Genomic DNA, 72,089 nt, shown 5'->3' with positions numbered 1-72,089 from the left:
TAGGCATTAGAATTCACTGGGAAATATAATACTTAACACAGGTTTTTGTAAAGATTCAATGACATAATATATGGGAAATGTAATTATAATGTAAACAACATATACATGCCTATTAATATAATTCAGCATATTGACTACAGAAACTGTATTTATCTATTGTTTTAAAAGTATGGAATAAAGAAATACCATACTCTACCATAAAACAATACTTACAGAGTTACCAGATCTGCAAATTTAGAATTCTGTTCTAATTTTTTAAAATGGCACCAAGACAGTATCAATTTGATTTTAAAACTGTGTATAGTATTTTCCTATGCAAATTAGTTTTTCAAAACCTACTATTAAGTGATCGCTCTGTGATTTTAGTATACTGGCTCTGTCTTTTACATAAACAAATGGTTTTCATCTTTCTTCCATGGATCCTTCAATTCCACAGAGGTTCAATTATATGGAGGGACTGACCTAGCAGTCCTGGGAATTAGAACACAGACATCTTTGATAGACCATTGTTTAGTCTACCATGGTGGGCACTCCCAGGGTTGACTTGGAAATTCCTGGAGGTCTCTTTTCATCCTCTCCTGCCTTCTTTAGCTTATTTAAGGCTTAGTCGTTCATGGTCCCTAGGTGGCTGCCTCAGATTCAGGCACCATCATGTGGTCCCCACAAAGCAGGACGGAATGTGAGCGCAGTTGAAGGTCTTTACTAGGTGTGACTACTTTCTATGTGTCAAGGAAAATATATATTTCCAGTGCTTTAAGACTTCCCGTCCTGTCTCATTGTCTATAAATGGTTCATGTGCTTGTGCCTAGACCAATTACACAGGAGACAAATTTGTCATGAGTGGCTTAGGTTTGACTTCATTTACGCCCTGGCGCTGGGAATACGGGCAGCCTTGTCAAATCAGGGTCCTTATCATAGAAAGAAGGGGGAGAGTGCCGGTTGAAGAGACAATAAACAGTGACAAACACAGGAGGCCAATAGATTTGAAGACTTTTCAGCTCTAGTTTGCTGGCACTTAAGGTGAGAAAGAAAAAAGTAGAAAAATATCCTTTTTAAATAAACATAAAGTAAGTCCAAATCTGACTTTGCCTTCAAAAAGAAAGTACATTGCAGTTAAGAATAATTGCTAGGCCACTGTGGCTCACGTCTGTAGTCCCAGCACTTTGAGAGGCTAAAGTGGGTGAATCACTTGAGCCTAGGAGTTCGAGACCAGTCTGGGCAACATAGCAAGACCCCATCTCCACAAAAATATAAAAATTAGCTGGGCATGGTGGTACACACCTATAGTTCCAGCTACTGAGGAGGCTGTGGTGGGAGGATCACTTGAGCACAGGAGGTCAAGACTGCAGGGAGCAGAGATCACACCACTGCACTCCAAACTGGGCAACACAGTAACACCCTATCTCAAAAAAAAAAAAAAAAAAGAATTGTTTTTTATGCATTTTAAAACTGTGCCCCTATTTTTCCTAGAGGTTAATTATCCTTATTTTATCTTGCCAGAAGAATAGAGTTCCTCATCTATGTTAGAAATAACCATCAAAAAGATACATCAATTCATTAGAATCAAAAGGTAGGTTTTTTAAAGTGTTAAATGATAGGAACATCGTTGTTAAGGTTTGCTTCTAAAGCACAGATCCTTTCAAGGTGACCTAGGAAATCTGAGCAAGGTGGGTGAGGAGGAAATTATTTTATGTTAAAAATAGTTACTTCATTGTTACCTCTTTTGAGTTTTCTAGGTCTTTTAAAATCTGACCATTTAATGACAAGTCATATTTCGCAGTCATTAAAAAAAAGTTTCAGGTGGTGGTTTCAAATTGGAAAAACAGCTGGGCACCATGGCTCACGCCTGTCATCCCAACATTTTGGGAGGCCGAGGTGGTTGGATCACTGGAGGTCAGGAGTTCGAGACCAGCCTGGTCAACATGGTGAAACCCTGTCTCTACTAAAAATACAAAAATTAGCTGGGCATAATGGGGTGTACCTGTAATCCCAGCTATGCGGGAGGCTGAGGCAGGAGAATCACTTGAACCCAGGAGGCAGAGGTTGCAGTGAGCCGAGATCGCACCACTGCACTCCAGCCTGGGTGATAGAGGGAAATTCTGTCTCAAAACCAACACCAAAACCACAACAAATTGGAAAAATATCTAAAAGTATAAATTTGGCAATTTAACAACTATATCCTTTAAAATAGAACCATGCAAAATGCATGTATCATGGCAGTCATAATCGTGTGAAAACAACATCTGCATATTATGCAGGTGCATCACAAATGGACATGCCCTGTCATTTATTCCTTCTGAACCAAGTCCATCTGAATTCATCCTGGGAAGACTGATGCCTGAATCTCTGATTAGGTTCATAAGTAAATAATCATCGTATTCATTCATGCATTTCTGCCACAAATATGCCCTAAATCAGGAAGGTACGTAGCTATGATTCACACCTTCAGTGATTTTAAGGGGAAAAAAAGGCATGTCTCTGTGAGTTATGTGTCTGAGCCAGGGTGAGGATAAAACGACATGAGCTAATGACCGTAGTGAAGCGTGTCATTTTCCCATCAGACTGAGTCATGATAACAAGCACAGTGACAAGGTATGTGTGAGAACATTCCCCTGTCAGAGGACAACCCTGCAGCCCCATTTTCAAGCTAATGACATTTTCCATTTTAAAAGCATTCCATTTTTGTTATAGATGTATTTGATTATGTGAACTACAATCATACAATCACTTTAGAATAATCAGAACTGGTACAATCACTTTAGAATAATCAGAACATACAGATTATTTTTAAAAACATAAATAAAAATTAAACTCACTGTTATGGTTCGGATGTTTGTCCTTTCCAGATCTCATGTTGAACCTGCAACCCTGGGAATGGCATTTCAGCATGAGATCTGGAGGTGATTGAATCATGGAGGCCCAAATCATGGACTTGAAGGTGATGGAATCATGGAGCCCCGATCCCTCATGAATCGTTTAGTACCATCCCCCTGGTGATAAGTGAGTTCGCACTCCATTAATTCACGTGAGATCTGGTTGTTTAAAAGTCTGGAATATGGCCGGGCCCGGTGGCTCACACCTGTAATCCCAGCACTTTGGGAGGCCGAGGCGGGCGGATCACGAGGTCAGGAGATGGAGACCATCCTGGCGAACACAGTGAAACCCAGTCTCTACTAAAAATACAAAAAACATTAGCCGGGTGTGGTGGCGGTGCCTGTAGTCCCAGCTACTCGGGAGGCTGAGGCAGGAGAATGGCGTGAACCCTATGTGCCTGCTCCTGCTTTACCTTCCACCATGATCATAAGTTTCTTGATGCCTCCCTAGAAGCTGAACAAATGTTGGTGCCATGCTTGTACAACCTGAAGAAACATGCTCCAAGTAAACCTCTTTGCTTCATAAATTACCCAGCCTTAGGTATTCCCTTATAGCAACAAGAGCGGCCAAATACAGTCACCCATATCCCCTACCATCAAGAGACAAAATCAGTTTACATTTAAGTAACATTTCTCAAACAAACACAAACCTAACAATGCAGAGTTCTGTAGCATTTTCTCCAACAACAATGCCTTTAGTTTCTAAGAAATGTGAAATTTCAAAGAATATTTGCCAGATACAAATATGTAAAATTTCAAAAACGTAAAATTAATTTCAAAGAGTATTTGCCAGATACAGAAATGTAAAATTTCAGCCTAACTATAGCATGCAAAAGCAATGAGTCAGACAAGGTTTCTCTGATTCCCTCCTGATAGAGTTTAAGGCATTGTCCTGTATTTTACAAAAATGTAAAATTAATTTCAAAGAACATTTGCCAGGTACAGAAATGTAGAATTTCAGCCCAGTTATAACATGCAAAAGTAATGAGTCAGACAAGGTTTCTCTGATCCACTCCTGATGGAGTTGAAGGCATTGTTCTGTATTACAGAGTTGCCTCTGGGGCCACCTGTTAATACCTTTTGTACCTGCACTCTGCCGTGTCCCAGTAAAAGCAATATTCAGCATATGGCTCTTTCTGGTGCACTTTCTCTCTATAGCCTTAGAAGCCACTTTACAAATTTCCACGGGCCAAACCTTTATCTTCTGAATCTGACTCTTCCGTTAAGACCAGTAATCCATTAGCCCATGCAGTCTGCAGTTGCTTTCAATCTGGACATTACATTGTTATTTAGGACTTAATGCCTCCTGACTCCTACAGATGGCTAATTTTTTTTTTCTTTTTCTTTTTTTCTTTTTTTTTTTTTTTCAGATGGAGTCTTGCTCTGCCTGCCAGGCTGGAGTGCAATGGCGCGATCTCAGCTCACTGCAATCTCCGCCTCCCGGGTTCAAGCGATTCTCCTGCCTCAGCTTCCCGAGTAGTTGTGATTACGTGTGCCTGCCACCACACCCAGCTAATTTTTTTGTATTTGTAGTAGAGATGGGGTTTCACCGTGTAAGCCAGGATGGTCTCAATCTCCTGACTTTGTGATTCGCCCACCTCAGTCTCCCAAAGTGCTGGGATTGCAGGCATGAGCCACTGCACCTGGCCCAGATGGGTAATTTAAGATGACCTTCTGCTGACTAAACAAAAGGTGGACCAGGCAGGTGGAAGTGAGAGTAAAATGTTTAATAACTAAGGATATAAAGCAACTTCCCCCCCGCAAAGGAAGTGTCTTATGGAAATTTTTTACATCAACAAAATAATGGCATTTGTAGCAACCTGAATGGAGTTGGAGACCATTATTCTAAGTGAAGTAACTCAGGAATGGAAAACCAAATATCGTGTGTTTTCACTCTTAAGTGGGATCTAAGCTATGAGGATGCAAAGGCATAAGAATGATACAATGGACTTTGGGAACTTGGGGGAAAGAGTGTGCGGAGGTGAGAGATAAAGGACTACACATTCTAGCCAGTGTACACTGCTTGGGTGATAGGTGCACCAAAATCTCAGAAATCACCACTAAAGAACTTATCCATGTAACCAAACACCACCTGTTCCCAAGAAACTATTGAAATAAAAATTAAGATAATGCTTTTGAAAAGGAAAGTTTAAATCTCTCACTCACCCTTTCTCTCCCACTCCCTCCTCTCTCTCTATTTCTGGAAGGAAGGGATTCGAATCAGCAGCTGGCTGCAATTTATATTAATTAAATTTTTAGTTTATTGTAAAAGTTTTTTATCTTTATTTTTAAATTGTGACAACTTATAAACAAACCTGTTGATGTTTGAGTAGTTATAGTTTGAATTTTTCATGTCCATATTCTGTTATGCCTTTTATATAAAAAATTAAAATTAGAAACGCAAAAATCTATCAAGAGGGTAAAGAGCAGAAAAAATCTTTGTATTAACAGAATAAAAAGTAGTAGAGAACTTGTGGAAATTATGCACATGGACAAATTCCAATTTCACACTGTACACTTCTGTAATTTTATTTTTCAGGACATGAGTTATCAGAATTCTTTCTCCTGAAAGAAAGTGGAGATCAAACGTAAAACTTCTAGAGAATGAGATGAAGGCAGATGAAAGAAGTTAACAAAACATTACATGACTTGATAATATTGCATGTGTACAAAAACCTCATGAAATCAACTGTGTTCTAGTGATCATTTGTTTTTCTTTTTATCATAATACTTTTTTTTCTCTTGCAATGATATTGATTCATCTGCACCTGACATCAACTCTGCATTTGTAGAAGGTGATAAGAATACAGGTAAATGGAATAAGTGGCTTCGCCTGCAATCCAGTGGCAGCAGAGATGTCCATTTCCTCTCTCCTGAATAATACCACATGCTGCACTGGGTTCCACAAGTTTCGAGGTAAGAGCATGAACATACACAAAGTCACCATCACTACCCTCACCAAGACCACCACAATTATTTCCACCCTATTCACCCTTTTAGTATGCAAACTTCCTCCAAGCCTTCCTGAAGTAACCCAGAAATACATTTCTGCAAGAGTGAGTTGTGCTAACTTTGTATCCTATGGACCTCTGCAAAGTTACCCAGTTCCTCAACTCTCGGAGTCTTGCTGACTGCATGTTCCAGGCTCCACATTTAAGCTCCAGTGATTGCTGGTGACTGCATGACCTAAGGCATGTCTTCAATCCTTTCTTGGCCTCAGTTTCTTCACCACTAAATTCTGGATGCTGGAGTTGGCAATATTTCAGGTTCTTTCCAACTGGAAATGCCTATGCTAATAATTTTAGTAAGGCAACAGCCATAGAAACCTACTGACAAAATGAGTGTTTTAACAGAGAGAGTGGTACTTTCTTAATTTTTACCAGAAGGGAATGCATATGTATAATATCTATGTTGCCTTTTATGTGTAAAAATAAATACACAGACACAGATGTCTTATTTTTTGTAAGTTCAGAGACCATTATTCATTCATTCTTTCTTTCCACAAATATTTATTGTGTATGTCAGTTAGGTTTTCCTGTGTACAAACAAAGTAGCTTTAAATAGAATTATTTGATTGCTCACAATTTTGTAGGTTGGGAATTTGGTCTAGCTTCAGCTGAGATGGGTTCACTCATGTGTTTACAGTCACTGGGGGTTCAGAAGTGTAGTTATGTGTCAGGCAGTAGGTATTGGCTCTAGGCAGAGGTGATAGGGGATCACAGGGAATGTGTCCCTCACCCAACAGGTTAGCTGAAGCCTGTTCAAGGATGGCCATCACAGGTTTCCCAAGAGCAGCAAGAGAGGGCAGGCTTCAAAAAGGAAGCACTTTTTAAACCCCATTTAAGTGACATTTACTAAATTACTATTGACTAAAGCAATTCCCAGTTCCAACTTGAGACTGGAGATGTGAATGAATAGATTTCCCCTTTGGTTAGAAGGAAGGGGAAAATCATTTGCAAAGGAGTGTGACTAAGTGAGGGTAAAAGTTTGTGGCCACTTTTGAAGCCTAACTCCATGGGTTTCTACTCTATGCCCAGCACTGGGTGATTTGATGACAAAGCATCCTGCTCCAACAAAACAGCAGACTGGACCAGTTTTTGTTGGTGGTGGTGGTGGATTTTTTGTATATTTGTTTGTTTGTTTATTTCATTCAAATAGAATTTTTTTTTACAGCAGTTTTAGGCTCAGTGCAAAATTTAGATGAAGGTACACAGATTTCTTTAATACTCCCTGCCCCCACACATGCACAGCCTCCCCCGCTATCAACATCCACACCAGGGTGGTACACTTGTTAAAGTGAATGAACCTATAGTAAGACATCACTGTCACCCAAATTCCACTGTTGATATATTAGGGTTCACTCTTAATGTTGTACACTGTGGGTTGGGACAAATGTAGAGTGCCATGTATATAGCATGATAGTGCCACACATTGTGGTTTCACTGACCTAAACACCCTTTGTGTTCTCCCAACCAACTCGATCACTTTTTAGGGTAGGAATGGTCAAGGAGGGGATCTCTAAGGAAGAAACACTTAAGTTGAGACCAGAAAGATGAATAGGGGTTAGCCAGGTGAAAGAAGTTAGACAGGACAGAGGACTAAACAGTTCTCCAAGCAAAGAGAAGGGCATATCAGTGGGGGTATGGATTAGGTAAAAGCCTGATGTGTTTAAGGAAGAGGAGAAAGGCCAGCATGGCAGGTGAGGGATGAGGGACAGAGGGTGGGCATGTGGCTGGAGAGTTGGGCAGGGCTGGTACACAGAGTAAAGGTGATGGAGAACACTGAAGGGTTTTAAACTGGGAGCCTCAGGGTCTGTGTGGTTCTTTCTAAGAGGCCTCTGGAATGAATAGGATGGTACAAAAGTCAGAGCAGATAGACTGGCCCAGTTTCAGATGCTATTCTTTCCCTTCTTGCGCATGTTCCTCCAGGGTTGACCCTCTAGAACATCAGCTATGTTGAGTCCTCCACGTCTCATGAGCAGCAGGCATGGAACACAGACTCTGTGACCCTCAAGAGGCCTAGAGGGAAGTGGTGATGATGTGACCTGCCCAGATGGGTGGTGCTTAAGGCAGGGCATTCCACTCTCAGAGGCAACAGAGACAGATCTGTTTCTTTTGGGGCTTCTCCAGGGTTAGGGACTGACAGAGTGGAAGCATTGCCATCTTGGACAAGCACCTCATTCTGAAGTTCACCTTAATAAAAAACCACCTAAATCCGAAGGGCATCAGCCTAATGGCTAAGGTCAGCATCACCATAAACCACAAATAACATCTCTGACCAGAAACATTCCAAACTGCCCCCACAAACAAAGACATGCTAGCCCCAAGATAACCCCTCTCTGACCAGGAAGATGCCAGCCCCAAAATAACCCCCCTCCTGCCTGAAAGATGTCTGCCCTAGACATACTCCCCTCCCAGAGACATTACAACCCCACCATAAAACTTCTGCCTCACGCAGGAACATTCCAAGCTTGTAGTAAGCCCTCACCCTAAAACCAACATATACTCTAGTCTGCAAGAGAAAGCACTCCTGACTGAAATCATCTAGAAGCCCCTCTCAGGTTTTATCTAAAGTAAACCTGTATTTAACTGCCAGGCCATGTTTCATGTTTATTTCCTTTTTCTTTAACTCTTACAGGGGCTTCCTCTGCCTTAAGGACTGGTGGAGATGGGGGATCCTGGGCTTTCAGGAAGCAGTTTAACTGCTCTAAACAGGCTTCAATTGTAATGCCCAGGATATTTCCTTCTTCCTGTGGTTAAGGAGATAGCAGAATCTCAACACTAAATCCTTGAAGGTATATGTTATTTTGCAGTGGTAGCAAATAGCTTGCCCAGGTTTTAAAGAACAAAAATATTCATCTTTGTTGTTACTGTTTGTTTTCTTTAAGAAAAATGGAAAACTATACCTGAACATTGACATGGATAAAACCATATGGTGTGTGTTTCCAGGACTCTAAGCACAGTGACCTGGCCAGCTTGAAGTCACCCCAGCACTTAGCCCCATATGTGAACTGCAGACCTAAAGGGTGCTGCCTCTGCTGCACCACCATCCCAGCCTCGCCCCATCTCCCTTCTACACCCAAGCACAAATCCATGGGAACATGGGCACGTGGCCAGGAGACGCAGTCCTTATCCTCTTCAGCCAATAGCACTCTGAAAAGCATCTTAAATTAAGTGATTTATTAATACACCAAGAAAGTAAAGGACCTGAAAGAAGTTTCTAATTAGAATGGTAAAATAATGTATTATCCACATTAGGGCATTTCTAAGAGTGACAGGAGAGTGGTATAAATAATTAGCTGGCACAACAGGCATAAACAGAGCCTGCGTCACATGTGGGTGATAGATGAACAATTCAGTTACCTAGTGACAGATATTTTTGTTTACAAGAATGATTTCATGCTCATTTAAATGGTGCTATATTGCACCGGATATTATCTCTAATTTTCAAACTCACTTTTCTTAGAGACATCACTATTAATAATATGAAAAAAACAGATGTTGCATCGATAATGAAAATAAAAAGTAATATGAATCACACAGAAGCATGAAATTATTTGCAGAAAATACATTTTTCCCCATGAAGTAGCTTTTCTGGCCATTTAAGAAAGCAGAGTTGACAGGAAAGTCACATGGGAGCCGGGGCTTAGAACATTTGCAGCTGCTTTTTTTGTTCTGTGATGCATCATCTTTCATATTTGACTTCCTCCTTGCTTGCAATTTTGCAGTTTGAAGAAAGCTTTTTCAATAACTTGAATGAGTTGTACTTAGTTGGTTTCTGAAATTGCATCATTTTTGAATAGGGGAATATAGCCTAGTGGTAGCCACATTGAGTGTGTGTGAAAATGACTGGGTAAGGAGGGGGAGTTCTTACTCAATGAAACCCTGTGAACTCATTTCCAACTCTCCTCATTCTATTGGACCATGTCTTGGAGAGCCGTCTCTTAACTCTGCCCAAGCAATCATGACGCAGCTATCCAGAAACAAGGGTCATTCTTTACCCATATTTGTAAATCAAACCTTTAAGCACAACGACTCACTTTATTCCAATAATCATTGGTCTTGATTTGCATTTCTCTAAGGACTAAAGATGTTGAACATTCCTTACCATGCTCATTGGTCATTTTGTTTGGAGAAATATCTGTTCAAGTCTTTTGTCTGCTTTTTAATTGTGTTATTTGTCTTATTGAGTAGTAACAATTTTTTGTTTGCTTTTAAATATATTTTTATGCTAAGATACAGAACCCAGACACCAAATGTCACATATTTATGATTCATTTATATGAAACATCCAGAATAGGTATATCTGCAGAGAAGAAAGGCAGATTCCTAATTATCAGGGGTTGTGGGGAGAGGTTATTCGCGAGTAGCTGCTTGTTGGGGAGTGGCTGTTAACAGGGTTTCCTTTTGGATGATGCACTTTTTTCTTTTCCTTTTCTTTTCTTTTTTTTTTTTTTGAGACAGAGTCTCACTCTTGCATCCAGCCTGAAATGCAGTGGCATGATCCCAGCTCACTGCAACCTTTGCCTCCCAGTTTCAAGCAATTCTCTTGCCTCAGCCTGCCACGTAGCTGGGATTACAGGTGCACATCACCATGCCTGGCTAATTTTTGCATTTTTAGTAGAGATGGGGTTTCACCATGTTGGCCAGGCTGGTCTCAAACTCTTGACCTCAGGTAATTCACTCACCTTGGCCTCCCAAAGTACTGGGATTACAGGCGTGAGCCACCATGCCCAGCTGGGTGATGAAAATATTTTGGAACTACATAGAAGTGGTAATTTTACAACACTGTGAATTTACCAATTAAAAAAATCATTGACCCTGGATAATGCTGAATTAATGAGATGGAGATATTTCAAATAAGAGACTATCTGCAAGTATCACATATTAATGTTAAAAAAAACACAATAATAATAATGTGTCCACCATGTATCTCTTGACCTGTGTCACTGTGTTTGCCATTGCTGTATGGTTGTGATAGGGATGGTCAATTGTTCCCAAATATACTTTCACCTTCTTTATTTTGTAATAGAACATGTGTTTTAAACCAGATGACCAGGATAAAGACTATTTTTCTGGATACTTTGCAATTAATTAAGTGTGGTCATGTGACTGAGTTGTGGCCACTTGGGTGTACACTAAATGAAGTGTATATTATCTGGGATGTGCATTGAAAAGGAAGGGGCAGGGCCTACTCTTCCCCATGCCCCCTCTCTGCTGCAATAATCAAACATCTTAAACCAGTGGCATCCCCCAGGCATGGCTGAGTAACAAAACAGCAAGTGTCTGGGCCTCTGGTGTCTGACAAAGACAGTCATTAAACTGTCTTTGGTAAAGTGCATATTTAACTTGTTTAAATCTGTAACTTCATTAAGACATCAGTAGTCAGACTACAAACCAGAAAAGAAAAATGCTATTCCAGACCTCAAGAAGTTTAAAATATAAAAATAACAGCTATCCTTTGTGGAACCATTTTTATGTGTCTGTCCTTCCCTCTGATGACGTGCATCTCATGTATCATCTCATTTTACCTTCACTACAACTCTAGGATGTAGGTATTATTACCCAATTTACAGAAGACAGAACTGTGGCTTGAAAGATGTTATATTTCTTTTTCCAGGTAATAAGCAGGTCCCAGGATTCAAACTAGAGGAGGGGTGGTGGAAGGGTGTTATGAATGATTAGACTAGTCTTCCATGAGTAAGAAGTGGAATGGCAACATTTAGGATGGGTATTTATAAGAGGAGCCACTACAGAGGATGATCCCTGAGAACGTATGACAACTTCACTTGTGTAATATATGCAGTGCTTTTCTGAAGTGCCCCTACCTGTCCATTCCTAACAGATACCACATGTTTCCAGGAGCTCAGTCACCTAAGTAAGAATCATCCAGGGAAGACAGGTGTCAGTTCACTGCTGATAAAGTTGCAAAGTCTGGAAGCCAAAAACCTGAATTGCAGAGCGTGTTGGTAGTGACGTCAGAATCAGAGCACAGATTGTCCAGGGATGGCTAATTATTTGGGGCGGATAGAAACATGGTGGCATTTTGGAAGCCTTTAGACATAAATTACCTGTGAAAAGCAGGATCTCAGTCTCATGGGCAGAAGAAGCTCAAACACTGAGTTGCTAGCAGAGAGCTCAAGACCAAACAATATTCCTGGAAAATACCCGTGCATCTTTCCCTCTTCTCCACCTGGCCTCAGGTGCAGACAGGCAGCATTGTTGCTCTCTTCTTGTACCTGGGGAAATTCAGGCCTAGACAGTTGGAGGCATCTAACCCAAGGTCCATGTGATAGTTTGTCAGGCCAGGTCTCACTAACACAGGCCTCCATCACAATTGTTTCAGCATGGACTGAGTGGTTAAGTTAAATATTAAAAGCTGAAAGAACCAATGTCCTTATACAAAGGCTGGAATGTAACAAAAGCCCCCCAAGAGTTTTGCCTAGGTCTTTTCTGGGCCTTGAAGCATGACAAGATAATGAAAGAATTCTTAACAGGACCTGCTTAGGATTAAACAAGTTTTATTGGGGGTCTGAAGAAACTCCCCAGGTCTCCACAAACAAGCTTTAAGGAACTCCCCAAACCTCTATGACTTAGCAGGAGACAAGATAAGGGTAATCACTCCAGCACCTGGACCCATTTAGAATAAGTAAATTTACTGAGGCTCCAGAGGAAGGTCTTCAAGACTCAGATCTTAGTTACAGATTAAAAGAAGTTAATCACCTATGTCTTTAGATGAATGCACACTTACACATAGTCATATAGCTTAGAAGGCATATAAGCTCTGGGAAACTGTGCAATTTTGAGTTTGTCTGGTAATATTTTCCTGGACTTCTCCCTGGAACCAGTTACAGAAATAAAACCTCTCTTCCTCCTCAGTTCATCTGCATCTCGTTATTGAGCAGCGAGAAATAGCAGCCTGACCCTCAGTTTGGTCCAGGAACAACAGAGGTTGCACAAAAATACAAGGATCCTTACTCCTATTTCAGTAAAGTGGCTTTATCCCTCTCCACCATGAGGACTGGATTTGCTCCTCTATGGGGATTATTCTTTGGACACACACTCTCTTCCAATCCAGCTGGCAGAGCCCATTCTTTCTTTCCTGTGACAGGAGGCAGGAAAGGACATTTTCAACTAAGATAAGCAACTGTGCTTCAAGTAGTCAATTGTCCCATTGCCTTAACAACATGGGGCTCTTGAGTGGGATTTATATGACTGTGGGTTGCTCAACTTTTCAAAAATAAAGTGAACAAAGGGATTTCCAGAATGGCTAAGGCTGGCAGCTTCCTTGGCTGTAAGCTCTTGTATATTCAGCAGGATGAACAATGAGAGCAAAAATCCACATGTATTGGCTGGAAAGCAAGTCTTTGAAACTATTTTGAGCACTGTTAGAATTGTTTAAAATGGTGCATTCTAGGAATTTCAAAATATAATGATATAACTGGAATTTTTTGGTACTCTTTTATTTTTTAATATATCATTTCATTTATACAAAATGTGAAACTACAATCATGCGGTTAAAAACAAAGAGAAAATAAAAGCAATATTCATAAAAGGCAAATCAATAGAGACAGATAATATATTATTGTTTGCCTAATACTAATAGAGGAAATATTTTAAAGTTACACCATGGCTTTGGTTGCATAACTATAAATATGCTAGAAAAATTGAATCAAATCTGATATGCAAATTTTAGAATGACAAATCTTATTAAAAATAAGCATGCCATAGAATAATGAGATTGCTAAATTACTTTCTGAAAACCACCTCACAGAATCTGAAAACCAAATCTATTTCTTGTGCATTTCAAGGAATATGGAGTACAGTTTCTCTATTTATCTGCTGTGTCTAGTTAGTATATTGAAGTCAACAATTCTCATTGTAGAACTTTCCACTTCCGCTCTTTGTCATTTTTTGCTTATATACATTGGGGTCTTTGTTATGTAGCTGGGAATTTTAACAGGATTTTATTATTCAGAGTGACTGCAGTTTCTTCTGACGATCTCACACTTACAGCAATATTTAGAGAAGGAGATGAATCAGGTCACTTAGGATGATGCCCCTGTGACCTGTGATGGTGATGTTAACAGGTTCCTATCTCAGTTTGTCCTTCATAAAAAGAATTCCCCAACCAGTTCTAGCTCAATAACGAATGCCTGACTAGAGAGCCAAGGAAGGAGCATAAACAGAACAGTGAACACCCAGGAAAAGAGATACCACACTTGAGCACTTGGATATTTACCCCGACACTTAAGAAAAAAAAAGGAATAAGTTTTCAATTGACTGCTGTTAGCCTGAAATACAAAAGATCGCCAATTTAAAAAACAGTATAAACACAAATTTTGGTTATTTAAATCCTTTGTGAGACTCATTAAAAAACAGAAACTCAGGCAATTGTTATTTTCCTTTAAGATTAATATTAATTTTAATTAGAACTATTTTTTCCTTCAATTGGGATTTTTCAGAGGCTAAATTATGAACTTCTTAGATTTTTTTCAGAAACTGAATTATCAATGTCTTAAGCTCTGAGTTTCAGGAGGGTTTATTCAAATTCAAAAATTCAGCTTGGGCTAAATGATGTGTCTCAAGGTTTTCCTCATACCTAATTATTTTACTTTACGAGTCACCTCCACGTATAAAATGTGATATATGGGGAAATGCAATAAATATTCTAGGAAACAAAGCCTCCTCCATTGTTAACATCTGTATGATATCAAAATGTATTTTAAGATATTTTTATAAAATACTATATTTAGTCCTCTTCTTTTCCCCTTATATTATTAAAATGAATTATAGACAAATGGAAAACTTAAAACTAGCATTTGAATGGAAACAACCCAAATGTTCTTTAACTAATGAATGGATGAACAGCATGGAGTCTGTTCATACCATGGGATGTTATTCAGTCATTAAAAGGAATAAAATTTTTACACATGCTACAACATGGATGAACCTTGAAAATCTTATGCTGAGTGAAAGATGCTAGACACAGAAGACCACATATTAGATGTTTGAAGTTATATGAAACATCCAGATTTGTCAATTCCATAGAGATAGAGAATAGGCGGGTGATTGCCTAGGGTTGCATGGCAGAGAGTGACTGCTAACGGGTACAAGGTTTCCTACTGCGATGATGAAAAAGTTCCGAAATTAGGTTTTAGTGATGGTTGCACAAGTCCGTGTGTGAGTACACTATTAGCTATTGGATGGAATTACATACTTTTAAAGGGTGCATTTCATAATATGTGAATTATATCTCAATCAAATCATCAAAAACACACAGACAAGTATTTGGGATTCTCATTGATGCTTTATGTGCACGATAGGTTGATTTTCTCTGAGGAGAAACATTCAGAGAGTTTGAGTTGACAGTGACTCCAGGGCAATGCTCAAAGCTGTCTGAGCATTCTTGCTGCTCCTGGGCTCTGCAGAGAAGAGACCCAGCTGTGCAAACAGGAGATACTTTTAAACTATAACTTTAAACCTATTAAGGGGAAGTGAGTTTAAATTGAGATTTCAGGCCACATTTCCACATTTCCACAGTTTAACGTGGCAGTTGGATCTCAGACTTTGTTTACCCAAATAGACCTAGGTTCAAGTCTCAGGTTTGCCACCTCCTAAATATGGAACCTAACCAGATAGATGAAGCTCCTGAGCCTCTGCCCTGTCGTTTGTAAAACTGAATAATAACATCCACTTCATACTAATATTTAAAATGATTGAAATAAATAAGAAAACAAAGGGGCCTTGTGGAGTGGGGGGCGGCGAGCAGGATTTTTTTTTTTTTGGATCTGCTTAAACTACCCTTAGGTGATCTTCATGAGGCTGTGAAACATGTTAGCTCTATTAACAAATATACCATTTAGTACGACCTAGTACGCTATGTACTAGACCCTCTCCTCAGTCTTTAATAAATAATACACTCACTTATTTTCACAGCAACCTTATAAATTAGATATTATTTCTAATGATCTCTTTTACAGGTTAAAAACATGAAGACATAGTGTGGTTGAGACATTTTGCATAAGCGGAACTTCAAATTGAGATACTGAGGAGCTCAGCAAAATCTCTTAATAAAAAACAACTATGACATTGGACGATGTGGTAAAAAGCAAGCATTTCAGTGATCTGGCAATTGACCAAAGTCATAGTAAGTTGGTGAACGTTTATTCATGGAAAAACTATAAAACCTCAGGTAACAATGGTGGAACAAAGCTGTGAGCATTCATGCTTTAGTAGTTGTTGATCCCAAAAAAGAAGAAAAGGAGAGAGAGAGAGAGAGCTCTTACTCCTCTGGTCTCTGTGGAATGTACGATATTGCTCTCAAAGCCCTGATGTATCGGGTGACTTTGCAGCGTTATGCAATAAGTAAAGTGGTAGATCTGGGATTTAAACAGCTTGCAGTAGACTGCATCATTGTCCTTAACACTTCACTTCCCACCATTTATGAAAATATACCTTTGCATCCTTGGCCATGCTGTGATGCACACCCTCCCTCTCTGATGAAATATACTAGCCCTCCTGTAGACTTTGGGCCTGGGTATATCACCTGCTCGGCCCAGTGAAATGTTAGCAGATGGGACAAGAGCAGAGGGCTTCAATATGCTTGCCAGGCTTTGCCTGCACAGCTATCATTCACCACCAGAGGAACATGCCCCAGGTAGGTGCTGCCCCCAGAGCACCAACTGGCCTTTAAAATGGAGAAGGTCACATAGCATATGTTCATAGTATTTTCCATCTAAAATGCCACCTTCTTTGTGCCAGGTAACAAGGACCTTGACCTCCTTTCTGTCTCTGCTCAGTCTTTCCCATGTCCAAGCTCCACTTCTTCAAGACTCACCTGCTCTTTTGTTTCCATAGGTGTCTGGTCTTTCTTATCAGAGATCAAGACCAGATTAAAATATGGCCAGTCTCATTGTTGAGACTCCGAACATTCATGAAGACTATAAATGATGTAAGAAGGTAGGGATAGGGATCCGTGTCAAATCTCCTTTCATGAAATTACTGAATATAATTTATATATATGTGTGTTTAGATATTCTCATATATTAAAATAATATACACTATAATCGTGCACTATATATTACATTATACTGATTTTGCATTATCTACAAAGCTTGTTTTGTACAGAACTGTATTGTATATCAATACATACATACATATATGGATATGGATATAATACGTATGTCTCCAGTCAGACCTACTGAGAATAAGGTTTCTAATTAACCTCTGGATTGGCTATTGTTGTTTTTGAGCAAGAACTCAAACTCAAGGACAGAGCTGACTTGTTCAGAGCAAATAAAGTTACTCTGAACAAGTATTTTCTTGTCTTCTCTCCCCATCTGAAATACTCTACTTCTTCTCTAAATAAAGGTGAATAATATTTAAAAAGAAATAAATGCTATAAGAATTACCAAATGTCAGCCAATCCTATACACCCACATATCTTGGTTCAGCCCCATCATATTATAGAAGTTTCTTGTTTTCTGTTCAAAGAAAATTTCAATCAGAGGTAATGTAATGCTATAAAGAGTTGATCCAAAGATAAAGAAATGGTGTGGGAGGATTTAGAAGGAAATTCTGGAGACTGTTTTAGCTCAAACCAATGCTTTTATAATAAAAACGAAAATAATATTCTTTTACTACTAGTTCTCTACTGGAACTCTGCAGAGGCAACGTTTTATTTTCTTTTAAAATTTGCGTAATTCTTAGATGGCAGTGACACAAACCTCGTATTTGAAGATCATCTTAAAAGTCATGCCAATCAACTTATTTAAAATTAAAAACAGTTATCAGTAACATGAGAGTTTTAATCATGTATAATTTTTAGAAAACGTATTTTCCTGTGACAATAAGGTTTGGTCTTATGCAAAAACAATGTAATCTTCTCCCACATAAGAAAGTGTCTAAGTTTTGGAGGATCCTGATCTAGGTAAGGCTGTGACATCCTTCCTCCTGGAGAATGGTGCCCTGGGGCCATCTCCCAAACTGCAGTCACTGGGGGCACCTGTGTGCTTTCTTTCCCCACAAGCTCTCTCGTACATATGGTTCCCAGGGCATAGAGGATGCTCACCTGCAGATCAGATCTTCTCCAACCCTTCCCACCTGTGCCCAGAATCCCAGGAAACTGCAGTGTCCGTGACTCCTTGCCAGCTGGCTTCAGGCTCAACTTAGCCAGTGAGAGGCACTGCTGGGAGACTGGGAGGTGGGAGGAAGGAAGAGACCAGGGTGTTTCTTCCCTTTGCTCCATTCCCCAGGCTAGATTTTCAGCACTGGCTGAATCTCCTCAGGCTCCAGCTCCCACCGGGAATCTGAGTTTTATTTTATTTGTTATTATTATTTATTTGAGACGGAGTCTTGCTCTGTCGCCCAGGCTGGAGTGCACTGGCTTAATCTCGGCTCACTGCAACCTCTGCCACCCGGGGTTGAAGCAATTCTCCTGCCTCTGCCTCCTGAGTAGCTGGGATTACAAGCACGCACCACCATGCCCAACTAATTTTTGTATTCTTAGTAGAGACAGGATTTTACCATGTTGGCCAGGCTGGTTTTGAACTCCTGACTTCAAGTGATCTGCCCACCTCAGCCTCCCAAAGTGCTGGGATTACAGGCATGAGCTGCCGAGTCCGGCCAAATCTGGGTTTTAGCAACATCATTTTCTTGCTTTGTCCCTCCAGCCAGGCAATGTGCAAGAAACTAGGAAGAAAACAGTGAGAAGTATAGATCCCACCCTATTCACGTGGAGTCTACAGTCTAGTAAGTAAATTTCATTATGTTTAACACAAAATGACAGTAGACATTCAACTCGAATGGTACCTATGATCATATAGTCATTTGGCATTAAAAGAAAAGAATGTTGTGTTTTTCCTGCCCTCTCCACCCCCAGTGAAGGGACTGGGAAGTCCAGTGCCCTCCCTAAGTTAGTTGCAAAATCATGATGGATTTATGTTTCCCTGGTTTCTTTGGTATCCGCATTTCAGATGTCATGTCTCTCCCATATCACATATCTGAAGACCCAGGTTGTCCTATTACCTTTGTTCTGCCCAAGATGAGAACCCAGGACCGTGCATATCCTAATGGGATCCTACTCCAGTTGACATCAGTGGGGTAACACATCCTTTGTTGGTTCTCTTTCCTGTATCACTTTCCCACTTCTCTACTAGTGCTTTCTGGATTATCTCCCACATAAACCCTGAGAACTTGAAACCTTGTCTCAGGATCTATTTCTGAGTGACGTCAAACTGAAACAAAATTCATCTCACACCTAGTGAAGTGGAGAGGAGCATCTTCCCACTACAGTCTCACACTGGAGGGGAAATTACAGTACAGAGAAAACGCTCTTGAAATTAATGCCTTTTTAATGTCCAATTTTCAGGGCTCTTCCATTTCAATCCTTTGATATCCTCAAGATTTACTGCATTACCAGTGGTCAGCACCCTACTTTGGAAAGGGGGAGTACTTGCCTTCCATTGTTTTCTGAGTCCTGAAAGAATCTGCACATAACATCTTGTTACAGATATCAAGAATAATATAACAAACGGTGGTGCACATAAGGTAGCATTTGGAAATAAAACATTATGAATACTGCTCATGCCTCCTGGGTGCACTTCTCCAATTTTCTCCTCCCTTGCTTTCCCCTGATGTATCCACTGCCCTAAATTTTGTTTTAATCATCCTTAGGGCCTCCTTTAATAAGGAGTTTATTTGGCAAGAGAGCTTGAAGACATCATCTACAATACCATCTGCGATAATTCATAAAGCAGAGGTTTCACATTTAGACTCACAGTTATCAGATCTAATGAGTACTAGTGTTTCCAGTAGATACAATCTATTTCATTATATTTTACATTACTAGGTCTAATACATCGTTTGCCAATAGGAGCACTGAAAACTTAAGACTTTAAAAGAAAGTTCCATATCAAATCTGTGAGATATTTACTCTAACATAGAAGTTCAGCATCCACTTTTGTGTTGCCTCCTTGCAAATAATTTGTTTTTCATAATTAATGTTTACTTAAAACGTGACAAGGTGCTTGTTTCTGTCCATGGAAAGGTTCGCTTGAATACAAAGCAAATATTATTTTCTATAATTATAGGTTTTGATCATGTTAATTTATGTACATTATTTTCTAGTAAAACATTATTGTTGGCAGCACATTTCATAGGGGAAAAGAACTAAAGATATTTTATGGGGACAGTCAGTGCTTAGAGAAGTAATTGAAATGTGTGATGAAGTCGAAGAATGCTACAAGGATAATTCACAATCCTTAATTCAGCAAAAATATCAGCTTATGTTCAGGGGTGGTTATTGGCATGTAACTTGCAAAAAAAATAACGTTTGGGGAGAAATCATACACTTATTTTGTAAATACAGGCAGGTACATTGGAAACTCTGTGAAATATCTAAGTTCATACGTTTTGGGTGTGCCTTGAAAATAAATGGGATGCGTTGACTTCTGTTCTTTCTTCCCAACTCGCCCAGGAGTCTGGGTGGTAAGGGATCACGTGGGGATGTGTCTCATGCTGGAGAAGGTGGCATCTCTCATTCTGTGCAGGGACATTGAACATCTTTGAAGGGAAGTGGAAACATCTTCAAAGTACCTGCGTATCAAAGGAAAAACATTTACTTAAATATCAGAGAATGTAACAAACCCTTCATTTAGAAAATACCTGACACTAAAACTAATATTCCACCTTAGAAAATAGAACATTGCCTTTTAACATTTTGTTTAGAGAGATGCTGAACAGGAACTGAGATCTATAGAGTTTCAGGAGGAATTGTTTTAACTCTTCAATCATTACATCAAACAGTGTTTCATGTTCAGAAGTTAAGATATATACTCTGACCAATTAATTGTTTAGACCTGAAAAACACTATCCTTTTAAAAACACATAAAAACATTATCACCATTCAGCAGTCAATTTTTGAACTATCTGTCAAACCTGCTGTGGCCAACATTTATTTTGAAATAGCATCCAAATAGGAGGTACAGTCCCCTCTCTAATTAAAATGGAGCACACTAAATGTTTTGATTCTTGAAGTGAATGATATTACAGGGCTCAGTGCAATAACTGTGTGGCTGAGACCAGCACTATCCATCAGGTCTGAGGGTTATCTTGAGCTGTGCTCCTGGCGGGTGTCTGCCGGGCATCTCTGAGCCACAGGGCTGGATGGCTCCACCTCCACCTGCCGCTTGGATTGTGGGATCTTCAGGTCAGGGCTGCTGAATTGGGGATAGAGTGTGGCCACTCTGCCTGCCCAGTGACCTCTCCCTGTCGGCTACTGTTCACTGACCTGTGCAGGCAGAGGGCCGCCTTTCTTCCCAGCATCCTCTCTACCTGATGGAGGGGTTGGGGCTCCTTCTTCATCTCATGATGGAGAAGAAAGGTTTTGTTCAAGGGAAGATGAGGCTACTGGGGGTCTGGGCTTCTGTGCATGGACTCTCCTGTGCTTGTAGGTGGTTATGCACCTGGAATTCTATTTGGACGAACAAATGCTGAACATGTCCAGTTTCACTCCACTTCCCCAGCACCAACGTCCCCATCATTTACATGCAATTTCCATCCCAGCGTCAGCAGCTTACTCATGGATCAGGCCATCAGAGGTGAGTGAAGGCCCAGATGATTCTATTTCTTGACCCGACAACCGGTTTTTTTTTTTTCAATGGTGAAATGCTAATATAGGATTACAGGAACTGTTGTGTATTTCAAATGCTTACATTCTCTAAATTAATACTTTAAATAGATGAATGTATGTGTACATACTTGTGCTAGCAGCATATAATTACACCACTTAACACACAGTGACTCACAGGGCACTGCAGATTTTGTCACCAGGTTCTATGTGTGTGTTTTAAGTTGGTTTATGGCTGCCGGCTGTCTTTTTTCCATCCTTCTGGGGACACAGTCTCCCTGGCAGATAATGCTGTGAGTTGTCTTCAAGATCCTTCTGGAATGACAGATGCCACTTCAAGTGGCCCTCCTGGCACCTACCCGCAGTTTCTGCTCTGGGGAATGGACCATTCTAATTCTCTCTACCTTGGTGAGGAGCACAGCTTCTGAGTCAGAGGGAACTGGATTTCATTCTGGCAGCTGCTGCATACTGGTTATGCAACCTCAGACAAATCAATTTTTCTCTTTTTCTCATTTGTAAAATAGGTATAACAATAATCTAGGCTTCTGTGCATGAACTCTTCTGTGCTTGTAGATGTTTATACATCCAGGTATACATCTAATTTATTCAGTCCAATAACTATTAAAATAGATGTGTAATAACTACATCTATTTCAATAATAATAGGTGTTATACATCTATTTTAATAATTGCGGGATGGAATAAATTAGATAATGCATATTAAGCAATTAGCACAATATCTGGTATTTAATTGTTGCTCAATTATTATTATATTATTAAAATTAGCACATTAATAATATTCAAATAATAGTAATTACTCTAAGTACATGTTATAAGTATTTTACATTTATATACTATATATTTACAAGTGTTCATTTATATGTATACACATTATATATTTATTATATAGATATATATATAAACATACAAATATACTACGACTTTCTGAAGATCAAGAACTAATCTACCAAAATTCTCAGTAGAGTACTATGCATGAAGATAGAGTTTGGAGAGTATTTGTATCAAAGCCTTGGTTAATTTAAGAAAAGAACATGGATACTCTTTTTCTAAAGCATAAATCCTGTTTTAAAAACAATTAGTTGATTCAATACCATAAAGATGATATCTATATATTTTTAGCATATTCTCACTTCAAATTAAAGGTAAAGATTCATTATAATCAACTGAATAACAAAAATAAATATTAGGCCAGGCATGGTGGCTCACTGCTGTAATCTCAGCACTTTGGGAGGCCGAGGCAGGCAAATCGTTTGAAGTCAGGAGTTTAAGACCAGCTTAGCCAACATGGCAAAACCCTGTCTCTACTAAAAGCAGAAAAATTAGCCAGGCAAGATGGCTCAAGGCTGTAATTCCAGCTACTCGGGAGGTTGAGAGAGGAGAATTGCTTGAACCCAGGAGGCGGAGGTTGCAGTGAGCTGAGATTATGCCACTGCCCTCCAGCCTGGGTGACAGAGGAAGACTTCATCTCAAAAAAAAAAAATCAATTATGAAAATATAATGCCAGCAGACTTTTCTTTTTCTTTTCGTAGGGATCTGAAGCCAATTCATCAAACTATACCTTTGGCAAATTTAATGTTATTCTCCATCCATTGATCTGTGTTTTAATATCACAAAATGTGTAAAGCTAATGTAATGATTGCTGATTTGAACCAGGACCTAGTTTGCGGCAGTGCATCTCCAATCTCACATGCCAGCATGGCATGGCCTTCGTAAAACATTGTCCTTTAAGATAACCTTATGCCCTGTAATTTAGTTGTGAGCCATCACGGTCATCGTAACTGGGCAGCTTTTAGTTTAGAGTTCCAAAATTGAGACAGGAAAACATAGCACAGATGATGTGAAGAGAGGTGTGTGTTTTCCCATGAATTATCACAGATCAATGAGATAGGCTGCATTTGCCAACGCAAAGGGCTCTGATCTTTTGGAAGTCATGTCCCAGCTGATGACGTAAATGTTGCTGATTCATTCCTCGATATGTTCACATACAGTGGGATGTCAAAGTATCTCCATGCTGACGATGTCCCAAGGCCAGTAATAAAGCAAGAGTTGCTAAGGAGTAGTCATCTCTTCCTGGCAGGATCCTCAGGACCACCTGCCAGGACCTGCCAAGAGAAGATGAGCGGGTTCTTAGTGTTACTGGAAAGGGGTCTGGATCCAGACCCCAAGGGAGGCTTCTTGGATCTCATGCAAGAAAGAAAGCAAGTTTATTAAGAAAGTAAAGGAATAAAAGGATGGCTATTCCATAGACACAGTATCCCCAAGGACTGCTGGTTGCACATTTTTATAGTTATTTACTGATAATTTGCTAAACAAGGGTTGGATTATTCATGCCTACCCTTTTTAGACCATATAGGGTGACTTCCTGACATTGCCAGGGCGTTTGTAAACTGTCAGGGCACTGATGGGAGTGTAGCAGTGAGGACGACTAGAGGTCACTCTCGTGGTCATCTTAGCTTTGGAGGATTTCTGCTGACTTCTTTACTGCAAACTGTTTTATCAGCAAGGTCTTTATGACCTGTATCTCGTGCTGACCTCCTATCTCATCCTGTGACTTAGAATGCCTTCACCATCTGGAAATGCAGTCCAGTAGGTCTCAGCCTCATTTTACTCACCCTCTGTTCAAGGTGGAGTTGCTCTGGTTCAAATGCTTCTGACACTAGGATCGCCATCACCCACTGGACAGCCAAACTGAGATACACCAAGGGAGCATGAAAAGGTTTTACAGCATCACTGAGAATCTGCTGGGCCCCTGGGTAAGGGCATGGCTAAAGAGGTGAGAAGGGCTGTCTGGCATCACCATCACTTGCATCCAGCCCGTGTAAAGACCTGGAGTTGGAGGTGGGGGAGGTGGGGGAAGATTTCTTTTGATGGCATAGGCTGCATGACTTACAGTTTCCTAACCTTTCTTGGGGAGTTGTTTTCCCTTCACTTAACGGCAAGTGAGAACTCAGAGGATATTGCATACATCACCAGACTCTGGGAAAAGTGAGGAAAGGTATTTAATATGCCCCTGGGAAAGGTTTAAAGGTGAAAGCCATGTTTCTGTTGCCAACCTGATGGCAAACTAGGAGTTCCTGCAATGTTGGTTTCCAGGTGTGTGTTTTCTGTGTCCTGTTGCGGGGCCCATGGTAGGGAGTTGGCTTGGGGCATCTAAAATTCACTTCATCCACATGAACTGTGTGGGGGATGCTAAGACACCCTGACATTTAGAGTCTGCACAGGGAGGGCAGGGCAGTTCCGGAGACTGAGAGAGAAGAGCGGATGGCTGCAGAAGCAGGACGCACAGTGATGGACATGCATTGGAGGATGCTGGGGGAGGAACATCCAAGAACACTAACGCACCAATCAATGTAAAAGTCAGTAACGGTACCTCTGCCATTGGGTGTCCTGAGGCCCGATGGCAAATGTCACAGCTGTGAAACATGGTGTCCCTTCTCCAATCCATTCTTCTCCTGGGCCTGGCCCTGCAAGGATCAAAACCACTGGTGAATGAGAAGCAGGAGAAGAACAGCACGTGGAAAAAATGGAGAAAAAGTTGACCATGCTCTCTTCCAGCTTCGGGTTCCAGGTCTCAGACAAGCATGTGGTGTGCATGGAAGAGGATCTGAGACTGGGGAAGCGTGGGGTTTTACTATTCCCATAGACTAGACTTTGCATAAGCTACAAGATCGCCCCCATGAGGGAAACAGGCCAGAGAAGCCATCGAGTCCGGCAGAGACCCCTCCCGGGCTGGCGAAGGACTGGATCCTTTAAGGCGTGTTGAAAGTGAATAGTGAGAAATGGGGGTTGCGGAGAAGGTTGTTCAGGGTGTACAATGACTGACTACACAAGGAGGAGGGCTGATGGAGAAATCCAGCCTGCTCTGCTCACCACCCCGTCCCTTGGTGCAAAGGAAGTCTTTACCTTTGTACAACAGGAGCCACAGGCTGTGTCCACCCAAAGATGCAACTTCCTCTCTCAGTACAAAGGCCGAACATAGCTTAGGGGTGCTCCTGTTGAGATAAAAAAACAAATTTACTTTTTCTTATTTAACCTCACTAGGTTCATTCAATAATATGATCTCACACACACACTTCACATATGATTTATGATTTTATATGATTTTATCCATCCTAAAGACATCTATGGACCCTGTGTTATGAAACTCTGGATAATGTTTCCTCTTCGTTCTTATCTAACTCAGAGGACACAGTTCTCAATATGCTGAGGTTTATTCCTGATCTAGGATTTCCTGAAAAAGATGACGATTTGGGGTCTGCTGAGAGCAGTGAGGAGTGATAACAGGTGGTAGAATGAGCATGAACACACATAGACATGGAAAAGAAGCACTCAAAGCACTTATTAACTTAGCGAGAGATGAAATTTAGGAAAACAGCGACAGAGATCACCGCTGGGTACAGCAAAGGACACAGCAAAGTCACCAAGGTCCAGAGTTCACAGCAATGGCTGTGAGCTGCACGATAACCACACACGGGCACCACACATATGCACAGTACATGCCCGAACAGGGCACGCAGAGGGCGCACACACAGGTACACACACATGCACACACACAGGCATACAGACGCACGGGTACCTGAAGCACATGCACAGACCGCGTTATCACCACCGCAGGCACACAAACGCATGCACATGCAGACGTGGCATATGCGCACCTGGAGAACACCTCCGCGGGTACATGCGCATGCACACAGAGGCTTTACCTGAACACATGCACACACAGGCATACCACTAACACATCTGGGCGTGGAGACACCTCCTGGGTCTGAACTTGTCCACCTGGGGAGCCTACAGACACCTGTCTGGGGGCCACTAGACACCACCTGGTCACATGCCACCTGCCTGCAATGCACCACCACCTGACTTACACAGACATGTCTGGATCTGTTCTACCTGGATGCATGCCTGTGTACCTGAGACTTGTCCACCTAGACTGGAGACACCACCACAGATTACCACCTGTAAAACATACACATGCACCACCTAGGAATATGCCACGTCACCACCTAAGGTGTCACCTGGACACCGCCTTTGTGCACATTATGGACAAGACTATACATGGTGATACTTACCTGGGAGACACCACCTGAAACACGATGCCTGGACACCTGCATGAGACTGCCACCTGAACTGTGTAAGCACCTGCAGCTCACACCAGCACAGTGCCACCTGGAAACATACCTGAGACCTGAGTGCCTGCTTGGACACCCCTGAAACCTGCAGGCACACTGGTACCACACAGAGCCACCTGAGTACATGCACATGCACACACACAGGCACACACACAAGCACAAACAGGTACACACACATGCACACACACAGGCACACCCAGAGGCACATACACAGGTACACGCACAGGCACATGCACATGTGCATGCACAGACACAGGCACACGGAGGCACACACAGGTGCACACACAGGCACACACACATTCATACACAGAGGCACACACGCAGGCACATGCACACAGAGGCACACATCTATACGCTCACATACTTGCTTTACTCTGCTTAAATTGGTTTTTGGTGCTATCCCCATTTATAAGGATGAAAAGGGGGTTTAATGCTTAAAAAGGCTTGAGCTTTGGTCATGTAACAGGAACCATGCATTTTCAATAATGCCAGATGCATGCTATTTTCTAGTATCATCTGACAACAGCAAAAGTTTTGCTCTTTTAATAATTACGGCACTTTGGATCAACAGTTTCTCTCTCTCTCTCTCTCTCTCTCTCTCTCTGTCTCTCTCACTCCCTCTGATAGGGTTTGGCTGTATCCCCACCCAAATCTCACCTTGAATTATAGCTCCCATAATTCCCACGTGTTGTGGGTGGGACCCGGTGGGAGATCATTGAAACATGGGGGTGGTTTCCCTCATGCTGCTCTCGTGATAGTGAAAAAGCCTCACGAGAGCTGATGGTTTTATAAGGGGAAACCATTATAAAATGTTTGTTTGGCTGTCTGATTCTGTCTTGCCACAGCCATGTAAGAAGTGCTTTTCGTTTTCCACCGTGACTGTGAGACCTCCCAAGCCACATGGAACTGTGAATCCATGAAACCTCTTTGACTTTATAAATTACCCAGTTTCTGGTATGTCTTTAGTAGCAGCGTGAAAACAGGCTAATACACCCTCTCTCTTTTCCATTTTCTTTTCCATTCACCTTGTCGGTGGCTGTCATGAAGAAAGACATTCAGTTGGACCCACCCACGCATTTTAGCCTGCTCAAGAAGTCACAAAGACGACCCAGGCTGAGGCAGCAAACACTAAAAGGGAAACGTTCCTTGCTTCCTGAGGGCAGGCTTCGTGGGACAAAGATGCACCCCTCCCCCTAGGGATTGCAAGTAAACCCAATGTGCCAAGAGACTTAAACCCACAGTTTGCGCTGGTTGAATTATTTTGGAGCAGATTCCACCCATCGTGGCACTGGGGTCACCACGGCGTCCCTCCAGTTTAGAGAAAGACGTGTTTAGAATCTCCTTAAAGGTGCTGATGGCATTAAGGGTCTAAAGACATTTCAGAACAACTTTATAAATTCAAACATACAAAAAAACGAAACAAAACAAAACAAAAAGCATCTAGGAATAGAAGCAACAGAGAGGAACTGGGATCTTACCAAAAAGATTGTCTGTGGTAGAGACACCCATCTACAAGGTAAATCCCAGACACTTTTTTAAAGAACAAGATCAGTATTAACTTCATGGAAACTTCAAAAGAAAATTCAGCCTGGGGGACAGAAGCATATCAAAGTTTAAATCCAATAGACTTGTGTAATCACAAGCTACAGGCAGTTGTGGGATAGGGAGAGACCCACTATCGCAATTGTTAAAATATTGTGGAATTTATTGCAACATGCCCTGCTGCTACTAAAAACTAGAAGAATGAAGAGAAAAGCTGGAAGCTTTTATATAGCGGTCTTAAAAATCCATCTAAAAAAAATGAAAATTTTAGCCAAATATCCAGATGGTTGCTCCCAATTTACCATTCCAGCTCGAGAATATTTACAAATGCCCAGATGTGCGACCGCTGAAACGCTGCCAGCTCTGGTTTCCTCTGCCTTCTGCGGATTACTCATCTCATACTCTACTCAAGTCCTTAGAGTGGTGGCAATTAATCTCTTTGTGTGAGATCTCGTGAGCTCAGTCATCTGAGCTTAACCCTCGTTTTTCAGGGAACAAGATAGCAATCACTGTAAATTTAAGATAAAATTTGAGTTTCTAAGAAAGTATAAAAGGCAACTTTTAGGAAAATAAAAGTGAGGTTATAGCTTTAGAGAAAGGGTGAAGTTGTTAGACTGAAACAATATGTGTCTTTAGAAAATGCAAATAGAGGATTATAATTTTAAAAGATGGCTGATTTATCATCCACAAAGGTGAATTCATCATATTTAGAGTACCATTTCCCGTTTTTGTTCTCTCTTTCTCTTTTCTTCTCTCTCCCATAGACCAAACACTGCAAAGCAGAGAAAGGGAGGGGTAGAAACTTTCCCTGTAATGTTTCTTTTCAACTTCTCCAACACATTTTGAGCTTATTTCGTGTAAAACTTGTAAAACATACCAAAAACCTATCATTTGGCAGATGTATCATTTTCCACGAGTTGAGTGAGTGAGTGTTTAGCATAGTTACTGAGCTAGTATTGCAAAGAGGATTGAAGTCTACAGAAATCATTTGAATTGGAGAGGTAAAAGGATCCCCTTATTAGAAATTAGAGGCTATGTAGAGAGAAGAAAATATTAAAGCAGAGGTGAAGACCTAGGGATATAATCAAAATATATTATGATGTAGAAACCATTTTAAAAACAAAATAACTTAAAAGAGAAAATGCTTATCTCTGAGTAGAGAAATGTGATTGTGATGGTTGCTTTTATGTGTCAACTTGGTTGGGCCATAAGATGCCCAGATAGCAGGCTGATATGGTTTGGATCTGTGTCTCCACCCAAATCTGATGTTGAATTACTATTCCCAATGTGGGAGGTAGAACCTGGTGGGAGGTGACTGGCTTATGGGAGTGGATGGAGTCTTCATGAATGGTTTAGCACCATCCCCCATTGGTACTGTCCAGTGAGTAACTTCTCACCAGATTTGGTTGTTTCAAAGTGTGTGGCACCTCCCCCATCTCGCTCTTCCTGCCACTCTGCTCATGTAAGATGTCCCTACTTCCCCTTTGCCTTCACCATGATTAAAAGTGTCTTGAGGCCTCCTCAGAAGCTGCCATGCACAACCTGTGGAACTGTGAGACAATTAAGCCACTTTTCTTTATAAATAACCCAGTCTCAGATATTTCTTTACAATAGTGTGAGAATGGACTAATGCATTGGTTAAGCATTATTCTTCGTGTGTTGGTGAGGGTGTTTCTAGAAGAAACTAGAATGTGAATTGGTGAACTAAGTAGATATTCTCCTCATGGTGGGTGGACATGGTCCAATACACAGAGGGCCTACACTGGAAAAAAGGCAGAGGGAAATTGAATTAACTTCACCTGATGCTTAAGGTGGGACATTAATCTTCTGCCCTCTATGCTCCTGGTTCCCAGACCTCCAGACTCAGACTTCAATCTACACAATCAGCTTCTGGCTCTCAGGGATTCAAACTATACCCCCAGCTTTCTTGGGTCTCCAGCTTGCAAAGGGCAGACTGTATACACACACACACACACACACACACACACACCCTATTGGTTCTGCTTCTGTAGAGAACCATGACTAATACCATGGGAAATGGTTGGGGAATTGTTTATATAACAAGCCTTATTGGGTTATTAGAATCTGTACGTTTGTAATTGCCCAACTTTGATGTTTTTAATGCAATTATCCTTGCCATTTTTTTTTTTCCTTTTCAGGTTTTCTTTTTAAAAATTTACATTTTCATATTAAAATGGTGAGAGTGCCTCATGACATGTTAAAATATTTGATATTCCTTTCAAGTGGTCTGATTTATAGTTCAAATAATCTGTTATCCATGAGTTTACCACCTATTCTACACATTTACAGCAATATAAATCATGTTCCATGTTCTTAAGTAACTCATAGATTCGCTGGAGAGAGAAATCTGGTAAACATAAAAATCAAAGTAACAACATACTGCAGTCATTCTAAAATTCATGTTTTGTCACACCTTAAGATCACAGAAATTGCAAACCATCTTATGTTTGAATGGTGTCTGAATGAGAATTGACAGCATTCTTTGTAGTTCATAAAAATAATATTATAATTTATAGTTGGTATTTCAGACTCAATGAAGTATACTAAATATTAAAATTCAAATGTTAATTTTAATAAATAAAATATTTCACACTCAAAGTGCAGGAAGCAGGAAGAATATGGGAACCCCCTGGAGACCTTCCTGGAGAAGGGGATTCTGAAGGTTGAATGCGGGGTGATGTTTATTCCTAACTCTTTCTTGAACGTGTGCTGGAGTGACCATTCTCTCTACTGCAGGACACCTGATTTAGTTTGGATCATTCTTTTCTTTTCTTTCTTTTTTTTTGAGAAGGAGTTTCACTCTTTCACCCAGGCTAGAGTGCATAGAGTGCAGTGGTGCGATCTTGGTTCACTGCAACCTCCATCCCCTGAGTTCAGATGTTTCTCCTGCCTCAGCCTCGGGAACCTCAGCTGGGATTACAGAGGCCCGCCACCACACCCAGATGATTTTTGTATTTTTAGTAGAGACAGGGTTTACCCATGTTGACCAGTCTGGTCTCAAACTCTGGACCTCAGGTGATCTGCCCACCTCAGTCTCCCAATGTGCTAGGATGACAGGCGTGAGCCACTGCACTCAGTCTGGATCATTCTTACCTAGATTATCTGTCTCGAAACTCTACCCCTTCGCCATCCAGCCAAATTTTCTTGGAACAGGTAAATTGTGATCTACAATTTGTATAAATCACACAAATTGTGTTTCCTTGTGAAACACAATTTATGCGTGAAAGAAAGAAATGAATTTCTTTCCTCTGTGATCTATTTCTAGCCCCCTCCGCTTCTGCCACCAGCAAAATAGTTGGTGTCTTTTCTGCCCAGGCATGCTGCCCTCTTGGGCAGGCCTTCATTCTAAGCATCCCAAGGCAGGTATTTTTACATCTATAGTGGGGTCTACAGTGGGTTCTAAGAGTCACACAACTTTAGCCCACAAGAAAGGGACACATTCTCTCCGCTGTTCCCCCTGGTGCAGCCCTCTGTTCAGCCATCCCTAGCTTTTCCTTGCCTTCTCAGTGTGAGTCAGGCACCTGTCCTCTGTGGCTGCCTCGCTGCATGGGACACGTGGCCAGGCCTGCAAGTGCTGGTGGGGCTGCTCTCACTGGCCTGGGCTTAGGGGCTGGCTCCCCGTGCTTCCTGCTGGAGGTGAGGTGAAACCAGAAGCCCAGCTCCGTCCAAATAAACCCTCCTTTCCAGCCCTCCATTGCCCCACCCTGACTTACCTTCGACAAGGCTGAGTCCCCTCACTGATCATTGTTACTGGATTTGAAATGTCCATGTGGCCTGTCTCACAGCTCAGGGGTGAGGAATCTGTTTTCTATTACTTCTTGCCACCAGAAGTTTAGCTCCCAGTGTACCATTTCTTTGCCAATAACTAACAGAAAGTTTCTGTTTACTAGTCTGCCTCTTGCAGCAGACTGGAAATCTTTGAAGTTTGAGACAATATTATGTTCATGGATCTGTCACTAGATCCCAACAAAGGCACAGTTGCAAGGCGGGTTCTCAGTAGACACTTCTGTATTTGATGCATGAGGGCTTTCTAAGTGAGGAAATAACAAAAGCATACTGAGAAAAGGCCAGAAATGGAAGTGTTGCGAAGGTCACCAGATACAGTTGCATAGGTTGTGCACTACTCAAATAAGGAGGCACCATTCATATACACGATCATATAAAAGATGCTTCTGAAGCAGCATCATTGTCTGGAGTAAATCCCCAATGTTTTTCGTCTCATGCCAAGGAAATCGAGGACGTGGACACATGAGAAGTGAGTTTAAGAACAGAGGTTTAATAGATGAGAGAAAAGAGAAAAGAAGCTCTTTCTCCTGCAAAGCGAGAGGTGCTCCCCACGGGGTCTTCGGGTTCCATGGTGAAAGGCATGGGGTTTTATAGTTGAGCTTGAGGAGGCGGTGTGTGATTAATATAGAACACTAGAGACTGTTCAGACCAGGTGTGCTGTTTGCATAGCTTGCAAAGAAGCTGGCCATCCCACCCTACTCCTTTATTATGCAGATGGGTTCTCTATCTGGCCAGCACCATGTTGCCTGCTTTTTACTGCACACGTGGTGACAAAGAAAAGGTAAGAGGTACCCTCCATGTTGAATATACCTGGCTTCCAAGTATCCCTTTTCTATTGGCACAACTGCCGGCATTTACTTATGCAAGCTTCCAGTTTGCTTATGTACGTCTGCAGCTCAGTTGTACAGGTTGCTTTTTGTTAGAAAAGCAATGATGTAGGGGGTGCTTTTTGTTAAACGGGAAGCCTTACCAAGGACCCTCTTCCACTCACTCACTGCCTAAATAATTTCTTTGTAGCTCCCATATCACTTCTTAGTGTTGGTCAGGGAATAACATGAACAAGCCTCTGCAGCAGCCCTCTGTGGGTCATGCCTCTTCAGAGTAAAGTAATTATCACCCTATTCTGTTTCCTTGCTCAGATGGAATTTTCACAGACTTGGTCCAGATTCATCAGAATACAGTTGACTCAAAGGGGGAAAAGGGAAATCATAAAATCGCTGCACACAGCAATCTGGTGCAATCCCATTACCTAACTTTACTTGACAATTTCCATTTCAAGTCAACTTCCAAACAACTTCAAGCAATACAATATAAATGTTTAATATCAATAAAACAAATTAACAACGCAAAACTAAAATATCAGTGCTAAAACTCAAAAAATCTTAGAATTGAGACATTAAAAATCATTCATAGTGGAAATTGCTTTTGATAAAACATTTTAGTCCATACAACTCTTTAAACTAGCTTATTTCTAGGCATTACGAAAAGTAAAAATAGTCAAAGCAGGTAGTATCATTTCCTGCCTCACTGCAAGACAGCTGTAGGCAAGCCATGAAAAAGAATGTCTATGCAAAGGGTTTGTTTTGATGTTTTCCACACTGTATTTAAAGTCATAAATTGCTGCAATTGTTGCAAAGGAAGTGTCTAGTCAGAAGGCTTTATGAACCTGTGTGAAAGCTCCAGTTCCTTGCAGGTGTGACCTCAGACCTCTCTGGGGGATGGAACCCTGGGCAGACCTCCAGGCTTTGCTCCGGTGGGGACAATTAAGAAGCACAAAGGAACTGGAGATAGAGGAAAATAAATGAAAAGCTGCCTCAGAAAATTGGAGACCTACAGTGTTTGTGTGTGTGTGTGTGTGTGTGTGTGTGTGTGTGTGTTGGGGCGGGGCCTGCACAACCCCCTCCTCCAGCAGGCATTCAGTGCACCCTAGCACAAGTAAGACAATCAAAAAGTTATCATCAGAAATTAGAGGAATAACACCATAGAACAAAGCAAAACTCAACTACTTGAAGAACAGAAATACAAAATCAGACGTCCAAACTACTCATGGGAAGAGAAAAAAAAAAATAAGAATGAACATTAATCAGGCCTCAACTAGGCAGCCAAAGAGAGAGAGAATAAATAAGCAAAGAAAAGCATGGTAACCAAGGCTTATCGCCTTAACAGGTAGCAGCAAAAGTCTTCTAAGGAAGGAAACTCTGCTTCAAAAGGTACCTAGATAAGTATTTGGACTGAATGTCTTGCCAGTATGCGCATTAGCAGAAGAGCAAATGAGCAAACAGGCAAAACAGAAAGCATTGCTTGGCTGCTCTTCCTGAGTAAATGAGGAAACTGGCACTACTTCTAAGATTTCAAGGAAGAATAGAGCATACAATGGGCAGAGAAGGGCCAGCTTGCATGGCACTTTTTAATTAATTAATTAATTAATTAATTTTTTGTACATGAGTAAGCTCATCAGTGGTGATTTCTGAGATTTTGGTGCACCTGTCACCCAAGCAGTGTACGCTGTACCCAGTGTGTAGTCTTTTATCTCTCACCCCTCTCCCACCCTTTGCCCCAAGTTTGGAAAGTCCATTGTATCATTCTTCTACCTTTGCATCCTCATAGCTTAGCTCCAACTTATGGGAATACGTGTTGTTTGGCTTTCCATTCCTGAGTTACTTTGCTTCGAATAATGGTCTCCCATTTCATCCAGGTTGCTGCAAATGTCATTATTCTGTTCCTTTTTATGGCTGAGTAGTATTCCATGGTGTGTGTGTGTGTGTGTGTTTGTGTGTGTGTATGTGTGTGTGTATCACATTTTCTTTTTCCACTTGCTGATTGATGGACATTTGGGCTGGTTCCATATTTTTGGAATTGCAAATTGTACTGCTATAAACATGCATGTGCAAGTATCTTTTTCATACAATGACTTCCTCTGGGTAGATACCCAGTAGTGGGATTGCTGGATCACACGGTAGATGTACTTTTAGTTCTTTAAGGAATCTCCACACTGTTTTCCATAGTGGTTGTACTAGTTTACATTCCCATTGGAAGTGTAAAAGTGTTCCCTTTTCACTACATCCAAGCCAACATCAATTAAAGAAATTTTTTTGATTATGGCCATTCTTGCAGGAATAATGTGGTATCACATTGTGGTTTTGATTTGCTTTTCCCTGGTATTAGTGGTGGTGAGCATTTTTTCATACGTTTGTTGGCCATTTGTGTATCTTCTTTTGAGAATTGTCTCTTCATGTCCTTAGCCCAATTTTTAATGGGATTTTTTTTTTTCTTGCTAATTTGTTTGAGCTCCTTGTAGATTCTGGATATTAGTCCTCTGTCAGAAGCATAGATTGTGAAGATTTTCTCCCACTCTCTTTGTTGTCTATTTGCTCTGCTGATTATTTGTTTTGCTGTGTAGAAGCTTTTTAGTTTAATTAAGTTCCCTCTATTTATCTTTGTTTTTGCTGCATTTGCTTTTGGGTTCTTGGCCATGAAATCTTTGCATAAGCTAATATTTAGAAGGGTTTTTCCAATGTTATCTTCTAGAATTTTTATAGTTTTGGTCTTAGATTTAAATCTTTGATCCATCTTGAGTTGACTTTTGTGTAAGGTGAAAGATGAGGATTCAGTTTCATTCTTCTACACGTGGCTTGCCAATTATCCCAGCATCATTTGTTGAATAGGCTATCCTTTCCCCACTGTATGTTTTTGTTTGCTTTGTTGAAGATCAGTTGGCTGCAAGTATGTGGCTTTATTTCTGGGTTCTCTATTCTGTTCCATTGGTTTATGTGCCTATTTTTATACCAGTACCATGATGTTTTGGTGACTATGGTCGTATACTTTAGTTTGAAGTCAGGCAATGTGATGCTTCCAGATTTTGTTGTTGTTGTTGTTGTTGTTTTGCTTCATCTTGCTTTGGCTATGTGGGCTCTTTTATGGTTCCATATGAATTTTTGGAGTGTTTTTTGTAGTTCTGCAAAGAACTATGGTGGTATTTTGATGAGAATTCATTGCATTGGTAGATTGCTTTTGGTAGTATGGTCATTTTCACAATGTTGATTCTACACATCCATGAGCATGGGATGTGTTTTCATTTGTTTATATTGTCTACGGTATCTTTCAGCAGTGTTTTATAGTTTTCCTTGTGGAGGTCTTTCACCTTCTTGATTAGGTATATTCCTAAGTTTTGTTTTGTTTTGTTTTGTTTTGCTATTGTAAAAGGGGTTGAGTTCTTGATTTGATTCTCAGCTTGGTCACTGCTGGTATATAGAAGAGCTGCTGATTTATGTACATTAATTTTGTATCCTGAAACTTTGCTGAATTCATTTACCAGTTCTAGGAGCTTCTTGGATGAGTCTTTATGGTTTTCTAGGTGTGCAATCACGTCATCAGCAAACAGTGACAGTTTGACTTCCTCTTTACCAATTTGGACGCCCTTTATTTCTTTCTCTTGTCTGATTGCTCTGGCTAGAACTTCCAGTACTATGTTGAATAGAAGTGGTAAGAGTGGGCATCCTTGTCTTGTTCCAGTTCTCAAGAGGAATGCTTTCAGCTTTTTCCTGTTCATTATAAAGTTGGTTGTGGGTTTGTCATAGATGGCTTTTATTACCTTAAGCTATGTCCCATCTATGCCAATTTTGCTGAGGGTTTTAATCATAAAGAGATGTTGCATTTTGTCAGATGCTTTTTCTGTATCTATTGAGATAATCATGTGATTTTTCTTTTTAATTCTGTTTATATGGTGCATCACATTTATTGACTTGCATATGTTAAACCATCTCTGCATCCCTGGTATGAAACTCATTTGATCACGGTGGATTACCTTTTTGATGTGCTATTGGGTTCGGTTAGCTATGTTCATTAGGGATATTGGCTTGTAGTTTTCTCTTTTTGTCATGTTCTTTCCTGGTTTTGGTTATTACGGTAACACTGGCTTCATAGAATGATTTAGGGAGGATTCCCCCTTTCACTATCTTTTGGAATAGTGTCAATAGGATTGATACAAATTCTTCTTTGAATGTCTAATATAATTCATGTCTGGTCCTGGACTTTTTTTTGTTAGTAACTTATTAATTATCATTTCAATCTCACTGCTTGCTATTGGTTATTCAGAGTTTCCATTTCTTCCTGGTTTAATTTAGGAGGGTTGTATATTTCCAGGAATGTATCCGTCTCCTCTAGGTTTTCTAGTTTATTGCATGCTACTTCTTGTGCCTTAGAAAAAGCATATCTTCCTACAGGCTGAGGCATCCACACCAGGACATCAGGAAGCAGAGCATGATACAAATTTCAGCCCCTACTAGACTTCTCTGCCAAACTCCCTTTTGCTGTGCACATTCTGGCTTAGTGGCCATACCAAAACCAGGAGTCTCATAGACAGTTGGAAGCAAGGTGGTCTGAGAACATTTCCTTAAGGCCAAGGGACTAAAGGATGTTTTAAATGCAAGTTGATTAACAGGGATGCCTCATGCTCACTTTTCAACTGTCAGCATTTCCACAACGTTCACTCTTTGTCTTTTTAATTCCCCATCCAACTTCAGCAGAGTTTGTTATAACTTGCAGAATCTTTGTGTAAGTAAAGCTTTATGTGAAATTGAAGGAAGGCGCTGAGTTTAAAACCTGGGTTGTACCCACACCAAAAGAGAGAGTAAGCTTAGAAATAGGAGACAAAACAGTAATATGATCATAAACCTAAAGGATTCTCAGAATACTGGGGAAAGCCTTCTACAGAGTGAGATGGTTTCAAACTAGCTAATTAGTACAACAAAGCACCAGGAGATCCCATGTGAAGTCCTGGTGACATGCACAGAAATTAGGGCACAAAAATGCCAGAAACAACCTGGTTAACTAAGTTAATCTTATTTGTCAAAACAAAGCACAGGGCATGTAATATGTAATATGCTTACTCTGCTTTGTGAATGTATAACTAGGAAAATATTTACAATGCTATAAATATTGGATCACCTTAAATTATATGCTTATTGAATTTCATTTACTGAAAAACATAAAATTCCCTAAAATAAAAGCCATCCTAAAAATTAAGAATAGAGACCATATAAGGATCACTTGCAGGGTGGGGGTTCATGTTTATTATTTCTCCATTTGTAATTTATTTGATTGCAATATACTGTAACTTGCATGATGTGAATTGATGTGAGTGGTAACACTAACCTGTAAAACATAAGAAGGACCCTTGGTCTTCCAATGAGGGCTACAGATGACTGACAAACTGTGGTAGGTTTGGGGAGCTTTAAAATGATCACCTCTAGGACTTAACAAGCATTAATGAAAAATTATATTCTGAAAAGTGCATTTATTTCAAAAATCAGAGCATAAGTCTTAGAACAGATGATCCTTGAGAACCAAATCGGTACATTCAATAGAAAGCCATTACCAGGCAGCACAGCTGAGGCCCAGGGCTTTATGCCCTTGTTAAGACCAGAGACTTCAATGAGAAGTGGGTTTCAGAAGTGGAAGTGATATCAATTAGACGTCAAAGTCGTCACACACACATCACATAAGCACAGGCACAAGTTTGCATGCATACACATACATTTTGACCTGCCCATACACACACCTAGGCACAGGCACAGAATAAATACATGTTTCCTAGGCAACAACTGCAAGTAAATTTCAGTGCCCAGTGTCAGGGAAACCTGTGCCCCTTATCACCCCTATATTCTCTATCCAGTAGAAAATTACACATCCACCTCTCAGTCTGAAATCCCAGCCTTATTCAGTATGACTGTAGCCTACATTTTCTTGTCATCTCTCAGTTCTCCCCTGTTCCTCATCTAAACTGGACTCATCAACATTCAGTAAACAAGATGTGTCATTTCTTCACCGTAGGCTTTTTCAAACTCTCCTGCCTATGCCTGGAGCACTCTTTCCTTCCATTTCCATCAGCTGGAATCTAGCCAACCTCAGAGAAGCATTCAAAGCCTCTTTCTATATTTGGTCTTTCCAAGAGACAGCTATGGAAGCCTCATTTCTATTCTAACCTAGGAAATGCCTTGATAACCCACATTAGCTGGGAGCAGAGAGGTTGGCTTCTCAACTCCAAGCCTCCCACAAAATCCCTGACAAAGGCTACCTCCACCACTGGATGTGATTGCAATTATTGTAATTAATAAGGAGAACTCTTTTTGAGTCCTAAGTCTATATTGAGTTTTATGTCTTACTCTAAAAAAAGAAATTTCACCGACCTATTCCATTCAGTTAAGACCCCATATCATTTATCGTGATCTCCCTGGTTCTTAGATCAGTATCCGACACATAGTAAGCAAAAAGGAAATGCTTGAAGAAATGAAAGAACAAGTGAAAGAAAGTCAAACTTAGGTTATAACCGAATGACAACTTGAGAAAGAAGGAGGGTATAAGTACGCTGAGAGTTTGACAATATTCATTAAAAATTTTGTTCTAACACAAATAATGCTACTCATGGAATAAAACATATTTTCTAGAAGCATCATTTGTCTGTTCCACAGCTGTTCACCAAACAAACAAGCACCTGCAAAAATCTAACTATTATGAAGAAAAGTAATTTCAGTTGTAGTGCAAATTATATGGTACAGGGACTTTCATAAAACAGTTTGTTCCAAGAAAATACTTGTAGGAAAATATTTCCTAAAATAACTAACAATGAATTAAATATAATGTTTCAAGAGAACATTGGAATCCTCAGGTGAGATCCAGGTTGAAAAATATGATGACCTCACACAGATGACCCACACAGAACACACTGACCCCATAATGGCTTTTTCCCCTCCTGACCATAGAGGGAAAAACAGAATTAAGCAGTCTGCATCTGCGTTGAGACAAGACTTCTTTTAGGATAAATCTGAAACATTTAGATATTCCTTCTTTTTGAAACAACTAATATTCAGGAATACAGACAGGGAAAAATAGGTGAACGAAGGTCATGGTTTTCAAATTTGAGAAATATGTGGACCACTTTTAAAGGTTAAACAACTTTGAAACCCCAAGACTATTTCTGCTGATTGTCAGTGTGGAAGACACTCAACTAATAGTTGAAGGCTCTTTTCAACGTAGCTGACTTAGCAGGAGGGTGCATCCTTCTTCCTTTCACCTGCCAAGAATATGAATGTGACTCTACAAGGAGCTCCGGCCTTGTGAGGGGGCATTCAGAGGACCTGAAGACAAGATCTTTCCTTAGGAGGGCAGAGAAGTGTAGTCAGGATGAAGAACACAGGCTGCTGCAACAAATACGCCTTTTTTAGTGTCTTAACAATCTAAAGGAGGTCAGGTAGCTCTTTTTTTTTTTTTTAGATGGAGTTTGGCTGTCGCCCAGGCTGGAGTGCAATGGCACAGTCTCAACTCATTGCAACCTCTGCCTCCTATGTCCAAGCAATTCTCCTGCCTCAGCCTCCCAAGTAGCTGGGATTATAGGCCCCTGCCACCACTCCCAGCTAATTTTTATATTTTCGGTAGAGATGGGGTTTCACCATGTTGACCAGACTGTTCTCCACCTCCTGACCTCGGGTGATCTGCCCACCTCGGCCTCCCAAAGTGCTGGAATTACAGGCATAAGATACCATGCTCTTTTTGACAGTTCTCCTCCAAAGGGTGATTCAGGTCTCAAAGGTTTCTGTGAAGCTGCCAGATACAATACGTGTCCTCCAAGGTCTCTTTAAAAGAAGAGGGGAAAAAAAATGAGCCAATGACTATGACCTCACAGGCATGTTAGGGCCAGGCCTAGAAGTAACATAAACTATTTCTACTTATAGTTAATCGTACAGAATCAGTCACAAGGCACTAACTCATGAGCAAGACTGGCAAATGCAGACATTCTATGTTTCCGGGAAGAGGAAAGGAGATAGGTGAGCACCAAACTAGATTCTGTTACCCGCAAAAGATAGAGGAGGTCCTGGACTGCCCCCTGTAGAATTTTCTGTGGGAGAGAACAGCACTTCCATCTTGGGAGACATCTCTGTTAGTCAGAAGTCTAATATGAACAGTTAAGCTGTTAAGTGGTGTGGATATGAAAAAGAAGGCTGCTACTTGGAGAATTGTCCCCAGCAGTAGGCAGTACATTGATGTTGGCTCCTTCCCACTAGGAGGGCACCAACTTCCTGCTACATGGCCTACTGGGAAACAAGATGGTGCTGCATGGCCTGCTGGGAAACAAGATGGTGCTGCATGGCCTGCTGGGAAACAACATGCCCCAGGGCATCATGGGGATTTGAACACTTGCATGATGACTACCTGAGTCAGGTCAGGAGTCTACAACAAATTGCCATAGACTGAGTGGCTTAAACAACAACCATTTATTTCTCACAGTTCTGACTCCACCCAAAGAAACAGAACATGCATTCTTCTCATCTGCACATGGCACATGCTCTACAACTGACCACATGCTCTAAAGCAATTCTTGACAGATTCAAAAGAACTGAAATCATACCAATCATACTCTCAGACCAAGTGTGATGAAAATAGAAATCAGTACCAAGAAGATCATTCAAAACTATACAATTAAATGAAAATTAAACAATCTGCTCCAGAATGACTTTTGGGTAAAAAATGAAATTAAGGCAGAAATCAAGATATTCTGAGATTAGGATGCCAACATGGCTGCCTTCTGGTCAGGACCCCCTACCAGGTTGTGGACTTCTTTCTTTTTGTTGTATCCTCACATGGTGGAAAGACAGTGAGCCAACTTTCTGGCTTCTTCTTATAAGGCCACTAGTTCCCCATGAAGGCTCCACCCTCATGACCTCATCTCTTCTCCAAAATTCCATTTACTAATACCATCTCAATGGGGTTCCAAGATGTGAATTTTGGAGGGACACAAACATTCAGACTATTGCAGTGACAGAAAGAGTACAGTGCTACGGTGCATGGGACATCATGGACTGAACTATTTCATGGTAACTCTGAGCAGTAACTATGATCAGGAATTAAGAGAGAAAAGGTGATTTATCGATGTTTTCTCCAAAACATTCATACAAGTCCAGGCTTTTCCCAGCTACCTTATTGTAGTTACTGTATAACTTGGAGCCACTATAAGGCAGAAATAAAATATTATAATCTAGTCTATTCCAACGGTTTTCAATCTTACAGTTTGCCTTCCCTAATCAACAGAAAGTCTAATCAACAGAAAAAACTTAGAAAACAAAACAAAATTACAAAGAAAAAAAATCCCCTATAATCTCACCATTAAGAGATCATGTCTGTGAAAATGTTGACGTGGGTTCATCGGAGTATGGGAATGTTGGTATATATGTTTATAGGAAGACAAACTGACTAAACAAATTAACTTGTAGCTTTCTCACAATATTTCACAGAATTCTTTACATCTCCATCAAATTGTGCCCCAAAATGTGTACTTTGAATAATGCTTAACCATGTGAATTTTGTATATGAATCATATCTTAATTCTTTAATTTCCTAATTAGGCTTTTTCACTTTTAATCATTTGTGTTTTTATTTTTTGTTGTTTTTGTTTATTTTATCCTTCAATGAAGAAAATTATAACTCTTCTGCTTATCTTGATGAGGTTATGAATAATTTTGGGAGAAGGAGTGAAATTGTTTATAAATACTTATAGAGGTAATGATGAGTATATTACCACATCATTGATGTTTTAAGTATTCATAAACTTAAAGTTTATAAAATGAATTCTTTCAGCTGAAAGTTAATTGTGGAGTTATTATTAGAAATAATAATTCTGGAGTTATTAGAAATAAAGAAATAAATAAATTATTTCTAATAACTGGAGTTACTAGAATTATTCTGGAATTATTAAAAATAAGGGGTCTGATGAGAATATTCTAGGTAAAGAGATAATGCCTATGAAAATGTTTAAAAATCTTGGGAAGGTAAAAACTAGTATAAGTGATTGTGATCTAATTATTACCTCTCTTTGATCAAGTTTAAAGGTCAAGTTTAGTAGCCTCGATAGCCTAAGTGAATTCTCTGTAATTGGCAAACTCCTCTTTATTTATAAAGTCCCTCTAAGAATGAAAGGTTTGTGTGAAATCACATCGTCAGAAAAACAGTTATTTTCCACGTTCACAGAAGTGCAGTACGAGAGCCTATGTCTGCTGGTAGTTGTTATTTCTGTGTATTTTGCCCAATTGCTTTCCTCTGGTGCTGGGCCAAATCCCTTATAAAAAGGAGAGTGAGGCATATGGGCATTAGTGAGACCTTTATTACCTTGTGTCTCAAATGGTAAAGCCCTTTCAATAGCATGATATTGCCAAAGAATATATTTAAGAGAATTTAACAATTATAAAGCCACTCCTCAAGTATCCAAGAGGTAGTTTTAAAAACTGATGTTCACTGGAAATGAGTAAGGATACTTAGTACTGAGGCTTACCCAGCCTCAGGAAGGATGAGGATTCGTATAATTATGTGAAGATGCACCCACACCACCACACACGGTCACTCGGGGTGGACACTTGCTTGGTTCCTAGAGTTCACGAATCCGCTGACACCCATCCCCATGAATGACCGTGGATTAGACACATGTGAGGCATCATCGATCATCACAGACAGAGAGCGAAGTGAAAGCTTCCATGTGCACCAAGAGGAAAAATCCAACCAGGAGAAATAAGTCCTCCTTGGGGATGGATTCCTCATTCACTTGCTGTCTGAAGAGGTCAAGTCCCTATCGGATTTCAGAGACACACAGAACATAGAAGCACTGCACAAAATGAGATTGCTCAACAGAAGAAATCAAGATGAACCCTCCAAGGCTCGTAGTCTGTGTTCTATGGGGAGAGACCATTCAGAAAAGCAGTGCCTGGGCAGGTGTGCATGGAGCTCTCTTTGCGGTTAATAAGGGAGTGGAAGGTCATGGAATGGAGATGTGTTTGTTGCATAATGACTCCAACTGTACCCTTGGCCTGTGGGATTAGGACTCAGGAGCTACAATTCCGCAACCCTTACTGTTCTTTGTTTTGTTTAGACTGAAAATATGTAATTTTTGTTCCTTCTTCCATTCATTAATATCAGCTTCATTGAGGTGTAATTCACATACCATAAAATTCATGGGTCATTCATGGGGATGGGTGTCAGCAGATTCCTGAACTCTAGGAAGTGCACAATGCAATAGTTATTGGAATATTCACAGAGTTGTGCAACGATCACCACTAATTCCAGAACCACTTATTACCTCTGTACCCATGAACAGCCACTCTCCATTCCTGACAACCCCTCTTTCCTGGTAACCACTAATCTCCTTTCTGTTCTCTATGGATTTGCCTATTCTAGACATTTCACATTCCCAGGAACTATGTAATACTTGGCATTTGGTGTATGGTTTCTTTCTTGTAGAATAATGTTTTCAAGTTGCATTTTCATAATCCATAAGATTCTAAAACACTCTGCTAATGATTATCAATGTACGTCTAGGTTTCAATGCCATGGATGATAGGACAGGAGTCCTCTTACATAATGGTTGGGTCCAGGATTCCAGGATTAGAGCTGAGTTTGAATCCCAATTATTCCCCCTACTAGTTGTGTGACCCTAGCCTTGGCCAAGTGATCTGAATTCTCTGTGCCTCACTTACTCATTTGGTTGAAAGGAAGGGATAATAATGCTTATAAAGGTATCAGAGATTTGAGACAATTAATTAATGATTTGTGAGAATGCTTGGTCAAAGTAAGCTGTTATGTAGAGTGAGTTCTGGCGAACTGTTAGATTTTGTCACTATTGGATGAAAACTTAAGTAGATGACATGGCAGCAGATAGAACGACCAGTTCAGGAAGAAAAGGTCTGCCCCTCTTTCTCCCTTTTCTCCACTCACTTCTTCAGTCCCTGAACATAGCCTAGGGCTGGGAAACACTGGGGCATCCAATGCATGTTTTCTGGTGAGAAAAATATCAATTATTGAATAAATAATCCTCATCGGGTCCCTTAGAACGTTTCTTAAACATACCAAAACTTTTGATATTTCAAGGAAAGTAAAACACCAAAATATTGGATGAAATCCCACAATATTTTAATATTAGGAGATAAATTAATAAAAACATTCTAGTGAAATCCCTTTGCTGTCCAAAGTCTGACAGGGTTGGACTTATACACTGAAGTACATGTGTATTTTTGCTTTTTTTTTTTCTTCATAAGTGAAATGAATTAAATAAAAACAACATTCTTAGTTGCAGAAAACAAGATTCACTTTTGTTGAAGCAGCAAGAATTTATTGTGAAAGGAAAATATCTTGGGCCCCATCAAGCTGGGAACTACTCAGGACGAATATGTCTCCTATTCAAAGTCATCTCTCTGCTCACTGAGATAGATACATGTCTGACTGCCTCCTTGGAAAGGCTAATCAGAAACTCAAAAGAATGCAAGGCAATGGTTCATTCCTCTCTCACCTATGTGTAACCTGGAAGCCCCCTCCTCACTTCCTGTCTTCCTGCCTTTGCTTTGAGTTGCCCTGCCTTTCCAGACAGAACCAATGTACTTCTTACATGTATTGATTAATGTCTCATCTCTCCCTAAAATGTGTAAAAGTAAGCTGTGCCCTGACCACCTTGGGCACATGTCGTCAGGACTTCCTGAGGCTGTGTCATGGACTGGCGTCCTCAACCTTGGCAAAATAAACTTTCTAAATTAACTGAGACCTGTCTCAAATTTTTGTGGTTCACAGTATTAAGGGTTATGAAGAGGCTCACAGCATTGTTGGAGTCAATGGAGACAGATTCTAGTCTGAGCTTCTGGGAACACCCCCCACCCCAGAGCTCCTTCCTAAGTCCTGCTTGCTAAGAGACTCTCAATGTCTCTGACATAATGGGGAAGCCCCCAGCACCACCCATGTCTCCAGAAATATGTTGTTTCTGACATCTATAACTGCAAAACAGATGCTCTATGCTTCTTCTCTCGGCTGCTCAGTCATGCCTTATGCTGAAGTGTCTGAATGGTACAAGCAAGTTCATGTGTTCATATCCTTGTGTCAGAGAAACTGGGAACATCTTTTTTCTGCATGTTGTGTTAGGAATGTCAATTCACAGCACTGGTTACTACCAAAATATACAGCTGGAAACTGTGGAATATACTGATACCTGGCTGCCAAAACCCAGTGCACTTTCTTCTGGGAACACAGCTCTACTGCATGTTCTAATCTCCTTTGTAGTTTGACAAATTCATGTACCTACGTTCTGTCTAAGGGAATGTGGCAGAAGTCATGTGTGTTACTTTTAGACTTAGTTCATAAAATCTTCCCACAAAATGCTCTTCCTGTTTTGTCTCCCCACCACCTGGTGGGATATATAGAACTCAGCCGAGGACAGTTAAGACCTTAGCGGGTAGTGGAGCCCTAAAATGAAAGGAGCCTGGAACCTCAGTGACTGTGTGGAGCAGAATTCCCCATACTCCTGAAGCTAACTGGAGTCTATCTGGGTTAAGCCACAGAGATTTAAGGGTGTATTTGTGTTTGCAGCTAGAATTAATTTAAACTAATAAATGGCAGACCCAGATAATGATTAAATGTCCCTTAGCTAAGCACTCTGCCCTCAACTTTGAATTAAAGTTTTAATCATAAAAATTACAGATAGCTTTTGATATGGTTTGACCCATATCTCATCTTGAATGGTAGTTCCAATAATCCCCATCTGTCATGGGAGGGACCCAGTGAAAGGTAACTGAATCATGGGGGCATTTACCCTCATGCTGTTCTCCTGACAGTGAGTGAGTTCTCACAAGATCTGATGGTTTTATAACAGCCTTTTTCCCTTTTGCTCGGCACCTCTGTCTCTGGTCGTCATGTGAAGACGGACATGTTTGCTTCCTCTTTCACCACGATTGTAAGTTTCCTGAGGCCTCCCCAGCCATACTAAACTGTCAGTCAATTAAGCCTCTTTCCTTTATAAGTTACTGACTCTTGGGTATGCCTTTATTAGCAGTGTGAGAATGGACTAATACAGCTTTGGAAGAATAGTCCTGATTGTTCCTCAGTTACAGTCTTTATAGGTTTAGAAATCTATTAGTGTTCAGTCTTTACCCTAGTACTGCAAACATTTATGAAGATGACAGTGCTATGAAGTATGAGTCACCCAATGAATACATTTCTAAATGCAAAAGAATAAAATGTTGAACACTCTACACCAACCAAAACCCTTATAAAACCTTGTATAACCTCTGTTAAGAAAATGCACCAAACTCACTTTATAACCTGCTCTATTAGATTTTAAAATGTTTGCATAAAAAAAAGTCATTTCTTTTTCTTTATGGGTCATTTAGTTTTCTGCATGTTAAGTTAAAAAGAAAGAGATAGTGAAAAACTGACATTTACTCTAATATGTTACTTGATATAAATATGTATGAATCTCAAATACATTCTTCCCATGAATACAAGAAAAGTGAGCGCCGAGTGTTGCTTCCCTCCAGGCCCCAGGAAAGCTTGCTGTTATATCTTCATTGTTGATCTTTCCTGTGGATGAAATTTCTACTTCAATTGTTGTATTTAAGGCCATCCAGATACTAATTTCTAATTGCATTTTAGGAAACAAAGATACTAATCCAGAAACTAATTTCTAACTGCATTTTAGGAACCAAAGGGAATATCCTTAAGAGGCTGAAAAAAAATTTTTAAATGTCACTTGTATAATTGTTAGTGATGTTTTCAAGGCTGGGACCCTTTGCAATAGAGAAAACAATGGCCTCCGCTTACCTCTAATCTTCTACTCACTGATCATTTGTGCTTGGGTGGATAGGGAAGTGGCAACATTTTGAATTTGTTCAGTGAGATAGCCAGCTTTAAGACAGCCTCATGAGTAAGATCTCTAATTCTGAATTTAGAAGGTTTGGGTATAAACCCTGACCTCATCACTAACATGCCCTGTGACCCAGGGTAACTTACTCACCTTCTCTAAACCTTAGTGTCATCATCTATAAAATGGTAAAACCGAAGACTATTGGGGTGATTCAATGCATAAAATATGTAGAGCACCCAAGATAGTGCCTGACATACAGTTAATCTTTTTTTCTAGCGCAGACATTATTTTCTTTGAACATGAAAATACTTTAAAATATCTTCATGCATTTAAATCCCAGAGCAGCATTGGCACAGGCGGCTCTGTTTGTATAAGCCTCTGGGGGAAAAAGTCAAGAAACATTTAAAGGAAGGTTTCCTTCATTCTTCCTTTGTTTTAAGAACCTATAATGGGCCAAGGATTCGGTAAAAAGTAAAGATACCTAAAATACTTCCCTGATCTCAGCAAGTACATTTTAGTGACTTGGGAGTATCTTTTAATGTACTTTTTTCTTCTCATGGTCTACCTTCCCTCCCAAAATTGTCCTCAAGATGCCTTTATTTCAGAGAAATTTCTGTATATTCCATAGTCCATAGACCTGAGAGACAGGCATGGGAAAAAAAAAAAAAAATCCTATTGTTTATGGGGGAAAATGGTGCAAAATTATTTACCAAAATGCCTTGGAGATTTGGACACATGGATAATAAAAAGTTAAATAGTGAAATAGCAGCTTTCCTTAGAGTTTCTACCTCTGATCATTTAACTAAGGCCAGGGCTATGAAAAATCCCTGAATCATTCCTGTGGAATTAACATAAATACATCCTCCGACTGGAGACCGTGGAGAATGCAATTCAAGAGATGGATTCTTTTAAAAGTATCAGACTCCTTTCTTCAGGAGAAAACGAGAATCAAGACTTTGTCCTACATAATAGTGCTCACAAGGCTCAGTGGAAAGGTGGCTGAAAAAACACACAACAACACTTCCTCTATATCACCAAATTTGAATTAAAATTTGAAGGAAAAGTCAGTAAAATGAGTCATGAGAGTTCAGAACTTTGCCTAAGGGAGGATTTTAAAAGAGTCTGAATTCATCAGCTTTTGCCTTAAAATAAGTCCTAACAGCAGTGGTTACCTCTGAGTCAGCTTCTGGAGTTTTGGGAGAAAAAACAATTAAGTTTAAAGACAAAATTGAGAAATCAGGGGGAGTTTAGAATTTCCAAATATATGTATATTTGGGTAATACTATATAGTTAAAACTTACACAGATTTTTAAATTTTTAAATAGCAGGGTACTTTTTTCCTAGGAACAATGGAAACTACCTTACTTGTGCTCATGTCAAATGAGTTAGCAACCTACATGACGCTGTAAATTCAATTAAGTAGAATTAGTTCAAAATGATGATTCATGCAGAATTCCTCATCAATCACTATACTCTGAGATCAACTATATCTTGGCATGTCTAACATGAAAAGATTTGTTTAGCCAAGAAATGAAGGTTTTGGATGTTTAATTTAAGTCAATAAACCTTTGAGAAAAATTGACAGGTTGACAAGTAATAATAATAATAATACATTGTCTTCCCACATTGTCTGGGTGCACATCGTGCCTCCACCTTCTCCCTGTGACTAATCTCAAACAGCACATTCAGCCAGTGCCTCACCTCTGCCATCTGTTAAATGGGGATGATGGTGTTGGCTGTGAGAATGAAGGGAGCTAATGCATGTCAAGTCTTTCTACCTACGCCTGGCACATTTAAGCACCTTGTAGGGGTGAACTAGTATTGATGTTATTATCCTTTCTTTCTTTCTTTTTTTTTTTTTTTGTACAAAGGTTCTGCTGTTTAGATTTCCCTGGTCTTTCTGAAAATGAATCAAGTTAAAATTGAACTTTGCCTCCACCACTTAGGCAGTTTTCATACACTTAGTTTTCCCTTCCCCAAATTTATTTCCTCCTACAAACATTCTCCTCTCAATAAATGGCTGCATCTGTCATCCAGTTGTGCAGCACAGAATCGGGGGACATGACTAGCCAGGTAGCTACATAAATAAGTGAAATGTGTTTCATAGATTCCTAAGGGGCATTCTTCTTCGCACAATCCTGGCAGGAATATTCCTCCCCAAATATTTTTTGCTTCCCCACATTCAAACCACACCCAGAATCCAGCCACAGCTCCTCACTTGTCTAACACTGCCGTGGTGCCCTGTCCTCATCTCCATCCTGGAGACAGTACAGCCTCCTCCTGCTCCTCCTTCTCCATGCAGCTGCTTCCCAAAGTAGCCAGAGAAGCCTGGGAAGCAGGAATCGCCTCACACCTTCTCACTGCTCAGAAACCTCCTTTGCCTTTTCTCACACTCAGACCAAAATTCTAAGGAGGCTTTTAGGACCATACTGACCTGCACCAACCACACTTCCTGCCTCAGCCTCCACCACTCCTTTACCTGTCTACTGCCCTCCTCTCCTCTAGCTTCTTTCTCACTTTCTCTTCCTGTAATGGCCTCAAACAGTCTATTGTCAGATTTGCTTATTTTTCTCTCATTTCTTACAGATCTACCTTCCACTATCATTGATTTAAAGTCCGCTCTGTAAGAAAACTCTTCTTATCCTCAGTTCCTTATCACCCCACACTGCTTTGATCTTCATACCACTGATCACTTCCTAAGCCTTACCAGCTGAAGGATTTTGGGTGAGTTACTAATCCCTTCTGTGACTTCCTTTTCTCATTTATACAAAGGGGCAGATCATATCAGTACCTATTGTAGAATTATTTTGAGGATTAAATGAGTTAACATACACAAAATACTCAGAAAATTGGTTGTCTCATAGGAGACGATATTAGAGCATTAATCATTGCATTTTCTTTGAGCCCTGATGGTGTCTGTTTCTCCATAAGGACAGGAACCATGCTGAATTCACCACTGTGTTCTCAGCATCTAGTACCATCCTTGACATGTAGGGGATGCTGCATATACAAATGTGGAAAGATCAAAGGAAAGAACAGGATATGATAAAGCAAATTGCAAGGTAGAAACTCAAACATGTTAATTAGAAGCTGTCTATGGAACCTTGTGGCAGATTAAATACAGCCTTTAAAACAAAGATGGCCGTGGATCTTACAATTGCCCCCAAAGTCATGGCAGCCTTGTTTGATGTTTCCTCCTTTTATTTTTATCTGTATCTTTTTAAACAAATCTTGTCTACTGAGGAACAGCACATTGACAAAAAAGGAATAAACAAAAGATTCTCATTAGCCCAAGACAGGTTTAATCTTTCTGCAACTCTTATTTTCTATTTAATACCTATCAATACAATCTATGAAATGCAATCATCAGTCCCAAATAATACAATTCCTCATGTTCCCAGACACTAGGCATTCTGCAAAATAGAGATAGAATAAACTCCAATTTTGCCAAACCCTAGGGAAGGCAATCCACTACCATTTTTAACTTGATCTGGAGTCAAATGAGATCCCAACAACTTACTTAAAAATATATTATCCCCAAATACATAAACATTTATGTGGTTCATCTAAGCTTAGACGAGCAGAAAGAATAAGAAAACCTCCAACATTGACCTCAACCTACGTGTGTGTCCATCCCAATGTCTGTTTCACGAACCCTGTGTTCAGGTGAAGCTGGAAAGCTCTGGAATCTGGCTGGACTGGAGGCTGTCTGGGGTCCCTTGGTTTCTAGACACAGAAGCTGTGGGCCAAGCATCTCCAGTTTGAGCGCTTACAAGAACCTGGCAAAGAATATAACTGAGTGGAGCATTCTGGTCGTTCTGAAGAAACACTGTTATTGGCATGCAAAAGATTCAGGGATACTCTTCACTTTCACAAAGAATTATACGTTCTACTTTCTTTTCTGGAAACAATTGGCCCTTTCAGTCTAGCTTTTCTTCATCTATTTTGGATAAGAGACATGGGGGAAAATCCACTTTCCTCTGAAATCTCTTTCATGTAAAAGAAGAACCTGACATAAAAGTAGATACACAGACCAATGGAACAGAATAGAGAACCCCCCAAGAAGTCCAAATACTTACAACTAACTGATCTTTGACAAGGTGTACAAAAACCTAAATTGGGGAAAGGACAACCTATTCAATAAATGCTGCTGGGAGAATTGGATAGCCACATGTGTACGAATGAAACTACAGTCATATCTCTTGCCATGTAGAAAAATCAACTCAAGATGAATTAAAGACTTAAATTCTAGAATAAAACCTAGGAAGAAACTCTTGTGGATATTGGCCTATGCAATGAATTTCTAACTAAGATCCCAAAAGAAAATGCAACAAAATAAACAATAAATAAATGTGACCTAAACTGTAAAGATTCTGCACAGCAAAAAATAATCACCAGAGCAAACAACCTATAGAATGGGCGACAGTATTTGCAAATTATATATCCAACAGAGGGTTAATATCCAGAATCTACAACAAACTCAAAAAAAGCAAGAAGAAAATAAATAATCCCATGAAAAAGTGGGCAAATGACATGAATAGACAGTTCTCAAAAGAGGATATACAAATGGCCAACGAACATGAACATCACCAATCATCAGGGAAATGCAAATTAAAACTAAAATGAGATACCGCCTTACCCCAGCCAAAATGGCCATTATTAAAAAGTCAGAAAACACTAGATATTGGAATGCATATGAAGAATCTGAACAAAAAAGAGAAAAGAAAATAGCATTTAAATAATAGATGATACAATAGTACTAGTATAGACTCATTAAGCACATACTGTGTCTCAGACCCTATTCTAAGGATTTTACTGATATATTCACAACTTGTGAAATAAGGATTGTCACATCCTATGAATGAGGAAACTGAGGCACAGTGTGGAAATGAAAAACTCAAAGAAATAATAAGTAGCCGTACATCGTTTAGGCCAGAAGCAGAGAAGGATTGATTAGCTGCTAATGATTGATCTATGACCTCAGTGGGGTCTTAGATCATGCTTGACATTAAATCAAATTAAATCATGCTTGACATTAAAACAATGCTTCACTATCAGGTATGTCTGATTTTCCATGTAATTGATCACTTCACTTCCTTTACCCAACCTATGAGAAAGTTTGCTCAGGGACTCCAAGTCCTTGTGAGAGGATCTATTGCTGACTATGGAGCCAAGTGAAATGAGAGCTGGGGGTTGTGTTCCACCCTTTTCACTCCTTGAGGTTCTCAAGATCAGATGGACCTCTTCACATCCTCATCTTCAGTCTTCACCCTGACGGTGCCCTTTCCACTCTCCACCTGGGCAGAAGCCAAAGTTTTTATTTAACAGCCTTTTCTAACGGCCCATAAATGCCAACCTTTTTATATCTGTGCAGTCTTCTCTTTTGCCTCCAATGCTCAGAATGTTTATTTCACAAAGGTCTTATCATTACCATCTTGCTTCCTAGAAATCAATGAAATATCATCCAAGCAAAATGTCATGAACTTGTTTCTTGAATAACTGTGACTCTAGAGCTCCAAAGGTTGAGAAATCTTGCTGCTGAAGGCATTTTCCTCTAACAGCTCCATAAACTGGACAGCAATATTAATAGTCGGTTGTAAAGTGGTCAGTTTTCAGGTTGCTGGATGTGGCATCAGGTTGCCAAATGATGACTGATACGTCCAAGGTCTTTTGCTGTGAGAGAGGAAGGATGTCTCGGGAGGATCAAGTGATTCCTGCAAAGCGCATCACACCAAAAACATGCCTCTTGGGCAAAGTCTGGAGAGGGGTCGGCTTCTGAGGTTAACAGTGAGCAGCAGGGATTGAGTCCCAGCGTTGTGTAAAATTCATCCACCAAATGTTTGAGTCCCTCCTCTGTGGAAGGCACTGGTCAAGACACCCAGGTGTAGCTAGGAGAAAAGCAAATGAAAAACCCTGACTTCAGGAAGCAAATGAAAAATCCTAACTTCATGAGCGTTCATAAAGCTCATATTTTAGAGCTATATTCAAGAAGACAGAGAAGGTAATGAAAAGTCAATAAAGTAACATATTTTCCATGGTATGAACACAAATATAAAAAATTAAGCAAGAAGGGGGATAGGAATTTTGGTGGGGGACTTCGAGTTTATGTCACCAAACTAGAAAATTCTCCCCGAAAAAGGTGTCTTGTGGACTGGATATTTGTGTCTACCTAAAATCAATATGTTGAGACTGAATCCCTGATATGATATTGGCCTTTCTGTTGCAAACAAGTAACAGGAATTGATGGGATGTGTAAACAGGAGGAAGAGAACAAGAATAAAATTTTACAATTATCCCAGCGAGTCCCATAGGGAGAATCAACTCTTGTGCCCCACCCCCAGGCTTCTTCCCTGAACCCCCATCTCCTCCCACCTGTAGGGGATGACACCCCATTGCATGGGCAGGAGGAGACGGGGGTTCAGGGAAGAAGGGTGGAGGTTGGGGCACAGAATCTGCTGCTATATCATGGGAATCAGTGGATGGTACCCGTTTAGAGACTTCCCCGTGGAGGTCTTGCTATTATCATCTTTATTTATGATTTAGCTCTCATTTTTTCTTTCATTCGTTAATTGACTACTAAGCCGCTGACCGTGGTTGGAGCATGGGCCATGGAATGTCTTATTTTGTAATTAGTAGAGTCAAGCCCAGTCATCTACCAGTTGATATTTAATATCTGAAGCACATGCAATTATCATGCAAGGAAAAAAAAAAAACAAAAAACAAAAAACATGTGCCTGATTGTATTTTATTTAAAAATTGTTACTTCTTTCTTAGCTCCACTACTTAAGCTGAAAATTATTAAATTTCTCACTGTCTTATCAACTCTTAATATAACAAATAAAAGGACACTCTCAAGGAAGACTTACCCTGAACTCATCAATAAATCGTACGAAGCAGTTATGGGAATCACTTCTATTTTATTAGGAGAATGTGGAATACTGTTATTTAAAAAAAAAAAAAAACTTACAATTCAATTTTCCAAATTGTCCAGAAATTACTCTCAGAATTCAGCCATAGGGAAAGGTAAGTAAGAAAAAGAAGAAATACGTTGGGCAATGAAAGAAAAAAAAAGGGATTCCAACCAATAGCATTGACTTTACATTTTAGAAGAAATATGAGTACTTTAAAAGCACTTTTTTTTTTTCCAGTGATAAACTGCCAGGTTAAAGCAGCTACATAAAGAGACAGAAGATGTAACTCTGGAGACCCACCTTGACTGTCCACTGATTTTGAAGCCTGTAAGACTATCTTCTCAACCACAAGCAAGCTACCATCTTGGAAGTTCCTGGATATCGTTTTTCTTTTTACAGAGAGATCTCATTTTGGAAACAAAAATAAATTAATTAAAAATGTAGGCCGGGCATGATGACTCACTCTTGTAATCCCTGCACTTTGGGAGGCCAAGGCGGGTGGATCACGAGGTCAGGAGATTGAGATCACCCTGGCCAAGGTGATGAAATCCCATCTCCACTAAAAATACAAAAAATTAGCTGGACATGATGGCGTGTGCCCGTAGTCCCAGATACTCAGGAGGCTGAGGCAGGAGAATCATTTGAACCTGGGAAGCAGAGGCTGCAGTGAATCGAGATCGTGCCACTGCACTCCAGCCTGGTGACAGAGAGAGGTCCGTCTCAAAAAAAAAAAAAAAAAAAAAGAAACCTCACAGGTAACATAAAATGTGAATTGCTTGCATTAAAGGTATTCAAGGCGGCAGGGCGCGCTGGCTCACGCCTGTAATCCCAGCACTTTGGGAGGCCGAAGCGGTAGATCACGAGGTCAGGAGATCGAGACCACCCTGGCTAACACGGTGAAACCCCATCTCCACTAAAAAAAAAAAAAAGTCAGCCGCACGTGGTGGTGGGCGCCTGTAGTTCCAGCTACTTGGGAGACTGAGGCAGGAGAATGGCATAAACCCGGGAGGCGGAGCTTGCAGTGAGCCAAGATCGCACCACTGCACTCCAGCCTGGGCGGCAGAGCGAGACTCCGTCTAAAGAAAAAGAAAAAAAAAAAAAAAAAGTTATTCAAGGCAATATTTTTTGCTGTGTTGGTTTGTTGGGGTTTTGTTTGTTTCAGCAGCTTCAAACAGCAAGCATTCACTTCTCACAGTTTCTGCAGGTCAGTAGTCAGATGCAGGTGACTTGCTTGCGTGCCACGGGCTACAGCGCCCTCATGAGGTTCAGTCAGGCGGGTGTGGCTGTGGATCCAGGTTTATCTGAAAGCTCTACTGGGGGAGATCCAGTTCCAAATGCACTCAGTAGCTTCAGGACATTCGATTTCTCACAGGCTGTTGGACTGAAGACCTTAGTTCCTCATTGACTGGAGCCTGGAGGCATCCTTCAGTTTCGAGTCCCATGAACCACTCTGCAGGGCAGCTCACAACATGGCAGCTGGCTTCCCTCAGAATGAGCGAGTGAGAGAAGGGGGAGTGAGAAAAGGGGCACACAGCATGGAGCCACAGCCTGTTCTTTGCTACTTGAAGAAGTCTCATTTGCCTTTTCAAACGGAATGAATTCATTAACCAGAGAGCCTTGAACCCACATCACTATTATGCTCGGAACTAATAATGATGAATCTTAGCCATCCATACCCACTTTATTCTATCAAATGTCAGACTCACACCACTGGAGGGATGTGAGCTATTCATAGTTTTGGTGGCTGTCACAGTTCAAGATTTTTAGTTGTTGTCTGATGACTCATTAGGCAATTTCATTTCCAGTTCTCTTTCAATACCTCATGTGACTATAAGAAAAAAGACTCATTTTAATGCTAGTATATTCATTAAACCTCTCTTATGCTAGAAAATCTTTTTAACAAAGAGGTTTTAGGTCAGGAAATTTGGTAGGCAACCAAATATAAGTAGGATTTAATATTATTTGGGGGGATTTAATAATTTGGAGGGGGATTTGCTTTTTAAAGTGATTCTGATTTTCCATTTCCAGTAGCAGTAGAAAATTTCCTTTTAAATATGCTTATTTATATGCAGTCAAAAGCATATATTCTCAAGAGTGCTTTTTGCACTGAATATTGTATTTATGATATACTGCCATTATTATGTATACTTGGATATCTTTAAATTTCATTATTGTGTATTCTTCCATTATGTAAATATATTACATTGTATTCATTCTATTGTTCATGCTGTTTTTTTTTTTTCTTTACATGTAGAGCTACTGTGGGCATGCTAGATCATAAATTGCATGTACTTCTAGGCTGTATATGTCCCTTGGAGTAAAGTTGCTGGGTCATAGGATATGCATATGTGCAAGCATTGATAGATATTTCCAAAGAGTTTACTAAAGTGATCTACTGACTACAGGGTATGTGTACAGCAGTATAAGGAAACTTTGGTTGCCAGCATTTTGCATATCTGTCTTTTCATGTTAGTCATTGTGGTGAGTGTATAGAGACAGTGTATTGAATTTCCTTGGTGAAGGTTGAGAACATATCATGTGTTTAGTAGTTATTTGTGCAGCCTCTTGGTGAGGAACCCCTTCATAGCATTTCCTCATTCTTCTATTTGATTGAAAGTAAAGAATCAGTGTAGCTGTTACTCTTGGAGGGGAATTGGTGACGGGGAGGGGGTGCATGGCAGTGTTCTGTTTCTTGTTCTGGGTATGTGGAACTTGTAAAATGTAAGCTGTGCAACTTGTCTGTGTTCTACTTCAAAAACATCTAAAAATTGAAATGGAAATTAATTTTAAGAAAAAATATTGAGTCCACTTAAGGGATGAAACATTAACAACAGGATAGGAAGTTCACAGTTACAAATAAACTCTTGAGTAGCGTGAAAAAAAATTACAGTGGGATTACCCAAATCACTGAAGTCTGGGGACCACTGTCTGGGGAGGAGGTGATGAAATGCAGCCCTCATGAGTTCCCGAGCTCATGCTCAGTCAAGCGATGGCGCTAAGTCCCATGTGTGTTTGTGGACCATCCTATGCTGCAACATGATGGTATCTGGAGATGGGGCCTTTGGGAGGGAATTAGATTTGGATGAGGTCAAGAGGTTGGGGCCATGATGAGGAGATTAGTGCCCTTATAAGAAGCAAGAGCAGAAAACTTGCTCTCTGTCTCTCTTCACCATGTGTGAGTACAGTGACAAGGTGGCCATCTTCAAGCAAGGAAAAGAACCCTCATCAGGAATACAATCAGCTAGCACCTTTATCTTGGACTTCCCAGCTCCAGAACAATGAGAAATACATTCCTCTGTTTTTTATGCCACCCAGCATGCTACAGCACATTGTGATATCATCCGAAGCTCACTAATACACCGGGTATACTTAATACGGTCATGTCAGGCAAACAGACTCACAGAAGGTAGGTAAATAGGGCGAATTTTGTTTGGGGAACTGGTTACAGAGAGCTGAAATTCAGGCAAGATGATACAACACAGACGTTAATAACCACTGAAAGCCCTAGCACCACAGGGACAATGGGAAAAGATGGCTCCAGCTGAGCCCAGGAGCCGAAGACAATGGGAAGGACTTAGATCCCTGGAGGAGGGAACATCCCCAGAATGGGAATCCAACTGGAAGGTGTCCAGCTAGGACTAGGCCCATAGAGGGAAGAACCGTCTGATGGGAGATGGAAACAGAGAAGACAGAGCCAGTGCCAGCAGCACGGTCTAGACAGTGGGCTCAGCCATCCCCTGAATTCCCTTATCCTTCTCCCCACCAGTTGCCCACCTTTGGCCAAACCTTCCCATATATCAGTGAGCAGAAGGGGCTGAGAAATTTAGCCTGCAGGAGTCAAGACCTGTGGCACAGAAAAACCAGTAGAAAGGCAGGTAGTAAATCTGAAAAGAGTACAGTCATAACAATCAGGTGTGTGCCGTCCCTACGCCATTTTTATAGAGATAAAAGTCAAGGTTTGGAGTACCTTCACATTCCTTCATCTACTCTTGTTTATGCCCCAAATACCACAGAATGAGTATCACATATATACTCTGCTACACGAAAAGGAATTTATGGTCTCCATCCCTCACTTTCGTAACTGCATTAAACACCTCTTGGGTTTCTCAGATGATTGGCTTCAGTGCGGAGCAGATATGAGCAGAGCTGACTCTGGGACATCTCGGCTGAATTACATCCTCTCTGGTGGGAAGGCAGAGCTAGGATCCAGGGAACATACGAAGACCTCATATGAGCATCTTCTAAACCCTCATCAGTCGTGTCCATGTTCTCAGGTGAACCCTAGTGTTGACATCACTCCTTGGGCTTACTCAATCATCAACTTGTACCAAATGAATGTTCTTCTTCCATTGTGGACTTGATCTTAAGGACTGAAAAATACCAGGTGCCTAATATTAAAAACAGCCTGATATTCTTCCATCTTTCTCCCTATATGAAGGAGTCATAAGTTCTCTGGCTTTAAAGTTTTACAGAACCTTCAGTTTTGCAGCTTCCATATGTAATAATTTGTTACATGGTTGCAAAAGAAAATATTAGCCTAAAATGAGGCCAGAAAGACAGAAGAGGGGAAGCTGGAGTCTTACCTTCATTTTTTTTTTTTTTACATTATAAGACTATGAGAACATCTATTATATTCCCCAGGAACATATGCATAATTTCACTTTTCTATATTCTTCACTAGACCTGATTTTTTTTTAGCAGCAGCTCTTGAATAAACAGCAAACCTTACTGACTGAAAAACTCAAACTCCAACTGCTCGCAGGCACAGTAGAGAGAATGAGAAGTGTCTGACATGTGAAGTAAAACGAGTATGGCCCCATCGAATGGTGGAAAAGAAGCAGGCTCTACAGGGTGTGTGGTTGGGTTTCATGTGAACCCTTACCTGTTTTTCTTTAATTTACACATTCCAATTCCCACTCTTTGTGACTTCTAGAAACAGAATGTTATCTGAGCCAATTATCTATGTGCATTTTCTCTTCATCTCTCTCCTGAGCCAAATTCTGATTTAATTTCCTCCCATGGTGATATGCAGCCATGACCGTAGGCCAGTTGGGCCCATCACATTTGAATGAATGTGATTAGACAGATGTGAGATGGCTCAATCCCAGATGCTTCCTCTAAGCACTATTGTGGATGTGGAGAGAAACATTATCGGTTGTACTTTTAATATTCAGCAAATTGTCTCAAAATGGCCCCTAGGCACACATATGGTTCAGTAGCTGGCTGGCATTCCAATCTCGCAATAAGTGAAATTCTAACTTCAGTAATACATTAACTTGGGAACTTTGGACATATCTCACAAAATCTGTGAGATATCTAACCATATCATTTTACCAATATCCACACACAAGTCTAGAACAATTACAATGTATAAACCTAGAAATTTGGGACATCTGGTTTACCAGTTGCTCTGCCTCTAGCTCAGGTTTCGAAGATGCTCCTGTTTACAATTAACAGACAAGATTATTTCACGCAGATGGAAGGTCTTGCTGTTGGAGTTAAACACATTTGACTCAATCAATAGAGTTATTGTTCTGGGACCAAAATGTCTCTGACTCATAACCTTGCTTTTGCTCTTCATATCAAATGAGTGTGATATTAATTTCTAGCCCTGCAGTGGTAGAATCCTCCCAGCAATATAAGAAGATGGAAGAAATAAGAACGTCGGTCAAGCACTCCCCTGATATACCTTTTCATTTTACCAGTCACACCACAGTAGGAGAACAAATATTACAGGCTCATGTACGGTGCTATAACTAATCCACTAAATGACAAGAGCCTGCCGTCCTCAGTAATTCTCGTTTAGGATGTGTTTCTTCTCTAACAGGTTTCCCTCCAAATGCTTTGTGTCATGAATTCACTACAGCAAAAAACTTTAAGAATCTGAAATTCATTGCAGCTATCCTGCATTTGCAGCCCAGAAATTACAGGCTCTAGCAGTCTTTGCTCTCTCAGTTTAATCTGAACATAAATACAGGTATTTGCTGCAACAGTCGCTAAAGGAAAACTATAACACTGTCAAAACAAACTTGGACAAGCTGCCTGAAAATGGTGTTCATTTCCCTTTTCTTTCAGCATTCTTCTTGGTTAGCACAACTCAGAGGAGTGCACCAGTAGAGTTACTACCTTTTTTCTTTCAGTGAGGGGGAAAGCCACCACCATATGCCACATTTTTTTTCTAAAAGCAAAACCCAAACAGAAAAGGTATTTGCTCTTAGCAAATAATCAAAATGCAGCAAATGAACTGTCTCAACATGGTTGCTTTGTGGGGGTCACCTTGTTGGTTGGCAGTGAAAATCAACTCCAGAAATAAAAAGAAAAATTCAAATGTGATAACCGGTCTTCAGATTTTATCACCTTTAACTCATAAGCACTGAAGGAGAGCTAACTACCTGGCACTTCTTGTCACCTTGGTGAGACACTCCAGATTCTGGGAGGAAACTGAGGCCACTGAAGCCTGCTTTCTGAGAAAGAGACCAAAGGCCAGAAATGGAGCTAACAGGAAATAAAGACAAATGTTTGTTGTTGCTCCCTCCCCTCCCCTCTCTTCCCCTCCCCTCCCCTCCCCTCTCTTCCTTTCCCTCCCCTCTCTTCTCCTCCCCTCCCCTCTCTTCCCCTCCCCTCCACTCTCTTCTCCGCCCCTCCCCTCTCTTCCTTTCCCACCCCTCTCTTCCTTTCCCTCTCCTCCTCTCCTCTCCCCTCTCTTCCCCTTCCCTCCCCTCCATTCCCTTCCTTTCCCTCTCTTTCCCTCCCCTCCCCAACCCTTCCCTTTCCTTTTCTCTTTTCTTGTCTTTTCAAACTTTACATTCGATTCCACCTCTTTACAAGCTCCCATTAGCTTAAGGTCAGATAGAAGTTTGAAGTTTGCATGCAAACACAGTAAAATAGGCTTCTGTAGAGCAAACAACTATCAAAAGGTCATGCTTTTTTATTTTCACAGACGTAAAAGCCACCATCAACATTTGCAATGAGAGCAGTGAGACATAACAGCAAGAACTGCTACGATAAACCTAATAATCGCAAAGATTGCACCTAGTTTGTACCTTGTTATATCCAGTACAAGACAGTGACTGCTATGAAGCAGTTAAGTATTTTTTGAATGGATGAATGAATGAAATGTAATTTTGAACATTTCCCCCCTCTCTTCCCTTGGTGCATATATCAAGGTGCTATATTTCCTCTTGACACCTCAGTGCCACCATCTTCTTCTAAGGCTGGGAGGCCCATTTCCCTGATCTATTTGCCTCTGAGCCTACTGGTCAGAGCTTGGTTTAAGGGAAACCCAGGAGTGATTTGGTAAGCAGAAAAAGCAGAAGCCATCGACCCCTGGACACCATTCTGCTGGGGGGGTGGCTCCACTGTCCTCTCCAGGAGCCTCCACGTGTGCTCGTGACAGCTTATGGAGCTTCTTCCTGAGGTCCTGCTTCTCTAGTGCTGCAGGAGGAGATCTGAAAATCAACACCTTTGTCTGGGATCCTCCACTGAAGCCTTTAAAAATCTCCCTCTGCTTTACTCAATCCATATTTGTATAAGATCTAACTACTATATTCCTATAAAACTTGTACAGACTCTCTTTTCCTGACCAAATCCAAATTAATGCTTAAAGATTATATGGATATATAACCTATCTATCGTCTATCTATCTATCTATCTAAAATATAAAGAAGAGGCTTCGTACACTGCATTTGAGTAAGATCTTGTCTCAAAAAAAAAAAAATAGAGAGATATCTGCAGGTGAACTCCACATTGGCCCAGAAACTCATATATGGTACCAGGTATATACATATATATATATATGTAAATAAAATGTGTGTATAAATAAAATATATATATATTAATAAATATAAAATAAATAAAAAATATATATATATATAAAATGTGTGTGTGTGTTTGTGTGTGTGTGTGTTGGCTGCATAGTTTTTATTTTATCAAAGTCACTTCCTTAAGAATTCTAACCATAAAATTCTTTCCTGGCTTCTGTTCCCTGGAATTAAATCTTGAGCAGTTTCTAGAAAGATAGTTGGAATTCGTATTGATTAACGGAAGAAAAGCACACTGGTGGTATACATCACAGGACAATCATTGGTAATAACCATGGATAATAGCTAGTGCATTACTCTAAATGTGTTTAGCTGCAAGTAGCTGACCAACTATTCAGCAAACATGTCCGTGTTCTTTAAGAGTAGAGACATAAGGATTCTTGGCATTTATTTATTATGATATCTGGAGGTGGCCAGGCACAGTGGCTCACGCCTGTATTTCCAGCACTTTGGGAGGCTGAGGTGGGTGGATCACCTGGGCTCAGGAGTTCAAGACCAGCCTGGGCAACGTGGTGAAACCCTGTCTCTACTAAAAACACAAAATTGTCTGGGCATGGTGGCACACACCTGTGGTCCCAGCTACTTAGGAGGCTGAGGTGGGAGGATCACTTGAGACCAGGAGGCAGAGGTTGCAGTGAGCTGAGATTGTGCCACTGCACTCAAGCCTGGGGGACAGAGCAAGATCCTGTCTCAAAAAAAAAAAAAAAAAAACCAGAGAGATGATATCTGGAGGTGAACTCTACGTTGGTCCAGAAACTCAAATATGGTACCAGGGTTCTGGGCTCTTTCCGTCCTCCTGTACTCTAACCTCTGCACAGTGGTTTACTTAGAAGGTGTGTACCTCATGGTAACATGATGCCGACCACAGCACCAGACATCAGCTCTTTACATTGCGGCTCTAAACATGGTGAAAGAAGAGACTTCGTACATTGCGTTGATTTTATCAGGGAAAAAAGTCTTCCAAGAATTCCCAGTGGGTCGCTCTTTGTCTTTCAGTGGCTAGAACTGGGACCCATGCCCCATCCCCAGACCAAGCCTTGGCCGAGGGGAATAAAATGACATTAGTATTTTCAACCACTCATGACAGCTCCCCTGGGGCTGGGGCTGCCCGTCCCCATGTGCATCTGGTAATGTCAGAAACACAGTGGGGGATGTGTACTTCTGAAGCTTCACATGGCAAGCCAGATGGTTTTCAGTGTGATGTAAGTGAAACTTAAATAACACGTAAGAGCACAGTAATGAAGTGGTTGCTTTCAGATACACAGTGGGCTTTTCTGATGACCTTGAGTAGGAAGTCTCAGTCTGTTGTTGCTTCTGTGTCTGTAACATCAATCTGACACTTACTAACCTTCCTTTTTACCAAGAGGAAGCAGGATTCAGCCTCAAAGCCGTAAGCAGACAGAGAATCTAAGCAAAATGTTTTGCCTGTGCTACATTTATTCTCTAATTGTCTTCTACTTACAGTAAGTGATCGTGGTTTTCCATTTGTAGTGCAGCTGTCATTTCCTTTTAAAATACGTGTATCAGAGTTAAATAGGCATGTTTAAAGATAATTTTAAGTAAATAACATAAATATCATTATATGTTATACTGTGGTAAATACTGCATTATGGCAAATATGACAAAAGTCATGAGCATTGCATAAAATGCTGAAAATTAGTCAATTTTATCTTCAGGAAGAGTGAGAAAGAAAGCTTGGAAACAACAGGAGCTTCCAGAATTCCCTAGAACCTACATGATGCATCTAGGTTAATTTCTCAGGAAAAATAATGCATGGAAATCTAAGCTGTTTGCATGGACTTGCTTCTCTGTGACACCACCCTGTTAGTCTGATGAAAATCCACAAGAAAATCCCCAGTCGTAATAAATATGCTTGTTAAAAGATATGTATTATTTCATCATTCTTTAAATGCCGTGTTGGCAGTTCTCATTGGCATTCTAACTTGTGGTTGTTGCCACAATTACTTTTGTTTCTGAAAATAAGCTGAGATATTCAAGGTCATGGTTAACAATGTACTGATTCCTTGACTTTAAATTTGGTACTAAAATGACAGAGGAGTCCACAATCCTCTGTGTGTGTGTGTGTGTGTGTGTGTGTCATAGTGACTTAAACTTCATTGAACTAATTTGTGCTAGGTAACAGCAATTCCATCTAAAACTCTCTGTTTTGGCCTAAATAGTTCACATGTGCTTGGTATTATTAAAAATGTCGATTCTGTTCACTGTTATTATAACTGTGTTTGCCAAAATGTGGATCTTCCCCATGGGGTATGTCAGTGTGATTTTAGATGGTCCTACAAAAAATGTTAGAGCACAGCATCACAGAGTGATATGGCTTGGCTGTGTCCCTACCCAAATCTCATCTTGAATTGTGCTCCCATAATTCCCACATGCCATGGGAGGGACCTGGTGGGAGATAATTTGAGTCATGGGAGCAGTTTCCCCCTTGCTGTTCTCGTGGTAGTGCATAAGTCTCATGAGATCTGATGGTTTTATCAGGAGTTTCCACTTTTGCATCTTCCTCATTTTCTCTTGTTGCTGCCATGTAAGAAGTGCATTTTACCTCCCGCTGTGATTCTGAGGCTACCCCAGCCATGTGGAACTGTAAATCCAATTAAACTTCTTTTTCTTCCCAGCCTCAGGTAGTCTTTATCAGCAGCATAAAAATGGACTAATACACGGAGTGAGACATTTTATTTTGTTTTTAGTTATTTCTCAATCTTTCCCATTATAAAAAGGAAAACAAGTTCATTGAAGGACAGAAAGCTTTACCATTTCTAACATTTGCTATCTATTTTCAACCCAGACAGGCCTGGCCTCAAGCCCAAAACCACACACAGGATGCAGATTCTAACCCACAGATTCTAACTGTGTGTGTGTCACAGGAGCTTTTTGCGTCACTACAATTAGCAGAATCCCCACCAATAACACCGTTAACAATACATGTTTAATTCCCCACATGAGGGGCAGCCTGCAGCAGGCAGCACCAGGGTTTTTCAGTAGCTGGAAGATGCCAAGGGTATCTGATTCTGTCTCTGCAACTCTGTTGCTCTTTCTCCAAGTGGCTATATGTGCAAGTTCAACCATCAGACTCTGAGACACTGGCTTTCCAAACATGAAGCAAGGTGGGTAGGGTCACTCCTCCCTCACCCCAGGAAAGGCTTTTTCCTGGAAAGACTGGCTTTTTCTGGGCATTCTTACCGTGCTCTAACCTCACTTCTGTCTAAGGGTTCAGGACTCTAGCTTGTGCCCAACCATGGTCCAGTCATGGGCAAAGCGGGTTGGGGTCACTGTATCTCAGGCCAACTCTGACCCACGTCCCTGAGTGGTCAGGGCAGCAGTTTAGACCCATTCCAGCAGGACAACTGAGTTGACAGAGATAAGAGAGACCCTTGGTTGAATACCAAGGGTCTACCGAGGTAGTATCTCCTGTCGCCATTAGAAGCAAACTGAATCCATCCCAGAGAGCGGGGAAACACTTTTGTCTAGAAACTTCCTTAGTGCCACGCTATGAATCTGAAATTGTCTTTACTATGAAACATGCAACAGCTATTCTCCAAGACAAAACATGACTCATTCTTGCATCAACATAGGCTGGCACACAAATCTTTTGGTTTTTTTTTGAGACGGAGTCTCGCTCTGTTGACCAGGCTGGAGTGTAGTGGCACAACCTCAGCTCACTGCAACCTGCACCTCCCAGGTTCAAGTGATTCTTCTGCCTCAGCCTCCCAAGTAGCTGAGATTACAGGCATGCACCACCATGCCCAGCTAATTTTTTGTATTTTTCGTAGTGACGGGGTTTCACTACCCCCATCATCGAACTCCTGACCTTGTGATTCGCCCACCTCAACCTCTCAAAGTGCTGGAATTACAAGCGTGAGCCACCGTGCTTTGGCCTGGCACACAAATCTTAACTGTGGGGTAGACGACTTCTTGTGATCCTTTTACCTAACTTAAGACTCCATGTTAACAAGGGAGAACAAGATCTTTTGGGGGAGCAGACAAGTGCCTGGTAAGCTGGAGTATGACTAAGCATCAATTAACACTGCAGATTCCCTCTTTATGGAGTCTCACGTGTCTTTCACAACGAAAATGCCAAGGAGGGCTCCAAAGTTCAGCTAAATCTCTTCAGCGCTAATCAATTAAGGGAAACAAGACTATGTTTATTAACATTTGAATTATCAAATTTTGTAAAAAATGATTCGTACTGTCAAATATAGTAGCCATGGTAATTCAAACAAGATTGACCAACATTGAAAAACAACCCTTTTAATAATTAGATAAAAGTGAATCTCCATTAACCGTTTGGGGTCATATTAATGAGGACCTGCTTGTATGTTTTCTGTGTGTTTATTTGCCTGTAAGAGGTTATAATATTCGTGCTCCTTGTTCTTGCATATGCTGTTACTTTAGACTTGCTTACCAAGTATTTAGTGAATGAACTTATAACTTGACCCTCTTAATTAACAGGGATTTAATATCTGGGGTACCTGACTCTATAGGCTGATGGCATGCTGGGCAACAAACAAATTGATGATTTTAAGAGAAATTTAGCCAGTTCATAGGCTGCCATTCCTGAGCACTGACTGTGCCTGCACTTGCTCTGAGATCACTGCTACATTTGCCCATTTGCTATCAGAACCACCATGAGGTGGGCAGCCATGACCCTCCCACAGATGGGATCTCTCTACATAGGAGGCATCACACTGGACTCAACATTGCCATGGTCCCTCATCCTCCATCCTCCCTCTTCCCAGACCCACTGGTTCCCCCTTTTCTACCCTAAAAGACCAGTCAGTTCCCTGAGATCACCACCCAGCATCGGGCCACGTCCACCAGAGGCTGAAGCTAGTGTTTGCCCCTGTTTCTGGAACCAGGTTTCTTGGCCAGGACTTGAAAACTGAGGTCACACAGGCCCGGGACTGAGTCCTCCTTTGGTTATGAAAGAGACTGACTCAACTTCCCCATGCCTCAGCCTCCTCATTTATAAAACGGGGATCACAAAGACCCCTCTTCACAGGGTGCAGGAATCAGTGCTGTAGATGAGGCCTTTCACAGAGTGCAGCACAACAGGCACTCCTGTGGATTGTGTGGGCAACGCCATTTTACTCCATGGCCCCAGAACCTGGAGCTCTGCAGGAAGCTCCCCATGAGCTGCAGGGAGCAGCATTTCTGGTTGGGCTTCTGTCATGGGCCTGCTCCAGGTGCCCCTCTTTCAAATGGCAGCCATCTCTTGGGTTTCTTGGTTAACCCAGCCCAGGAGAGAGGTGGGAGTAGCATATGTTTCAGGAAGATGGAGTCCTGGGGAGCAGGTGTGAAGTGTAGGGGGATGGCAGTGCACCTGGAGCCCAGGACATGGCACAGGTGTGAGGGGTAGGGGGATGGCGGTGCACCTGGATCTGAGGCCTTGACACAGGTATGAGGATAGGGGATGGCAGTGCACCTGGAGCCCAGGCCATGACACAGGTGTGAGGGTAGGGGATGGCAGTGCACCTGGATCTGAGGCCATGACAGATGTCCCCTCAGGTGCTGCCTCCAGGACACAGACCCAGTATCTCCTGTCTTCTGTATTTTTCACAGGAGGCCAAAATTTGGAATTTTCATTTGCATATATGAGAGCCTCTAATTTTGTTAAACCATGACTTTTTAAAGTTGTTTCTGGCCCGGGTGCAGTGACTCACGCCTGTAATCCCAGCACTTGGCAGGCTGAGGTAGATGGATCACGTCAGGTCAGGAGTTCAAGACCAATCTGGCCAACATGGTGAAACCTCGTCTCTACTAAAAATACAAAAAATGAGCTGGGCATGGTGGCAGGTGCCTGTAGTCCCAGCTACTTGGGAGGCTGAGGCAGGAGAATCACTTGAACCCAGGAGGTGGAGGTTGGAGTGAGCCGAGGTCGCACCACTGCACTGCAGCCTGGGCGACAGAGCAAGACTCCATCTCCAACAAACCAAAAAAGTTGTTTCTGAACAGTTTGAGCACAGCAGGTCAGCATGCCGCATTCAGGCCTCTGTCCTCCACACTGCAGTTCTGCACGACCTTGTCTTTTTGACTGACAGCTCCAGCCCAGCCCAGCCAGGAACACTCCCTACCCCACCTCATTGCTTTCCTGGTCCCAAATCCCTTCCCCAGCCTCATCAGACCTGAAGATCCTTCCAGAAGGAATGGAATCTAGTAAATGAATTAATACCAGAGATGATGACGGCTGAAGCTTAATCATTGACCCCTCTCTGGAGAAACAAATATTAAAAACCTTTTTCTGGAGCTGCCTCTTGAGTGTCCGTCCACAGGTCACCTTCTCTTTTCTCCTGATTGACCAAACTTACATCCCAGAATAGATATTGAATAAAGATTCACTTTCCCAGGCCCTTTGGAGATGACAGGTGACCCATTATTGCCCAGGCAGACCTAAGAAAGATACTAATTGAGGCTTATGTAAAGTTTTCTCCTACCAAAAAATAAAAATAAAAGAAGTAAAACTTTCCAGTTTTCTGCCTCTGAATGTAAGTAAGCTGGTGATGACATGCTGTGAGAAGCTCCAATAGCCATTCTGTGACCATGAGGAGACTACAACAAGGATCAACCAACATGCAGTGGGTATGGTAGAAAGATAGAAAGAACTGGGTGCTTGGAGACCTGGGAGATGGCTGAACAAAACCTGAAATTTCCCACCTTTGGCTTCTTGTCATGTGAATTAATCTTTCTTGTTTGAAACCTTCTAGTTGAATATTCTGTTATAATGTGGTAGTGTTAGATGATTCACAAGGGACCTGAGATTCTAAAATGCGAAATGTGGCCTGGGTGCGCAGTGACGGACACCTGTAATCCCAGCACTTTGGGAGGCCAAGTTGATGGATCGCTTGAGCCCAGGCATTCAAGAGCCACCTGGGAAACATGGCAAAACATTATCTCCACAAAAAATAAAATAAAATAAAATAAAATAAAATAAAATGCAAAATGTAGGGCACCACTTATGTAAGTTAAATGTGAAATTGACCTCACTATGGCAGCACTGACTTTTCCGGTGTAATATCCCAATGGCATCTGCTACCTGTGTGAGTCTCTGTGAGTACTGGTGTGTGTTGTCATGACACAACCTCACAAAAGTGAATAGGCACTCTTACACTTTTATTCACCATTCAGGCTACTGCCTGGAATTAATGAAGTGTATGGTTTCAGTGAAAAAAGACTGCCAGACGCAGAGAGAACCATAGCTTTGTGAAAAGGAAGGGGTGCAGGAATCTGGCTGACTTCCTTCTGTCCTGTGAGGCCGGTGTAATCACTCTACACCATCTGTCGGAAGTTCACATGGAAAATAGACACAACAAGCTTTCTTTTGTCAACCTCATAAATGGTCCTATTAAAAAAAAAATCCAAGCCTCCTTAGGCAACTGTAAGCAAATAAATAATTTTCACTTCAAAACTATCCATCTTTTCTCAAAGCCCCAGCTCCCATCAAGCCCCCTAGACATTTTCCATGTCATAACCCTCCACCCGCAACTGGGTCTCCTATTGCACCCATGGTAGGCTGCTGAACCCACCGGAATTCTATTTGTCTTGGTTTTACTGCCTGATAAAAGTAGAGATTGCATTAAACAAAGACTCCATGACAGACTGAGAGCATACAATTTAGAGATTAAATGGGCCAGATTTTAGATGCCTAAGGTGTTTACGGTAATGTGCAGTGTCAAAATAATTAGAAAATGATGCATGGCCCACCACAAACCATTTCTCATCTGAACAACTGATCGTCACCCCCACAACGTTCCAGATGTGTGCGTTTTCTTCAATAATGAGGAGTTAAAAATAACCCTCTCAGCTCCTCCAAATGATGTATGGCAAGGCCACTGCCACCAGGCACTCTGCAGAGGGGAGCCTCCTCAGTTACTGTAGAAAGGCTTGAGAATAAAATAAATATACCCATGTGCTCATTATTCAAATGAAATTTTAATTAATTCAGAACTTGTTCCCAAAGCTTTCCAAGACAACTCACGCTAATGAGCTCTCTGCGTTCTTCTTCCTCCAGTTTATGATGTCGTGTTAAATGGGCTGCACCTACCAATGCTGATGAGATGAAAATCCATTCGTTCTGGACTGAGGTTTGACTATAGTTTTAGGACCTGCTGAAACATCTCAATTCCCCTTCTTCAAAACCCAGGGTCTCTTCTCTCTCTTTCCTTGATGGGCTGAGACTGATGGCTTTTGTAAAAGCTTTCAGAACTTCATGGGAAGAATCTCAACTCAATGCATTGGCTCTGGGGCATTAACCAATTTCCAGACTTAAAACAACTACTCCCCAGCCCTTCCTCCAGCCAACATTTTGTGCATGGGTGACACCAGCAGTGAGACAAAATTATCTGCTGTTCTTAACCACACAGCCTGGCCACTTCATTGTCTATGGGTCAAGGGCAGCAAGGTGTCATCACCTTGGGGTGAGTGCAGATCTGTCAGGCTCATCAAATTACACGCATTTAGTCTCTCCACTCAGAAGGTAAATGCCAACTCCTACTTCATCTTTCCCAAGAGCCTTGAAAAAGTCAAATGAGATGAGCTGTGTACTCTGTACACTAAATAATGTGTATGCACAGACATAGAATGTGGAATAATTGCCACTGGAGACTCGAAGGGTGGGAGGATGGGAGGCAGATGAGGGATGAGAAATTACTTAATGGGGACAATGTACGTCATTTAGGTGATGATTACCCTAAAATCCCAGACATCACCACTATGCAATATATCCATGTGACAACACTGCATTTGTGCTCCTTAAGTGTATACAAATTTTTAAAAAATGCTAAGTAGCTGTCACATTTGAATGAACACCTCTAACTTCAATCATGTTGGGTTCCCATGGACCCTGGAATTGTGAGAACACACAGGGAGAGGAGGAGCCAATCCCAGCTGTGCTGCCCCTCACAGGAATGGGAGCACCCAAGGACAGGATAGACCAGGGGCGGGAACATGGATAATAATTTCGACATCCTGGTGCTGTTGCTAGGCATTACCTTTTCACATTTCCTCCTAACACCACAAGGACCTGATATACTGAGCATAAAACCCACAGCATGGGACAAAACACAACTTTTTTTTCAAATTATCCAATTATATCCAAATTGACAGATTATCCAATGTCAGCAGGCATGGACACCTGCATGTGATTGAGGAAGCCTCCGATGGGCAGTCACTGTTCCCAGGGTGAGCTCTGGGGATGCAGGCCTGCACCCATCCGGGCAATCCAGGAGGAGGCGATACACTAAGAGTCAGCAGCCATTTTTCTGTATAGGGTCTGATAGAAAATACAATAGACTTCGTGGTCTGTGCAGTTTCTTGCACAACTGCCCAACTCGGCTGTTGCAGAGTGAGTGGACATGGCTGTGTTCTGTTAAAACTTTATTTACACAAATAGGTAGCAGGGGAAGGAAATCAATTCAAGAGATGTTTAACAGACAAAATAACAGTTTGCAAACCAAAGACATATGACAGTATGAATAAGGTCCTTAACTAGCTAATGCCCACACAAGAAAAAATTAGATATTATCTATATTACAGTCCATTTCACACATCTTTCATAAAAACAAAACAAGGGAATATTTCCCAACTATGGATGGCAGATCATTAGTGGGTCATTATGTTGATTTATGGTTATTTTTAGTTTTTTGAGACAGACTCTCACTCTGTCTCCCAGGCTGGAGT

Source organism: Papio anubis, chromosome 9 (assembly GCF_008728515.1).
Source record: "Papio anubis isolate 15944 chromosome 9, Panubis1.0, whole genome shotgun sequence".
In the NCBI taxonomy this organism is placed as follows: Eukaryota; Metazoa; Chordata; class Mammalia; order Primates; family Cercopithecidae; genus Papio; species Papio anubis.
This window is presented reverse-complemented; position numbering follows the sequence as displayed.